Source organism: Psittacula echo, assembly GCF_963264785.1.
Source record: "Psittacula echo genome assembly, chromosome: 3".
Taxonomy (NCBI): Eukaryota; Metazoa; Chordata; class Aves; order Psittaciformes; family Psittacidae; genus Psittacula; species Psittacula echo.
The window spans coordinates 19815404-19882563 of NC_137736.1; the positions used below are offsets into that span (position 1 = coordinate 19815404).

Below are 67160 nucleotides of genomic sequence, written 5' to 3' on the forward strand. Positions count from 1 at the left end.
ATTGTGTGCAGTTCTGGTGTCCTCAACATAAAAAGGACATGGAACTGTTGGAACAAGTCCAGAGGAGGGCCAGGAGGATGATGAGGGGGCTGGAGCACCTCCCGTATGAAGATAGGCTGAGAAAGTTGTGTCTGTTCAGCCTGGAGAAGAGAAGGCTGCGTGGAGACCTCATAGCAGCCTTCCAGTATCTGAAGGGGGCCTACAAGGATGCTGGGGAGGGACTTTTCGTTAGGGTCTGTAGTGATAGGACAAGGGAAATGGGTTAAAATTTAAACAGGGGAAGTTTAGATTGGATATAAGGAAGAAGTTCTTTACTGTGAGGGTGGTGAGGCACTGGAACAGGTTGCCCAAGGAAGTTGTGAATGCTCCACCCCTGGCCGTGCTCAAGTTCAGGTTGGACAGAGCTTTGGGTGGCATGGTTTAGTATGAGGTGTCCCTGCCCATGGCAGGGGGTTGGAACTAGATGATCTTAAGGTCCTTTCCAACCCTAACTATTCTATGATTCTATAATCTTATACAGAATTGAAAGGAGGTTTTCAACCTGTCAAAAGAGAAACTCAGCTCCTAACATATATAAGGATTTCACCCCATAAATTTAAAAATAACTAATTCCAGTTGAACAAAAGTGGGTGTGTCCAGTAGATGTATCCCTTTATCTTCCAACTCTAACTAAAGATGCTAATGTCTCATCTTACTACAAACATGGATCAGAAACAGGGACAAGAGGAACCTTCAACTTGATCTCCTGAAGTGTCATGGTTACTAACCCTAAAAACTACAGCATTTAAACTTAACAGTACAGCTTTAAGGGCTTTACTCCAAAATTAGTCTTTTAAGACTTGAAGGCACTTTAGCTATGCCTATTTCTGTCTTTCAAATATCCCCACAGAAGAGCAAGAAGAGTCTTACTAACCTTAGCTAACTTCTTTGGCATAATGAAGTGGAAACACATAGTAAAGAGTCAAAACCACCACTAACCTCCCTGTGTCAAGTAAAAGCTAAGCAAAACAAAGTGGTTTTTTTTTTTTTTTTTTTTTTTTTTTTTTTTTTTTTTTTTTTTGTTTTTTTTTTTTTTTTTTTTTTTTTTTGTGGGGGGGGGGTGTTGTTTGGTTGGGATTTTTGGTTTGGGGTTGGTTTTTTTTTTTTTTTTTTACAACTTTGGAATGACTGTCCTGCAGTAAACCCAACTTTCCTAGAATGCCTGAGTTGCTGGACTGTTTGTTAAAGTTGAAATACATTCCATTAGTCTTAATTTAAACACACATCAGGTATCTGACCAAACCAAAATAGTAGAAGAGCGGAAAACATGCTTTGCGATTATATTTCTCTTGATAAGCCCACAGCCTTAATCCTATTTCTAGAAAGCTCTGTACAGAATACTGCCACATCTTTCAATTTAAACACAGTAGGGAATTAAGAACATGGAAGATAGGGCCAGTGACATAAACAAAGGACTGCAAATCACAAATACCAATTTCAGTGGTATTTTCTACTGATCAATTTGGGTATAAATGTCAAGTACTCTTCCAAACTTTTAGTGTCTTCAACACTGAAACAGTGGGCCATTAAGCTGTAAAAAGCTGTAAAAAGTGAGGAATGCTAATGCTTACCTTGTCATCACCCATTTGTATTTCTAAACTTTCTATCTCTAAAAGAGCACTCCAATCGCAAGACATTATTAGCTATAAGAGTCAGGCCAAAGTACAAGTTAATACAAGTTAATTTCAATAAACGTACAAATAATTTATTTAAATTTCAAAACTCAGAGGTACAAACAAAATATTTAAGAAACAAATCCAGAAATGTAAACACTTATAGAAAATATACCAACTGTACCAATTAACCACCCACCATTCTTCACAGAAAACAGTGATAAGTAGAAAGAGAAATCAACGCCTAATTGTTAATTTTTCAGTTTATAGTTTAGAGGTAGAACACTACCGTGAAACAAAATCTAGTTAAGTAAAATTATGCTACAAGTGAATTTGCCCCATATACTTGTACATGTACTGAAGCCAGAAAAGTAGATTCTTATTGCGAGTGTGGCACTTACTAGAAGATAAAGCACCCTTCCTGATAAACACGATTTCACGCTTTTGCAAGTAAAGGATCCTGTGCTTTTTCCATTACTGACATAAAGAAAGCATTTAAAAATATACAGAAAGCCCCAACTTTCTGGCAGGCATATAGAAAGCAAGTGTTTTCTCTTGTCCTATAAAGCCAAACTGGGAAAAAAACCCCAAGCCTGTAACTATGAAAAAAAGACTTCATGAATACTTGATTCTTATTTATTTGGGTGGCACAGTCCTCAAAAAAAAAAAAAAAAAAAAAAAAAAAAAAAAAAAAAAAAAGAAGAGGAAAGAGCCTCTCTCCCACTAGCAAAAAGCAGATGAACTGACCAGGTTGGGTTTGTTTGTTTTTGTTTTTTTTTTTAAACATTATACTGTCATTCGACACTTCCCTAAATGCTACAATTCTAGCCTCTCAGGAAAAAGTGTATCTGTGAGAGACACATTGTAACTTCAAGTCCAGTTAAAAAGTAGTCTCAAAGGAATGTAGCAATGTGTTTGACAAACAAAAATTTAAGATGCTAGTAGAAATTTAAGATTGGAGTTCTTGAGACAATATATACAACTTCATAAAAGGCAGGACCAACTTGCAAGCAGGTACAATGAGATACAAACATTATTCAGGAAAAAAACTCCAAACTTGTTTTTTTATATACATGCAGACTGGCTGCTAAGTGCATTATTTAAATTGCTGCATACAATCAGTAGAATCTATGGTTGTTTAAGGAACTTGACTATAAACAGGCTTCTGCAGTTTGTTTTAACATGGAATTCCTCAAGTATTTGCTGAAAGATATTTTTGTTTTAGAAGCAACAAAATGAATTTTTCAGTCTTAATAACTTCTTGCTTTCTAGCAAGAAATTTCTTCTGGAGATGTAAATATGATAAAATCCCAATTTAGACAGCCAGTTCGCAAAGACTCAACTTAAGCAGGACTCTACTTCTTTTAAGGAAATGAAAGCAGAGCTAGGCCAATATTCAGTCCCTTTCAAAAATTCCATCCTTCCCACATGCTCTTTGCTTCTAAAATAGCACCATACAGGAATAGTCGCAAAAGGAAACCCAAAATACCCACTACCAAAACAAAACCCAACCCCCCCCCCAAAAAAAAAAACCCAACCCCACCAAAACACAAACACCACATCACAGTTGCTGCTTTCAGTCTGAAGTTAAATTTCCCATTCATTTAAATGACATATTTTGGTACTAAAACCACTTGTGACCATTAAGCTCAGCTCATGGAAGAGACAGAAAGAGAAGTTTACTTGCTGTTGCTACTAAGAATTGCTCTTTTTAAGAATTTTTTAAGAATTTTTTAAGAATTAAAGAATTAAATTTTTTTAAATTTTAAAAAATTTTTTAAATTAAATTAAATTTTTCTTTAAAGAATTAAAGAATTAAATTTTTTAAGAATTTACTCTTTTGTAATGAAGTTAGCTAACACAGAGGAGATAAGACAAAGTACCTTAAAGTAAACTTGTAATACAAAATGCGAACAGGCCTGCTTTCATGATATTCTTTCCAAATGCCATCTAGAACAGCACCTATCAAATATTTATATTGCATGCAGTAGAAAAAAATGCATTCTTCATTACATGAAAGACTAAAATGTATAAGCTATAAAAATAATTGGGAGAAAACTGAAATAGCAATCATAAAGCAGCTGGTATCACCATCACAGACAAAACACACATAAATGCATTTCCACCTTCCTCCAGGTCCTTACCTTTAGGAAACAAAGCAAAAGTAATTTCTGCCACAGACTAGCTGAAAAAGGTTTGCATGTGCCAACCACCTCATGTGGGGCAAAACTACTTGCGTGGCACAGTTTAAATAGTTAATCTGAGCTATATTTAGCTGATTTTTCTGAAGAGAATTAAAGAAGTGCTTGAACTGTACTCACAGCAGAGCTGACAACATTGCTTGAGAAATAACCATTAGAAATCTCTTGCATCAACCCTGGACAAAAATACAACAGACAAGCTTTCCTTCTGCAAAGTACAGTCTTCTGATGAATATGAAGCCTTGCAAAAGGAAAATGCTGAAAGACATACTATATTAAAAGAGGAAAATTTCAGACATGGATTTTCATATGACAGGTCTTCTAATTCCTTTATGAAATTTCCACCATCTCCAAAGGGAGCTGGGCATCCCTATCCAGGTAAAAGGATATTACATACATAGATTAAGAAAACTTATACAGATAATGAAAAATAAGTGTTAAGCCATATATTAAACTATGGTATTTCCATATCATGATTGGAGAGCTCAAAACAGACTGGGGGGAAAAAAAAAAAACAAACCACCACGCCATTTTTAAATACCCATCCAGTTTGATTTCTTATTCTTCCAAGCTATCCCCCATTATATCTTTCCCTGAATGTATTTTAATAGTCAGGACAAAAATGTTTTGTGTACATACAAACTAATTATATGTAACCTTGTAAAAACGACTATCAAACTTCATAATTCTTTGTGATTTCTGTATATTTCAGCGACTCATCTTCTATACATTCAAGGTTTCAGAACATCAGAAAATCATATTGCACAGCTTCCCCAAAGGTGTATGATAAAGCTTATTATATGTTTGTACACATTTTGCTGTAGCTTCATAAAAATCACTTTTGGATATGCCGGTTACAAGTTAAGAAAAGCCAACAGTTGACTTAGTCATCAGCTAAAATAAGTCATCTAGTGTTTGTGTATGCACACCCTTAACAAAAGAGGAAATGTCAAGAAACATCTAGGGCTTCCATAAAAAATTAAGTTTTACCAAGTTTTCCCCCTTTGACACCTCCAAAATTAAAGTTGTATCTCATTCTAATTCTGCAGCAAAAGTGACAATAATACAAAATACCAAAATATACATGGCCCCTCACTGTCTTCAGTAAGTGAAACATTTTTATCCAGACAGTGTTCTAGTTTCTGTCAAGTCCTGCATGTGCTAATACAGCACTATGCCATGAAAAAGAACTTACTGTTTTATTACACCTGACCACTGCCCCAAAGAGGCCTGTTTCACAGAAATAATTTCTCTTTCAAAACCCAAAGGAAAGTCTCCTTAAAGGTTTACATGAGATTTTTTTGAGCCAATTCCTATGAACTGCAGGCATTTCCAAGCATGGAAGATTAAAATACAAGCTGAGAACCTTCAGAGGGCAAGGGTATGGTCATGTAGACTACATGCTTCTTTGAACAGTTATTTAGATGTTGTGATACATTAACACACCTGTATCACTTCTAATACACAAGCACACTAATGTTCTAAGATCTAATTATGAATATGGTTGTGCTACAAACATGCTGTAACTAGACTGAGTTAGAGAGCACATTAAGAACCTAACAGCTCAGCTGTTTGTTTTTCTTAAACATTTATGCAAGGTACAGTCGAATGTCAGCTTGACTGCAGCGACAGCTCTTTAGGGAAGCCAGTGCTCTAGACCTTACTTTTTTGGGGGTGGGGAAAAAGAGATGATGGCTACTTTATATACAAAGGCAAGCTTTATTCTTCCAAGGTGAACTTCACCACTTGTCAGATAGTTGGTACAAGTCCAATACACTATTTATAATCTAAATAAAGGCTATTTTGAGGCCTTAAGCCAAACTCCTCAGTCGTGGTAAATTTCAGCTCAGAACCTAAATAGACAAGCAATCAAAGCTTTTACAAAAATTAAGTTACTTTACATAGTATCACGGCCATAAAAGTCACTTGAAAACAGCACTAGTTTATTTTAATGACACCATAGCACCAAAAGTTAACCTGTGGATTCAGAGAATTAGAATATGTATGTGCCTTTATATTGAAAAAGTGAGCATTAGCAAACTACTGAAACGCTGGCCTTCCAGTACACATTGCAAAATGCAGTATTAGCAAACTGAACTGACCCCTAGAAGTCACAACATCACCTCTTATTTTACTAGTGTCCATCACAAATTATATGGCAAAACAGATTTCCCTTGCCACTTTTGCAGTACACTGAGATACCTGATCTTTTTCCATTAAAACCCCCCTGAAACCAAGATGTCAGTGGCTAGGCAAGGTACGAACCCTATTGCTTTGCCCAGTGTTTAAATGAAAAGCATAACCTAGGTAACTTAGTGCATTTGCCAATAGGGAAGAAACACAACTTTTTATCCACATCTAATTACAATATCAAATAACAGAAATACAGAGAAAATAACAAACAGAAAACTCCACATAGATGTCAAGAAATAGTTTTAAGCCATGGCATTTGCCATATTTATACCTGTAGATAGAAGTAGTTGTGATCCATCAAACACAACAGTGTCCTGAAAGCCATGCAGATCCAAATCCCACAATGACAGTAGCATCCTTGTTGGAAGCAAAACATAAGTCACCAAGTCTGCTACTGTAACCCAGCAGTGCAGTCTCTGATATGATGTTCCCACATCATATGCCCTTTTGAAATTCTTTATTTAGTAAAAGCTGTTACTGGTTCTACTTTGAGTCTTACCTGAGAAAGCAGGAAAACGCAACCCCAGGGCAAACATCCCCAAGGTCTTACCTCCTGTAGTCCTTGTTTCAGTATGTATGTAAATGACCTAATTCCTAGCCAGCAGTTTCAATTAAGTGACAAAAAAGTCACTGACATGGACACTGGTTTCATGGAATGAATCTTTGAAACACTGACCAAACTACTATTGCTAAAGTCAAAAAAAGTCTGAAAGGCAACTGCTTTCATCTTTATCATCAGGTTGTATCCATACACACACACAGTGCCTATATTGACTCCACTGACTCTGTTTCTTCCTATTTTGTTTCCTTCTCTTAGCAAAGTAAGCACTCAATCCTGTACTTCGGAAAAAATTCAAAGACTTATGAACACATTCACTGATGTGAATTTACAGGAAACACTACCCCCACCTCCAACCTTCAGAATTAACTTAATGGAAGCCAGTTATTAGGATACTAGTTTTATGTTTGAAAATAAAGTGCATAACGATTGTCACTGAGAACTTTGCTGATTTCAGGTTAGCATAGTAAGTGTCAGTCCTCAGCAACATTAATAAAATACTAACTAAAACATAAATTACTAACATGAAGCAAAATCTGAAACAGAACACAAAAAGTAAGTTTTGTAGAAATGGGAAAAAGAAAGGAAAGTGAAATGGAATCCCTAGTCCTTTGTGAAACTGAGCCTATTATACAGCTATTCCAACATGCAGCATCTGAAACGAAGACTCGCAGTCCGTTTGCTTCCCTTCTACCATTCCTGAATTCAGTTTGCAGCTGTCTGGTGTCTGACTGATTTCACCTTGGACAGGGGAAGATGTACCCTGAGGGAGATCTGTAAAGACAGTGTCAGATGAAGAATCTTGGCTTTCTGCTGGAACAGTGATTTGTAGCCATCTACCCTCTGTTTCATCACTGCAATTTGTCCCTTCCTCAGCCTCTTCCAGCTGCTGAACAGATTTCAAATACTCTTGTATTAGTCTGTTGTCCTGCTCACCAGTAGAGCTCTCTTTACTTTGCCCACATTCCCCATGGCCATCCTCTACATCTGAAGAATATGCTGAAACAGAATTGCCACATTGTTTGACAATGTCCACTGAAAGAGAGCTCTCAGTCCCTTCTGTTAAACTCTTCTCAGAGCTACACAAATCACCAGTATGAGTCTGATCAGCTGCAGAAGAATGAAAACCAGAATCTGGGAACTGCAAAAAAGACTTTTCTTGAAGAACATCATTACCTGGAACTAACCAAGCAGAACTAGCATTTGCTGGGGTTTCTTGCTGAAGTGTGGATGACTGAATAGATGGTTCAGAGGGACAGAAAGTACTGGCTGACGGGATCCCAGGTTGCCAAGTGGCACCTAAATTTTGTGTCACTGAAAGCTGCCATTGTTGAAGGGATTTAACCTGTAAAGTAGAGAAAGAATTTCATTATGAAATGCAACTGAGTACTTTGATTTTTAAAGTATTTCTTGCAATCAGCAACAAAGTAGTATAAGATTTAAGACCGAGTGAACTATATTTTCACTTCAGTGAATATAGGATCAGTGGTTTGGGTTGGAAAGGACCTTAAAATCACCTAGTTCCAACCCCCCCTGCCATAGGCAGGGACGCCTCACCCTAGACCATGTCACCCAAGGCTCAGTCCAACCTGGCCTTGAACACTCCAGGGATGGAGCTTGTACCACTTTATGCAACCTGTTCCAGTGCCTCACCACTCTCCAAGGAAAGAACTTCTTCCTTACATCTAACCTAAATGTCCCCTGTTCAAGTTTAAACCCATTACCCCTTGTCCTGTCACTACAGCCCCTAATGAAGAGTCCCTCTCCAGAATCCTTGTAGGCCCCCTTCAAATACTGGAAGGTTGCTATGAGGTCTTCCTACTGTTAAAAAAAAAATGGCCTTTAACCCTAGATGCCTAACACTGACAGAGCACAAAAGCCCTCCATTTCAAGAACCTGAAGAAAAAGAAGTTTGCTCTTAAAAACAGAAAGGATGGGGAACCTTAATGATAAAAACCATGCTTAAGAAAATAGTCTTATATTTGAAATAATAGCATATTAGAAGACGTATTAATAACCTTTCTACTTTAGAAATGAGTTGCTCATAAGCAACATAGCTTGACACCATTTCATTTGCCTTAGGCATCTAGCAGTCACAGCATTCTTCACACTTCTGCTACATTTGTTTAGCTTCCCTTGCATTTTGTCCTCCTCCTCGCACAAGGCTATAATTTAGCCTTCTGTAACAAAACCAGTGTTCCAACACTAATACTTCTGAGTGTTATTTTCCCGAAGAACACCAATATAGCAAACAACACAGCAAGTACATTCCAATAAGCCACCTAAGTTATCACTGGAAAAAATGAACCACATTGACTATCTCTTCAGGATCTACAGTATGAAATAATGCTTTTCAAATTCATATGTAAGCAGAAAAATAAGAGGACTAAACTCTCTACCTGGTTCCAAAGAAATCTGACAGCTTCCTCCTGTACAAGCCTCTGAATCTTGTCTTCCTCTTTCTCTTTTCTCAGTCTGCAAGAACACACATTCAAATTTATGCAGCTTAAATAAGCAACATTTCAGCAATAAGATAAACAAGAATACACAAAAATGCCTACTTACATAGCTGCACTTTTGAAAGATACAACAGAGCCTAACATTTAGGTGTTACTGCAGTCTGTCTTGCCATCAATATCCAGCTGCTGATTTCAAGTTTCTTTTTCAGAGTTATGTTAAGATTCTGCTTCCTTTTGCTGCAGCACATTTATCAACTTGCCAATACTTTAAGTGTATTTTTATAAACTGAACCAGAGCTTTTCATTTTTTCCTGAACAACTCTCCCCCCCCCAAAAAAATAGTGCTCCTTCAGTTCAAACTATGAAATTATCTTCTCCCTAAATGATACCACTTGGATATAGGTATGATGTGTAAGCATTGAGAGTTTCTAGAAGGTCACAGGCTCAATTTGATTCGCAGAACTTTTGCGGCTTGTGATAGTAAAGAAAATGAGCCTGTCAGACTGTTTTTCTGGGCTAATCCAGAAACATATTAACCAAATCTGCAATCTATGTCTTACAAATTGAGGAACTTTGATAATGACCTCCTCCAAATGTGGTTTCACAGGATAAAAACCCCCACAAAAAACCACAAAACAAACCAACAAACAAACCCCAACAAAACAAATCAACAAACAAACCACAAAACCAGAACCAAGTATAGAATCACATTTTAAAATTGTATCATGCAAGGCAAAGAAAATTCTTCTCAGCAGTAACAGAGCAATGACTCTCAATACGGACGCTTCATTTATAGACTGTAATTGCTAGGAGACAAGTGAAAAAAAAAAAAAATCACACACTTAGCAATTTCTATTTTGGTTATGCAGTGAAACACGCAAGGCCTACTAATAGAGGAATAGGAAAAAAAAAACCGCATTCTAACCCAAACCCACTCATAGAAGGCACTTTGAGAATATGAACAGCTATGTGCGTAACTGTGTTTTTCTTACAGGAAGCAATCCTCTACTGTAATCACAGTTTTATATTACTAATGCTAGGTTCAACTGTGAGTAGTTATATCAAGATCCATTTATAGCTGTTCTGAAATATCCTGGAACACTGGTTATATCCATTCAGATTTGAAAATACACACCATGACCTCAACTTACTTTTCTATTTCATCAGTTAAGCAAATGATGTGCTCCTGCATTCTGTTTAGTCGAATTTCAGAGCGCACTTCCTTGGCTTGGAGATGATAGTTCCTTGTGTAAAATCCTCTCCAGCAAGCTTGAAGCTTGGTAGCTGCTTTAGTCATTCTTTGCAGTTCAGCTGCACTTTGATCAACAACAGCTAATGAATCAGAACTTTCTCCTGTCATCTGGTCAGGACAGAGAGTTGTAACTCCTGGTTCAGAACCTACTGAGGTGCTGGGGTGACTGTGTGGAACTTGGTCTCCAGAGGATGCTGAACAGTTGCTAGTATTAGCAGTCAGGCTATCTGTTACTGGATTAGAAGGCAACAGAATACTCTCTTTGATATTCTCTTGAGTTTCCATGCTTCCCACTTCTCTGTTAGAGTGCCCTCTAGTAACACATGAAGCTTCTTGCTTGTTAGTTGTTTCTCTGCTATTAACGTCCTTCACACATGCAATCACTGTATTACCATCATCTTTTAAGCCCAGACTGATTCCATCTAGCTTCAGGTCTGAAGCAGGAGACACTGGAGACAATTCTGAAGCAACTGGCATGAAAGTAGACTCTGATGATAAAAGGCTGCTGTTTAGTTTGTCTTCATCAGTTTGTATATCTTCAAGGTATAGCTCCTTGCAAAAGCTTCTTTCAAGAACAGAAGTGTTCTTTACTGCATAGGAATGATCATCGTTTGCACTTGGTCCAATCCAAGAATTCTTCCAGATCATAGGTGGCTCTAGATAGGCAGAAAGCCATATTCAAAAGTGTCACAGTATTTCAATAACATATCTTCATTTAATTCACAGGGATTCACAATTTGGTTTAGATAGTTTGAACCTGGGTGTATAAGATCTAAAATGCCAGCAGTGACAAGCATTATTTCTGTAGAATAAAAACACTAACTGCTTATCACAGTTAACACCCACAAATTTCGCAAATACTGGGTACAGTAAATTGCACAAACTGGCTCCCCTCCACAGGAAGTTATAACTTTCATTAGATGTAACAGTCAAAGTAATAACCCTTTAGTTTACTGGCTTGTGTTTTTCACTTAAAAATCTTACTAACAGTCTAGTAAGATTATTAGGTGAAAGACATTCAAGACATGAATAAACATGAATTTTAGAAAACAAAGTATAACTTCAGTTGAAAGTCTCCAAAACTCAATAGACTAATAACAGGCCTTTGATCAGAAATTACCTTCAGTTACCTATGTTACAAAAAAAAAAACCAAAACCAAAAACAACCAAACAATTTTTCCACAGGTTAGCTCACAGGTGCAGATTAGCTTCTTACCCCTTTCAAGAACTATCTGTGGTGGCTGGGCTGGACTGCTGTGCTCATGAGTGACTGGCAGTGTTTTGTTGGGAGTAGATGTAGGTGGTCCTTCATTTTGGTTTTGATGCATCAACTGCCTCTGGTGGAACCTATGCACAGAGTTCCAACAGATTTTTATATTTCTTTTAAAGTTCTGGGATACAGAAAACATCTAAAAGAAACTTTCAGCTACTTCGAAGGAAATAAGTGATCAAACCATTCTAACCAAGAGGCTAGTTATACAGATCCCTACAAGACGCTGACAGGACTACTCACAAACTAGGGATTAAACAGACTGCTCCTGTTCTTCTTCCTGCCCCTTTTTCTTCATTACATGTACATATATTTAAAAAAAAAAAAAAAAAAAAAAAAATCAAACATGCAATTCTGACAATAGACTGAAAACCAGGAAGTATTTCTATACACCAGAAAGATATGCAGATATTTTAACTGTCTGCTGCAGGAAACCTTGTACTTATAGAGGAGTTTGAGGAATAGAGGGAGTGTCTTTTACATTTGAAAATGACTGAATAAGGAAAGTGTGTCCCTGTTATCAAAGGGACAAAATACTAATACAAATCAGCATTGACACAAACATAACATCATCTTTTACAAACTGAGAATAAACACAGGTTGTTTCAGCTCAGGTAAATTCAAAGATCATGAAGTAGAGGTCAGAAAGTCAAAATGCCTTGTAAATCACATGCGTGTGCAATTATATATATTTATGTACTTGAGATTTTAAGGGGTTGTTTTTTGGTGAGGGGATTTTTATTTGCTTGTTGGGGTTGTTTTTAAAGAATTCTATTTTCCAAGTCAGCTTCTTGCATTTTCCCCAGAAACATCATATGAACATCAGAGCACTTAACTGGAAATTTCAAATGTCAGTATGCTTTTATTGTACCTTCTCCTCTGAAATACCCCCAACAGGTCTATAATTTCCTCTTGGAAATCAATCTACACTAAAAAAGCATGTAGCAGCTCCTTCCAGATCCTCCCAAGTTTCCAGCCCATTTGATGAGATATCGCCCTTCTGCTTAGCACAACACTTCTGTTGCCCAGCTTTCTAACCCCACTGTGCAACTTACATGGCCTGCTCCTTTGAGCTGAGCCTTCTGCTCTGATCTTTCTGCAAAAAGGCTTTGTCACTAGGTCCTGGGGAACTGGGATACGTGTATGCTTATGTTTTCTGGCTTTTAATCCCAAGTAGTTCACCCAATTAGTTTTCATAGGAGGAAAGTGCACCACAGTAACTCTCCTTTTCTACTTGCACAGACTTTAGCAGAACAGCTGCTGCTGGCAGAACCAACAGGCTCTACAAAGGCCTCTGCTGACAGTCCTGAGATGCCAGATACAGATATTGTGATATGCACCACCGGGAACAGTGTCCCTCAAAGAACAACCTTAACTTTAAAACTAAGAAAGAACACACTAACAACAAAAGAAGTGGCTAATACACAAGTTTACCACAATAATCTTCATTTAAAACTAAAATGAAAGTTTATCTAAGCTCTTTCTGAGGTTTGCCTTACTTTCTCTGTGGGGAAAAAAAAACCTCTCAGTAGATAGGGCTGTGGTAAAAATAACACAAATAACCTTCAATGTCCTACAGAGAACAGACTGAAAAAATATAGAGAATTTGCCCCTAGATGGCCCAGCATGCAAGAAACACTCCTGCCACTGCTGTTTTGCCTCTCATTCCCCTCTAGGCCACCTCCCATACTGCCATTACTCCTCTTATCTTCAGTCCTCACTGTTGCTTTGAAATACTTACATGGAAATATTATATCTAAACCATGAGACATATCACTATATTCTCACTTACGTTCTCTAACTAGAGGGAAACAAGAAGTTCTCACCTTTGCTTACTCAGTACTTTTTCCAGTTTGGCATCCTCTTCAGTCTGGAGACCATACGTAGATATAAGAGGACAAACAATAGCCAAGTACTGGACTAGCTGAACATGCTGCCCAGGTCGGTATGATCTTCCTTTACCTTGACTGTAGAGCCATTCTGCTTTCAAACTGTTAGGAGTGGGAAAACAGTAACCATTAATGTATAGCATAAAATCCCTGACTCTCCTTTGATTACCAGTTCTTCTAGTGGGTACTTACATGCTAATCTACAAATCTAATCAAAACATAGACTATAAGCCCAGAGGAACTGAGAATTTCATTACAGGATAATGAAGAGGTATTCCTTTACATGAGCACTGATGAAACAAACAACTGACCAAAACTGTGCAGTCTCTGCTTTATCTGTGTGTGGTCTTCAAGCACTGAAAATACACTTGTGTCAATGAATTAATCAGCAAAGCACTCACAGAAAAGTTCACACAAACATGCAGAACAGGCACAGAGAGCATATCTTACCAAAAGTATTCAACAACTGAAACCTGCTTTTAAATTAAATGCTCTTCAGTCCTAGAACATTTAATAGATCTATATATAATACAGTTAATAAGAAAATCCCATTAACCATGAAAAAAAGAAAAAAAAAAATCTGGAATTCTTACAGGCACTTTTTTGAGAAAGTCATGTTATGGGCAAACAGAACTCATTTAACTTTGACCAAAAAGGCAGCTTTTTATTTTAGTAACAGGCAAAAAAAGAATAAATTAAATGTCCTGCAATATGTTAACGTATTGGACTAGAATCAGACTGTGTTTAGACTGGATGATATTTATGCCTGGACTGTTCTGACGTCAAGAACTTCAAGAAGACATCCCTACTGTCCCACAGATATAGTGATACAATGACCACAATGATTACAGTAACAAGTGATTCAAACTAAATAATATTTTACTAATTAATAGAAAAAATGCCAAGTCTAGAAATGCACATGCAAATAAGGCCCTTTATAAAAGGGCATGTTTGAGCTTCCTCTAAGATAATACTTGCACATCTACCTATTGTCTCATTCTGCAAAGTCAAAGAGGCTGGAAGGGGGTAACAGACCATTGATAAATTGCTGCCACAGTTTTGCTCTGCAAAAGTACTACTGTGAGTTGAGTAACAAAACAAAAGCTTAACTTCATACATCTACTTAAATAAACATGAGTTCTTGCATAATTCCAGTGCAACATTTGAAACATTGCAGCTTTTGCTAAATTTTCATTGGCCTGTATCTCATACGGCCCTTAGCAAGACAATTTCAAATCATTAGCACTTTTCCATTTTTTTATTACATAAAAATAGTATTTCAGTTTAGCCAAACTTTATTTAATAATTTTAGAGATTTAATACTATTGTATCACCTTTCCTTCTGAGAAATCACATATCCATCTAGAACTTTAAGGTTCAGACACCAGCTCACAATATATGGCCTGTAGTCAAAGCCAGGGATAGAAGGTGTGGCCATCACACAAGGATTGTTCATAATTGACAACTGTTCCAACTGACGGAGAGAGGTCAGGAAGGAAACCTTAAGAGAACAAGACATTTTTTAACTGAATAGAATCATTAAATGCTTACAGAATGTACCACATTTCTCCTAGAAACAGCTAGACATCTCACACAAAACAACATAATTACAAATACTCTGACAATCGCATTCCCTTTTGAACATCTTTTTACAAGGGCATGCAGTGACAGGACAAGGAACAGTGGCTTTAAATTGGAAGAGGGATTTAGATGAGATATACTGAAGAAATTCTTCACTGTGAGGGTGATGTGACACTGGAACAGGTTATTCAGAGAAGCTGTGGATGCTCCATTCCTGGAAGTGTTCAAGGCCAGGCTGAATGAGGCTTTGAGCAACCTGGTCTAGTGGAAGATGTCCCTGCCCATAGCAGGAGTTGGAACTGGATGAGCTTTAAGGCCCCTTCCAACCCAAACCATTCTAGAATTCTACAATCTTCAAAGGACCTTCTATCGATTACTGCCATTTTCCCATTAATTCTCCTTTAAGTACTATAGCCCTTGGAAACCACTAGCTTCTCTTAAAATCTGGGAATGGGTCTTTAAGTACAGAAAAGTATATTATTTCTATGATTCCAGTCTACTGCAACAGGCATTGAGATTTTGACAAAAAAAAAAATGGCAAGGGTAAAAGCTGGAGAAACACTGTCACATTTTGAAGAGGAGACATATCACCAAAATAAGACTTTTCTTCCAGCATGGAATTCCAACTGGCAGTTTTGGCTGCTACTTATATTAAACAAACAAACAAAAAAAAGAAAAAAAAAAGAAGAAAAGAAAAAAAAAGAAAAAAGAAACAACCCCAAAACAATAAATACAAGAAGTACAGGCAGAATTTTTCTCTCATACAGTGTTTGAGAAATAGATAAAATAAGAGATAGGCACAAAATCATTCAGTTGCAACAATGACATCTCAAACATCTGTTCTAAATACAGCAGCTGCTGAAGCCCTCTGCAGCAGCTAATCAGCACAGCTTTCAATCTTCATCATGAAAAGCTCTCTGTGAATTTATTCCTTAAAGTATACTTCCGACGCCCTTGAATAATATAAAAACATGAAAGAAAAAATGCAAATTTCCTTTACAGGATAAATTTTAAAATTTATCTTTATAGGATAAATTTTTAAATTCAAAGGCAGCTAATGTTAGTATAGTTATCACGTATAAACTACTAAAAGTTACTTCTATCAACATGGGTTGTTTCTTTCAAAGGAGAGAGCTCATTTTCAGTTACATCTTCAACAGAATTATCACACTACCTCTTTCAGTCTACTTAAAGGCAAAGTATCTTACCTCATTTAAGTCTCTGATTTCATTTTCTGCCAAAGAAAAAACAGTCAGATTCTGAGGCAGACAAACAGGGGCAGTGCGAAGTGAAGTTATAATATTTCCATGTAGCAACAGAGTCTGTAAAATAAAAATATAGTGATGAAATGTATGTTTGATCACAGTTTTTGTTCAGACAATATCTGCACAATAAACACAAAAGAACTATAATTAAGGCTTTCTGGTATCAAAGTTACTTTTGTTTATTCCAGCAAGGGAAAACTGATTTTTATTGTTTCACATAATGAAAGAAAAAGTTTCTTGTTTCAAAAAGCATAAGTACCGTCACAGAAAAAAAAAAAAAAAAAAAAAAAAAGAATTTGAAACATTTTTTCTCTACAGTGTTTGTGCTGAAGGAATTAGCACCATGTTTTGTCTTGATTCACGACATGAAATAAGAGAGCCAAGAGCTACGAACAAGATCTCACCCTGTTATCTTTACCAAAAACATTAGAGTAATTATAGAAAAACAAAACAAAAAACCCATCAGCTCCTGCAACTTGAAAACAAGGAAAAGAACTTTTATATGCTTCCCTCTGGAAATTATAGTGATTAATTAAAATGTTTTAAGACTAGTGTTTGAATAATGAATGCTTTAAAAGGCAGCAATTTTCATAGCAAATTTCTATGATATTTTTGATTGAATGACTGCTTTCATACAAAGAATGTAACAAATCCAGAGATAAAATAGCACCTACCTTCAGCAACTTCAGCTTGGAGAGATCACCTAATTGAGCTATATTGTTGTCTGACAAATCAAGATGCTGAAGAGACAGACAGGAATTGATTTGTTCAATGGCCTACAAAAAAAAAAAAGAAGTCAATTACAGTAACTCTCTTTTAAGTAACAGTTACATTAAATAGGTTTCAAAATAATTTATAACAGTTAAAAACCACCAGATAAGTAACCAAAAATGAAAACTGAATTTTTATACAGTTTCATTTTAAAGACAATAATTTTTTTTCTATTTGGGGGACTATTTCCCAATTCTCATTAATTTAGACATCAAACCTTTTATTTTGTTCCTAAACAATTCTTGTCCAAAAGCTGCCTCTTCTATTTCATAAGCCAGTAGACGCAAAACATCAACATTTGTTCCAATTCTTCGTAGTATTTTTCCAAATTTCTACAACACTAGATTCTGAAAAATGCAAAAGACTAAATATTTTACCTTAAGGTTATTTCCTGCCAAGTTCAGCCATTCTAGGTGCACCAAATCCTTCAGTCCTTCCACATACCCAATACTATTATGAGGCAAGTTTAGCACCCGGAGATTAGTCAGTTTTGCTACACCCATCATTCTCACCAACCGGTTGTTGGCTACAGAGAGCTGCAGATTGACACACAAATAAAAGAAACAGTTTAAACTATTAAACTGCACAGACAGAAAAGGCTTTTACTTTTAGTGGTTAAAAATTTAATCCACCAGGAACTTCTTCAACCTAAGCATAAACTTCTGGTCTACCTGGAGGCACTTTGTAATAATTAACATGGACTTTTACAACTTTGCCACAGACATTAATACTCTGATTTTTGCAAACACCATGCAGAAGCTTAACACTGTTATCACTAATATGCTCATGAAATTAAATGGACTGCTGCTAGTCTTAAAATAGAGAACTAGCAACATCAGGGCCCATATGGATTGATACGTTAGCAAGGCTACATAGATCCCTTCCACTTCACTTTAATTTATTTGTTATTTCTATTTTAGCCTAATCTGCATGGCTTTTTTTCCTTCTTGTAAATTAAGGCTACTGATACGATTCCTTTGTGAAAAATTCTGAAGCCCAAATGGAGGAAAGTCTTGTATGTATGTCTGCATGTTTACAATTACACAGAGGAAATATAAAGTTATTTTTCACGTTACAAACTCCGGTATTGAAAAGCTAAGTAGTATAAAAATTTGGGTTATCAGTGACTTTCTGAGTGACACCAACACCCCCAATTCAGATTTATTTAGTTCACTTTTTAGTTACCCAGGTGACAGCCTCTCCCACTAGCTAACTGTAGAGCTACCATGAAAACAAAGCTTTGTATTTTACTAAGCCACCACTTATTCTCCTGTGAAGACAGTAACTGCTAATTTTTAATTGCAAAATATGACCTTGAAGCAGAAGTATAATAATTAGCGTCACAGCCATTATTTCATAGCAAATTCAAATTAAATAACACTGACCTGCATCAAATTCCTGTATTTCTCCAAGTGTTCTAATTTAATTATCTGGTTTTTGTCCAGAATGAGAGTGTGAGTATCAGCATCACAGGGTAATGTTGAACCCAGTTTTTGCAATCCTTGACCTGACCAGTTGACTACCAAACCTTAGAGGAAAAATAAAAATAAAACCAGCATCATTATCCACCTGCTTCTCTATTGACCTAGACATCCTAGTAATCAGTCTTGCTATAGTTACTTATCTACAATGCCAGACAATGGGAGGGTTTCACAGAGGTGTTAGAGAAGCTAGGATGCTGGCACTATCTTGGTTGTCTGGGGGTATCCTTTAACCTTTGTGGGCACCTTTTAAGATTCAGAGAAGCACATTTCCCTATTTAAGGGCCATCTGTCCTTACAATGAGCAGGGTGCTCTGCTTTGCTTGCTTAAGCATGACTATTTAGTATACAGTGTGAACTACGTATATATATATATATGAATATATCTTAAGAAAGATAACATAATTTTATATTATAAAGCCTCACTGGTATAATACTTTGGGAATGAGATTTTCCTAACAGGCTCTCAGTATGCAAGAAAATATTTCAGAATTGCTTGTTACTCGTTTGTCTACTAGACACATTAACAGATCTCAGAAGCTCACAATTTTTACTCAGGCCTCTACTCACTCACTGAGCTTTCAAAGACAGATTTGTGTTACTATAACGCACCGTCCTTTCAGGCACAGGCAGAAAGCAAGACTGCACGACCTCCCTGTCCTCCGCTGTAGGAAAAAGGGGCCTTATTTCAATTCCTGGCCTACTTTCTACTAGGCTAAAGGCAAACCCCTTCTCATTGGCCCGGGCCTCATCAGTTCGGACAGACCCTCTCCGAGCCACTCCCAGCCATGCCCAGAGCCAAACGCACTGCCAGGCTACTATCCCCATTCCTCAGGACGGGCTGCCTAAGCGCCGCTCTCCTCGCTCGTCGCTGTCCTGGCCGCTTCCAGTCCCCCTTGGAGACCTCAGGTGCCAGACACAAGCGGGGAGGAACTCGGAGAGCGACGAGGGGAATAGCAAGCCACCCACGACTTCCATTCCCACAGCTCACTACCCACGCTGCAGGGTCTTTGGGGGCTTTTATTCCGAGCCCCGCGCACGGCTCTGTCCGCACTACATCTCCCAGGGTGAGCTGCGCGCCCCCGCCCCTTGACAGCACACAACGGAGACCGAAACAAACCCCCGCCTCAGCAACGCCCGGACGGCCACCAAAGCGTGCAATTCGGCCGTCCAGCAACCACTAGGCTCACTGCCTCCGGAGCTTCCCTTACCCCCTCCAACCGTCGAGACAACCTCAATCCTCGCCGCAACCCCTGTCGACGCCATACTTCCCACTTGCCAACACCGCCAGGGAAACGAGCGCCAGGCGCTGATTGGCTGTCTTGTTCCGCAATGGGAATGATGAGTCTTTTATGCAAAGTCCGGCGGAAAGTCCCGCCTATGGAGCTGCCCGGCAGGACCAGCTAGTGGAAAACCGGACGGCGTGAGAGTCCAGAATATACCTCCGCCCGCTCCTCCAGCTGGGGATTGTTGTCTTCCCCACTCCCGTCAGGCCCTGCGGGAGGGTGGCCGTCCCGGCGTGCAGCGCGCGGCGCACGAAGTGCAATTTCCCGTCATCCTCTTTTCCCTAGGTGGTGGCCGCGTGAAAGCAGTCGCCATCATGAAGTAAGAGCTATGGCAGCTTGCTGTCGCCCTATCCGGGACCATCTGCGGCTGTCCGCCGGGGGGAGGCCGCCGGAGAGCCGCGCCTTCTGTCTGGGCTAACCCGCGATCTCCCCTAACTTTTCTTTCCCGCGCAGGGTCGAGTTGTGCAGTTTCAGCGGATACAAGATCTACCCTGGCCATGGGCGCCGCTATGCCCGCACCGACGGCAAGGTGAGGCCGGGAGCAGGCGGGGAGGAGGCAGTTGTGGTACCGGGCGGCAGAGACGAGCAGGAGCGGGCTATGGGAAGAGAGAGGGTGCTAGGCCTGAGAGAGAGACCGGTGCGTTGCTAAGGAAGGCGGAGTTCTCGCATTTAACGCGCAGCTTGTAACTCTGTTGCCTGGCGTGTCCGGTGGCGTTGCTGTAGTGTCAGTCAGTGTCTAGGTGTCACGACTGCTATCAGACCTGGTCCGAGAGAGAACCGTATGGGATTCCTGGGTCTGGTTTTAGGTTGTGGTTTGGGAAGGGTGTCTTGAAGCGTCTGGTCTAAAGTACCGAAGTTCTGTAGGAAATGCTATTTGGACATACTGCCTTTAGCACTGAGATTTGCTGAAGCAAACAACGGCATTTGCAGATAAGTTGGGTACAGACCATTGGGATTAAATAGGGAGGAGAGCCCTTTCAGGCTCTTATAAGGGCTGTCGGAAACACAAATACACTATTTGTACCTACAAAGGGAGGATTTGGATTTTGGATATTCTAGTACAGTTGTCTTGCTGTACAGAATCTCCTGGGAAATGATAGCTAAGTAAATAGACTAAATTTTCAGGTGCTTTTCTGGGAATTTGGTATTTTGACTTGTGTAGTTAATAACAAATCAGCCTACTATTCTAGGCCAGAAGGAACTGAGTGGAGTGTCACAGTGTGTTCTTTAGGCCAAGTTTTGACTCACACATAGAGGAAATGCATAGTTATTTGAGGACAAACATTTGAAAAGTATGATGTGAGGCACTGGAACAGATTGCCCAAAGAAGTGATAAATCCCTGCCAGTGTTCAAGGCCAGGCTGGAGAGAGCCTTGGGTGACATAGTCTAGTGTGAGGCAGCTCTGCCCATGGCAGGGGGGGTTGGAAGTCGATGATCTTAAGGTCCTTTCCAGCCCTAACCATTCTATGGTTCTGTGTGGGATTTGGCTAGCAGCAGATGCCAGTTGTAATTTAAGCGCTTTCCTCAGAAAAATTAAGCTGCTTCAGAATGCCTTGTAAGAGATCAGTTTGATGAACAGAACAAAATTCCAAACTTTTTATTATTATCTTTAAAATATATAATTGTATAAATAAACACAAAAACATTGCTGTTGAAAAGCACCGAATCAATGAATTGTTTCATCTGTTAATGTAAGCTGTGATGCTGTCTTGTTCAGAAACAAAGCTCATACAGTACTTTGCCTTTCCCAGGTTTTTCAGTTCTTGAATGCAAAATGTGAGTCTGCATTCCTTTCCAAGAGAAACCCCCGCCAAATCAACTGGACTGTTCTGTACAGGCGGAAACACAAGAAGGGACAGTCAGTAAGTATGCGCAGGCTAACGGCACTCCATTAGAAGTTTTCCACCAAAAGCTTTGGTTACTGGTTTGTTAAAATAGAGGTAACATGGTATGCTGGTCTTTAGCAGAGGCATGACCCTTATAACCAGGATGAATACTGGCCAGTAGTTATTAAAATATTAGTGCATGTACATGACTTTATAATGTGCTTTATGTTTGAAAGGTAACTGGTTTGGCAAGTGTTATATATGTGTTGTGTCATTTCTTCAAGGGGCTGCTCAGAACCACAGTAGTGGTTCTTGAAAACTTTGGGCTATAACTTAGTAGGAGGTCTGACCTGTGTAGTTGTCATCGCATGACAAGATAAATTACTAAGGCATGTAGCATGAGGTGTATTCAGTGCTCTTGTTCTCTTGCTTAAACTTGTATCACAAAAGAGCATTTAGAAAGGCTATGTGTTACAAGTCAATGTTTTTTACCAGTTTGTTTGGAGAAGGAAGCTTGATGTTCGATGGCTTTCACTGCTGCCCAGCACTGTGATCCCACATGAAACAGGTGGGAAGTGTCTTCCTTTCAGAAGATTCCATCAAAGGGGACTTTACCCACCCACTCCTCTCCCTCCTTCCTCCCCAGTCCCCATTTTATTTTTTTTTTTCTGGAAGTGACAGAAGGCTGAACTTCTCACATTTGTCCAAAATACTTTTTAAAATATACTTTGCAAAGGAGAATACATTGTTCTTCTTTAGCTCTTCATTTTCTTTGGCAAATTAAGAAATCTGTTATCTCCAAAGTAAGGAGTAAAATTCTCCTGTATACAGTTCTGTAATAGCTTCTGTCTTAATAGTAGCTTGTTTCTGTCTTTAGCCTTTTATTTAATGTCTTGTGATACTAATTGTCTTCAACTTCTGCCATTTTAGGAAGAGATACAAAAGAAGCGCACGCGTCGTGCTGTGAAGTTTCAGAGAGCCATCACTGGTGCATCTTTAGCTGAGATTATGGCTAAGCGAAATCAGAAGCCTGAAGTACGAAAGGCACAGAGGGAGCAAGCTATTAGGTGAGAAATCACAGATAACTGGAGCTATCCAGGGCTTTTCAAAGATTATTAATGTTTTTCATACAAGAGCTGTACCATAGATGAACTCCATGTTTTAGAACTTTTCTTGTGGCTTGTTTGAGGTTTTGTTTGTTTGTTTTTCAATAAATATATGTGGAGGTAATGTGAAGTAGTCTCAGCAAGAGATAGTAGCAGCAAAGAAGGGTCTCTTTTTGCCCTCTCACTTTGCAAAAATACCACTTTGGTCACATTTCTGCTGTCTCTGGAGCAGTCTCCCTAGAGGGTACTGAATGCAGAGGATAAACTTGATATAATGCATTTCTTGATCCTGGGGAGTTCATACAGTGCTGAGACAATGAAACAGTGACTGGTATACATGGACAGTTGTCATCTTTTTCTGTGCATTGACAGGGCTGCAAAAGAAGCCAAGAAGGCCAAGCAGGCAACCAAGAAAACTGCTGTTTCTGCTGCAAAGGTAAGATGCAATAGGTGGACTGAAATCATAAAACCAAACAGGCTGTGTTGTTACACAACAGTCTGGTGCAGCATTTAACTGGAAATCTCCATTTGTGTTTGGAAGAAGCATTTGTTCCTCTGTTTTGACCTGGAAGCGCTTCAACCAAACTTTTGTACTACAGTTAAATGTAGCCAAAACAGCTTAATAGAGTGAACCTTTTTTACAGAATAAGTAAATATTATAGCAAAACCAAAATTTACCAGATGTGAAAGATTTTTGATAGCTAAAATCTTGTCTGGAAGGGATGTCTTCACTGTATAGGAACTTGGTAACAATATATTGATAAAAGCTAGCATCCATTTCATTCTTACTTATTAATTAATACCATATGTTGGCGTCGTACGTGCCGTAAGCTTAGTGGTATGTGTGTAACCATCTGTTAACAGGATTATAATCTGATAGATGGTAATTCTAACCTGATGTGATTTAAATTGTTAAATTCCTGTCAAGAAGCTTAAAATACACAGGGACACTTACAGGACTGCCTGTAAATTGCTTCTCTTTGTCTTTTTTTACTACAGGCTCCTACAAAGGCAGCACCTAAGCAGAAGATTGTGAAACCAGTGAAGGTTTCTGCTCCCCGTGTTGGTGGAAAGCGCTAATTTGCTAAACTGTTAGTTGTGCTGAATAAACATCTGACTAACGTTCATAACTTGTGCCATGTTGTCTTCAACTGTGTGAGATACACTGAAGAGAATTCATGTGTGATATACCCATGTCTGGTTTTGCAGACTGGAAAACATGTTGTCGTAAAACACCTGGGGTTTAAACAATGTGCTGTATCAGCACACATTTCTCAGGTGGCAGGGAAGGTAGAGCTGATGTGCGAGAAGCTGTTCTTGCCTGAAGGACAAAATGGCACATAAGTACAAGTTAATCTACATCTATGACAAATGGCATAAAAAGTGGTTTCTAAGCTCAGAGATGCCAACTAAATGGGACATGAAGCAGTACCATCTATGACTTGAAAGAGCTAACACATTTGTGAAATGTGTAGCAAGATGTTGGGGGGGGGCTGGAGGAGGAATAGGTTGAAAAAGGGGAATTGGTGGCTTCACAGACTGCATGGCTGTTATGTGCAAAGGTTCAGATGCAACTCCTGGGTCAGGAAGTAACAAAATGATTGCTTGCTGGAGGCTGTTATCAGGAAGGTGACATTTGTGAAGGCTGAATGAGCTTTGAATGCAGTGGATGGTATACAATTACTTCAAACCCATTTAGGTTCATATTTAACTTTGTGAATGCAGATAGGGCTTGCCTTAGTAATTCCCCACCCCTAGGGGGAGTGGCCATTTCTTCCATTTTTCACATGAAGTATATATCTCTGCTTTAGTATTTGCACTAGTTAGTGTGTGCCCTGGCTTTGCTGTAGTTTTGATGCACAGTAGTTACTGTGGTACAGCAGTGTCCTCTTGACTTACTGGAAGCAAAGGGAAAACAAACTTCTATTTTTTGGATCAGCTACTTTTCAATTTATTGATGCATATCGTAGTGCCTCTTGGCTTTAAAAAGCTTTAAGGGCTTGCTTTGTTCTCTTCCTACACTAGTCAAGAAAGCAGCTGACTGATTCAGAGTTTTGCTTCCTGTAGCTTTGGGCTTCAGAAACAGTGGTTTTGGATTACGGGTTATATTTTGAGATATAGCATGCTTTGTTTTGGGTTTATTAATAAAATAGATCTGGGTCTGGATGAAGGTTGCAACCCATTTAAAATGAGATTACATTAGTGGCATTTGCACAATTATCTTCCAAATAATTAAAGCTTTTTGCTGTTTGAAAAAAAAGAGTAGGAGCTACTCATGTTCAGAATAAAATTGAAAGCTTTTAAACTTTAAACTGGAGGTGGAAAGAAGGGAAGGAAAATTGCTCGTTGTAGGGAAATTAATGTTTAATCATTTAAATAATTTTTAATAATTTAAAACTGAAGACTAAAAACACTGAAAGTTACCTATGCTGGTGACAATTATATAAAATCCTGGTTGTATCAGCATCTTGTATAAAACACGTGATACATGGCATGCATGCGTGCAAAAGTTTTCAGCTAAAAAGCTGAAAGGGAAGATGAGTTTTTACTAATGATCTTGAAGTACCATGAATGATACACAAGAATTCTCAGCTATGACAAATTAATAAATCAGTATATGCTAATGCTTTGAGATTTGCAGGCTTTGGCTGCCTGGTGTTACTGCACAGAAATACTCTTAAGATTACTCTTCCTTGCTGTTCATGAGTTCTGACTCATATGGTGAGACAGAGTAAACAGCCCATAAGGTTACTCCTCTCACAAGCTATGCTTCAACTGAGACAGGCCGTTGAGAGCAGGGCATTAACCTGGTGTAACTGTGCATTGTTCAGCTCAAACACAGATGTAATGCCATGAATTAACACTGAAATTAATAAAGTTGTGTTTACCTAATGCAATGCAATTGATCCCCTATTAAATATTTATCACAAAAAATGGAACAAATTTCTCATAGATGTACATAATAATTAAGGTTGCAAAGGATCTCCAGAGGTCATCTGGTCCAACTCTTCTCAAAGCATGTCTATTTTAGATCAGGTTGCTCAGCTGAGTATTCAGCTGAGCCATGAACAACTCCAAAGATAGAAGTTCCACAACCTCTTAGGGCAGCCTCTTCTAGTATTCGACAATCACCACAGTTTAAAGATAAAAACCCCTTAATCTCACGTGTTCTAACCTGTGCCTGTTGACAACAGCTATGTAACCGTGACAAGACTTTGCTTCCACCATCTCTGTAACCTCTGGTGATGTAGCTGTGTACAGCAGCAAGGTCCTCACAAAACCGTCCGTTTTTTAAGGCTGAAAAGGCCTGTCTCTCAGCCTCTTTTCATCCCTTGTGCTCTCATCCCTGATAGCCTTTGCAACCTTCTGCTGGAGTTGCTCCATCCAGTCAGTATTTTTGTATTTGCGGGGGGGATTGCAGTACTCCAGAAACCGTCTTGCAAGTACTAAGCACAGAGGAAAGGTCACTGCTGGCTATGCTCCTGGCTGCGTGCAGGCATCCTGCAACTCATGTTTCTAATTACGGGTGTAAAACAAAATCAGGTCTGAATTTAGACAAGGAAAACCAGCAGCTACTTTCAAAAGATTTTCTTTCTTCAGTTTTACAAATCAAAAAGGAGCATACTCGACGCACCGACATGTACTGCTGTGCCACTCTGCCCATGGTTATGCAGCTGTCACTGGTTGTTCTGCTCCTCAGAGGAGTGCTCATACCACAATGCAAAATCACTCTAATTTTCTCATCTCTCGTACTCCCAACGCGATTTTGAACCTGCTTGTTTCGGAGCTAGCGCTATAGAAGTATTCACTTAATACCCCCAGCTCCCGCTACCATTGCCATGCTCCCTCTCACAGGCTTTGCCCAGCTCTAAGATGGCCGCTCCTAGCCTTCCGCCCGGCCTTCTCCTTTTCCCGTTCCCAAGATGGCGGCTTCGTTCCCCCTACCGGCTGCTCCTTCCCTGAGCTCCCGCCCCTTCCCATACGCGCGGGATTCTGACCTCACTTCCTCTTGTGCAGCAGCCATTTTGTCTTTCCGTTGCTGCTGCTGCCCAGGCTTCTCGCTCCCACCCGCCGCCGCTGGCTGCGAAACTCCAGTTCCCCCCCGGGCCCGGCTCCCGCCGGACCGGCCTCCCCGCGCCTGGGCGAGGGGCCGGCGGAGGCGCAGGAGGTCCCGATCCTCCGTTCTCCCGGCAGCGCATGCTCTTCCCTGCCTCGGGAGACGACCCCGCAGCCCCGCGGAACCTTTGGCGAGCGCCGGCGCTTCTGCCCCTCCACAGGCCTGCCGCTTGTGACTGACACGGGCGCGCCCTGTCCCGCGCGGAGACGCTGCCCCGCAGGCACCTCCGCCCTGGGGGCGAGTGCCTGACCCTGCTGCCACCCGCCGAGAGCGCCTTGCACTTGCCCTTGCCCGGCGGTCAGCTGGAAAACCGGCGCTGAGGCTGCCCCTTTCACTCCCCCGTCCCCGTCTCCCCCTGCCCCGCCATGTCCAGCGAGGAGAGCTACCTGGCCATACTGCGGTACCTGACCAACGAGCGGGAGCCTTACGCGCCGGGCACGGAGGGCAACGCCAAGCGCAAGATCCGTAAGGCGGCCGCCTGCTACGTGGTGCGCGGCGGGACCTTGTACTACCAGCGGCGGCAGCGGGACCAGCAGCGCTTTGCCGAGCTCGAGGTAGTGCTGCAGGCCGAGCGCCGCGCCCGCCTCATCCGCGCCGCGCACCTGGCTCCTGACGGCTCCCACCGCACCCGCCTGCAGACCTGGCAGGGGCTCTCGCAGAAGTACTGGTGGCGAGGTGAGCGGCGGGGGGAGTCCAGCAGAGGCCGGGAGCGGCGGCTGGCGGAGCCAGGATTACTGGGCACCGGGCTTGTGGAGAGGGATGTCTGCGTGCGCTCCCTAGGGAAAGCAGGAGCGGACTGTCGCTGTTTGACTGGTGTCTTGAAACACCTCGTGGTCTGTAGGCTGCGACCGCGAGTCACTCCTGAACAGGCAGGCCTCGCTTCGCTGTATAAATTACACCTTGGTCAGCACATTGTCCTGTGGCTTCTTACTTAGGGTTTTTTTGAGTATATGGAAGCACAGAGCATGGCTGTCCCCATTCAAGTGTTGCGGCCAGCCTGCTTAAGGTGGCAGTTTCTCAACATGTGTGAATCTTACAGAGCGATAATCCATTCCATGTGACCTAGTTAATTCAGCTTTTAACCTCGTAATACTTCTTCCCACTACCATGTGGATGCTGTGCACATTTAAGTAGAAGGGAAGCCAGTGGTGATTTGTAGCCCTGGCTCTTGTTATATTTGTCACTTTCTTCCAATGAGAAGCTGAAAAGACAAGACTAATTCTCAGCTGTTTCCTGAGCTGTTAGAAGTGGTAGTATATGAACAGCAACAATTCCCAATCGGGGCCGTCTTTTGGCTGAGCCAGTGACTTGGTATCTGTATTCCCTCAGAATCTGATGTTCTGCTTTTAGTCTTGTGTATCCATTAAACAAATGTCCTGAGTTTCAGTTGCTCAGGGCCAAGTTTGTGTTTGTACTGCTTCTCTTGTTCCGCTTTTTTTTTTTTTTTTTAATCCATCAGTCAGCAAGTCTGTCATTTCAGCTTTAGTTTTCACTGTCTTAATGTGGAAGCTTTTTGGTCTAGCTGCAGCCCATCTTTCCTGTACAGATCTCATTGACTTGAAAATCTTCAATGTGAAAAAGAATTTGGTGTTTCAAAGACATCCATTTTGAATGTTGGCCTCCTTACCTTTATCTGGGTTCTTACTGTCTGCCTGGTATTGGGCTGTTCTAGCATCTGCTGTTATTCTGTGCTGGAAAATTCCTAAATGGACCTCAGTATATCTTTTCATCAGAAGAGGGCATTCCATATTCTATATTCTTCATCTTGTGATGTTATTGGCTGCCTTTGTTTGCACAAACTGTAGTCTTTTATTTTTCTTGCACTGAAAATACTAAAATTCATCGCCTGCTTTCAGTTCAAATGTTAAATTTCTTACCTGTCTCTCATATAAAACACTGGTTTGTCCTGCCGTTATCATACTCTTCTGCTACTAGTGGACAGCAGCTTTGACCCAGTTATCATCCTGAGATGGGTGCCAGTCTATTGTGTCTGTCTGCTCTGTAATTGGGAAGCAATGGGCTGGAGTGTGACCCAGTGGCCAGGAAGGGTGTTGGATATGTAAAGGCCAGAGATCTTCTGTCCTGAGAACTAGTCCCAGTTTCAGATAAAATCAAAGAAACATAAAAGTGTTTGAAATGGCCATGAATGTCTCTTGATTTGGAATATCTTGTGTTGCCTGAAGTCTGCATTTTCCTGATCCTTATAGAGATATGTATGTAATGATAGTGCATTTAATGCTCTGAAAAGATGTGAGCAGGGCAATTTTAACTCTGTATGTCAGCCAAGTTTTAGAGCTATGCTGGATTTTGAACTATAGAGGCACAGCTGTTGTTATGTATGCTTTTATATTATCCTAGTGAAAAAAAAAAAAGAAAAAGAATTCGGATTGAAAGCCATACACTAAAAATGCTTTGGGGCCGGCCTAGAAGAGGACCCTGACCTTAAGAACTATTGAGTATCTAAAATTATTTAGTTTCTCCAGCTAAAGTACTAGTGGGAAATTAATTTATTTAAATCCTAAAATCATAAGCAAGTGATTTAAATTGGTGTTAATAATACATATAATTGTATATAACACAGTTTGGTCTAATTTTACAAAAGGCTTTAGGTGAGCCTTCCAGTTCTTGTCCCCTTCAGTAAGCACAAGCTGAGGTACACTTGTGTGGACTAAACGCAGGACTAGGTTACAGCTTTCATTGCCTTGGGATTCTTAGGGTGAATGTATAAATACAGATATTTTTTGTAGCCTTAAAATTCTTTCTAAGAGTCTGCTTGATATAGTGATGTTTTAAATGTTCTATCTCAAACTAAGGATGGATTACAGTAGTGACATGCAATAACATAGAGTGGTGTGAGAGAAGCAGAACTGGTAAAAAGTCAGAGAAGGAAAAGGGTAGGTGACTGATTTGGTTTTTCTCAGTAAGTGTGTAGTACTGTTTTGCTAATCACATATTTAATTTTACGTTTAAGGTAAACTGATGAAGACCAGAAGCTTAATTAAGCTCCATTAATTTTTCTTAGGTATTCTTAAGCAGGTTAAAGATTACATTAAAGAATGCAGCAAGTGCCAGGAAAGGCTAGATCGGTCTAGATCTCTGTCAGACCCTTCTGAAATGCTGGAGGAACTAGGACTGGATGCAAAATCTCAGGAAGACAGTAATGAAACAGATGATGAATTGAGTAATGTGGCGTCAATTCCAGCTGCATCCCCAAAGCCTGTGAAGAAGAAGCCAATAGCAAAGCATGAACTTGTATTTGTAAGTACCATTGTTTACATCTGAATGTATGTAAGATGTTAATGCTTTCCTAGTCACATACTTTTTTTCAATTGTTGTGGTAATCTTGTAATAATAAGATGACGTGATTTTTGCCAGATACTCAATATGTAGAAATGGATTACTGGTGTATATGAAATTAATTACAGTATGTCATCTTCGGAAAATAAAATCACCCTGACTTCTATTAATGCATATAGGACCCAAGGGAAAATGAATGGCAAAAGTAAAAGTAGTAAAGCATCACATACAAGATTCTCATGGAATCCATATTTGTTCCTTAATAAATGATGCTATATGTATATATACAATTCCTGTTGATAACTGGGGGTTCAGATACATGTAAAGACCTTTGAATCTAGAAACAATTTCAGATTGTAGCATTGAAAAATACAGTCAAAGATCTGTTTGAGTATCCATGTTTTCCAATTTTTCCAGTTGTTTTTTAACTGTGTTTGGAGGGAGGGTGAACCTTGATGCATTTAAAGAACAAAAATTATGGTAAAGTTAAGCTGTATAATATATACAGGCTTGAAATGATTGTACGATTGCAGAAAATAATCCTTTTATGTGTTTCAGTGTGAATGCTTAAAAAAGCACAGTCCAAATGTAATTAAGTTCTCATAATGTTGTTTATGACAGGTTGACAGTAAGGGCCTTGTGAAGCAGTCATCTTCCAAACATTGTCTGTCAGTCTTAAACCAACTGAATCAGCAGAGGCTTTCCAATCAGTTCTGTGATGTGACTTTGCTGATTGAAGGAGAGGAGTACAAAGCTCACAAATCTGTCTTGGCAGCCAGCAGCGAGTACTTCCGAGAGCTCTTCATTGAAAAGGGAGCTGTCACTAGTCATGAAGCTGTAGTGGATCTGTCAGGTGAATTGTTGTGGGTTTTGAAGCTAGAAAATCATAATATCCTAAGTAAGGTGTATGGTATTTGATTCAGTCTTTTTTTTGAGTGTTCAAGACAGCCACATATTTTATCTTGCTTTTTTCTCTCTTTTAATCTCAAAGTATTTTGTGTATGTTTTAATGCTAAAGCAGTTACTCTGGTTTTGCATAATCTGATCTTCCATGTTGGATGGACTTTGGGATTTCATCTTAAAATTTCTAAGAAGCTTTGTATTGGTTTTTACCTTGCTTAGGTGTGTTTCTTCCTTGTATAGTCACAAACATTAAAAAAGGGAACATAATTAAATGCATGAATACATCAAGAGGGCATCTTGACTAGTTTCTTGGAGAGCTGTTTAGCTGTATGAATGCTAAATTGTTTTCTGTGAAACACTATTATACATGTTTGTGCTTATTTCTCAGACCTTCTGGTACCTTCAAGATAGGAGACCATCCTAAAATAAATGTTCTAAAAATAGCTTTGTAGCTGTTTCACTGTGTCTGCGTGAACAATAGACATGCATGAACAATAGATATCAAGTATGATTGTCCGGAAGGTACTCCAAATTAAATATCTGATTTACAGTTTACAGAACTGTGGAAAATTATACCAAATGCTTGTTTTTAAGCATTTCTATCTATAAATCCGTATCTTTATTTTTGTCATTAGTCTCTTTCTTGTCTTATTTTTCTGCCACTCCAGTTGTTACTTGAGTCTTGAGTACTTTCTGAACTAGCATGTCCAGAAAGACTTAGGTTAAATTAGGGTTACATTGTGGCTCTCCCAGCATCTTGAAACACTCTTCTAGAGAATTTTATAGAACCTCTGTTCTACTTGTTGGAAAAGTTGTCTAAGCTTACTTCCACATAGAAAATACACAAAGAGGATGCTTTTGTGTAAATTACTATTAATTGAGTCCCAGTGGAGAGGCTTCAGTGTTACTTGCAAGGGTGTTTTGCTCTAAATTTCATCTTAACCATATCGAAGATGAATTGTTTTCTTCATGGAATATTTTGATGTAATTCGGGGTCATCAGTGTTTGTTCTAATCTCTTGTTTTATTCCTTGTAGGGTTCTGCAAGTCCAGTTTCCTGCCTCTTTTGGAATTTGCTTACACTTCAGAACTAACCTTTGACTTCTGTAGTATGGCAGAAGTTGCCATGCTTGCCCGGCACCTCTTCATGTCAGAAGTCCTTGAAATCTGTGAAAATGTGCACAAACAGATGGAAGAGAAGCAAATTACAGTGTACCAAAAGGGAGATATTCAAACAGTAGAGTCAATGCAAAATTTAGCAGAGCACACTGAAGTTGGGATGCAGCCCATGGATGGTGCTGAGCAGCCTGAGCTCGCAGCCAGTGAGGTGCCAGTAGCTGTGAACAGAGCTGCTTCCTCTGCTGGGGCAGGGGAGGCAGCAGCACCCCAGCCTGACCTCCTGCCCCCAGAGCCTGCAAAGGCCACTCCGGATGATCTTCCAAAGCCTGTGGAGCAGTGTGAAACAACTGAAAATTATGTTAAGATACAGCTGCTGGAGAGCATTGCAAATAGCACTGTGTCTGTTGTAAAGGCGGAGCCATCAGCTGCGGAAGTCATGGACACACAAAGTCAAATGGAAATCGAGACAGATCAAAATGGAAGTAGTAAAGCAAATGTGGACATGGCTTCTGAAGACTCCTCAGAAGCACTCAAGCAGACATGTGGCAGTCTAAGTAAAGAACAGAGCATCCCGGATTTACAACCAGAAAGCCAAGAAGATACTTACAAAAGCAAGCTACGTCAGCGTTCTGTTAGTGAAGGGGGCTATATCAGATTGCATAAAGGAATTGAAAAGAAACTCCAAAATAGAAAGGCAAATCCTAAATCTGCAATACAGCAGGTATTCTACCTGTTTTCAGGCCTTTGTTTCAAGACCAGTCTGAAAGGACTTTGCTGTTTCCAGGCATTGCCTGGCAAATGTTTCTCTTTATTGAGCAGTTAACATTACTAAAAAACTAAAGTAACTTCCAAGATATGACAGTTTTGCAAAACAAGAAGAACCCTAGAACAGAGCAAACATTGGCAGCAAAATTCTTTCCATATTAAATATCTTTAGAATGCTCAGTGAACTTAGCCCAGCTTGAGTATCTTCCCCTGTGGGGAAGAAGGTTGGACAGAAGGTGTATCTTCTCCCTAAAATTCTTCAATGATTTGGAAATTTAATTCTTAATTAGCATGTGTGTATGTCAGTTGTAGACAAACGTATTTATCTATTAGAAAAATGAGACCTATTAGAAAAATAGACATGTGAGTTCTATTAAGACTTGAAAACAGAGCATTGGGGATGAAAAATTTGACATCCTAATTAGATCTTAAGACATAGTCATGAGTCACATTAATGTAGTGCTTTGGATTGTGGTCAGTTAAAAAATGTTCAGAGAGCAGTGATATTAGAAACTCTAGCACTTGGGCATATTAAGTGTTCGGTAATTGAACTAGGGTTTTTCTAGGGGGGAAGAAGGGTGGGTTTGTTGTTGTTATTTTGGTTTTTTTTAAATTAAGTGGTGGTCTTAGTCTTTTCCCTTCAGGAGTTTTAGCTTTTCTACTGCCAATCAGCAGCTGACATCATCTCACTGAGCATTAGTACATTTACTTTTGTGACAGTACCTTTTGTCTTACTCACTGCATGTCAGCTAAATTTCTAAATTGGAAGTGTTAATTTCTGGGGGTGTTCTGTGAGACACTTAAATACTAGAGGCACTAGTTCCCACCAGGGGGATAGTTCTTTATCATTACAACACCCTTGTAAACAGAAATTGTAGCATTAGTCTACTTTCACAGATGGACAAGTTAAAACCCAGATGTTAAAACGAGCACAAGCAAAATAGTTGAGCGACCTATATACGATGGTTGGAGAAAGACAAAGTTTTTTCCTGTTTTGGGAGAGGGAATGTCTACCTTAACCTCCTGTTAACTTACTTTGCAGTTTTTAAATCTGGCCCCTTGACAGATGAGGTCTGCAGACAGCAGCTGCCTATGGAAAAAAAGAAATTGATTTACTTAATTGTTCAGAATTAGGAACTCAGGACTCATATATCCTTCAACTCCCCCTCCATGGCACTGGATGTCATATAAGTACTGGGAAGGAGATGCTCCCAGTTTGGGTGCTGGGAGAATAACAGGAAAGAGAGGCTGCAGGAAAAATGCTGCTGACTTTTGAATTACAGTAATTGCAGTTGTCATGGAGATACTTGGGATGAAATATGCTTTGTATGAACAGATTATTTTCCAAGCTCCTACTAATCATCTAGTGAACAAAATTTATTCTTGTGGCTTCACAATTTAGCAAGTTTGTATCAGTTTTCAGAGCAACAGCAAAATTAAACAAAAAAATTAAGATGTTGCCTCTGTGTTAAGTTTCAGTTTGGTTTTGAGATACATGGAAGGGCTGAAGGGCTAGAATGTTTGCAAAAACTGTTAAATGCCTCACTTGTTGAGAGAACAGGAAGAGGAAATGAGGATACTTGTACTTTTTTCCCTTGCCTTGTTCTCAGAAACCTGAAGGGAAGATACCTGATACAGGAAATTTCAGCCTGGTCACTTACAGTTTGACTTCTAAGAAGTTGACAGCAAATTTCTACAAAGAAAAGCAAGATTAACAACTCCAGGTAGCACTGACAATACTACCTAACAAAAAAACCCACAAACCACTAGTAAAGCTGGGATGCTGTAAACTAAAAAGAACTTCGCTTAAATACTGCATTTTCCTTACAGGTTCTTAATAACTCAGTTTTTGCTGGCTGGTAAAAATTAATTAGGCCCCTTTTTTTAATCTGATGACTTTTGTAGTAAAGCAAATGTAAATGCTGAGAAGGGAAGCTTAGGAAAGGGTTGGAAAGATTTGATAGATAACATTGTGACAAACAGTACTTTGTAGTAAATCTGTAACTTAGCTCTCACTTAGCAGTTACTCAGGGATGAATAGTTAGTTATCTGTGAACCAGTAGGTCATTGTCTGCCTATAATTATAATCAGTTTATGGTTTCAAAACAAGACCAACTTTTCACCCACCATGAGATCTGTAGTTCTGTGTGAACTTAAACAGGGTAACTTTCTAGCAACTAAGTAAACTGAGCAAAACCAGATGCAGTTATAGTAACACACAGAAACATCAGCTTTCAGTACTAACTTGCAGAGAAAGTATGAAATACAGTATAATAAAGTTCATTCAGGGGTTATGTTTTTCCAACTTAGGTTGCCATGAAGCTGGTACAAAGAGGGAAAAAAATGAAACAGCCCAAAAGAGACACTATGGAAAATAATGAAGTAGAAGCTCAGCACAGATGCTCAGAGTGTGGAATGGTGTTCCAGCGGCGTTATGCACTTATAATGCACACACTGAAACATGAAAGATCTAAAGATTATAAATGTCCAGTAAGTTGGAGGTTTCTTGTTTATAAACCTCCCTCTTTATGAAAATTCATTCAGTAACAACATTAATTATTATTTTTCTTGTATTGTTTGGATACTTCTATTTATTTTCCTCACCGATTTCAGAGACAGATGTGGCCCTGATCTGCATGGGGTGGGGTAAAACGCGGTGCAGCCACATGACCTGACAGCACTGTGTGATGTGGGAGTATGCTTACTGCTCAAGATAGTGCTGGTGTGGGCATTACTTTTAACCTTACCAGTAAATATGCAACTGTGTTTAGATTAGCCTAGAAGTTAGCCTTGCTGGGAAGGAATCAGTGGTTCTGTCAGTAGCCATTACAACTATTAATTAACCTGAGATAAAATGCCTGTTGGAGTCAGGTCATAGGCCTAGCTAATCGTGTTAATATGCTTAAAACCTTTGAATACTTTTTCTAATAATTTTTGAATATCAAATGTGAAGTAAAGTTGTAATATTTTCTTCACAGTTGTGCAAGAAAGAATTCCAGTATGGTGCCTCACTGCGAGCACATCTTGTCCGGCACACTCGGAAGACTGAAGTGAACACTGCAGCTTCCAGTGTAGAAGAGACAGGCGCGTCTTCTGTGAAAGGGAGAACTAAACGGGAGTTTATATGTGATATATGTGGGAGAACTCTACCTAAGCTCTATTCTCTCAGAATACATATGCTCAAACATACAGGTGTAAAACCACACGCATGCAAGGTAAAGAGAAAGTCCGTTTACTCTCTGATCAGATTAGTAATGTTTTTTTGCTATTTTAGTATTGACACTGTGTCCTAAAATTTAGATTAATTTAGGTAACTTCAGAATGCATTCCTGATAAAAATTCTTGTAGTCCAAGAGTGAGAAAACTAGAATAAAATTGAATCAAGAAAGTTCATAATTCTGTATCTAGAAGAGTGTCTGCAAAATCTGGTGCAAAATCACAGGTTTGGCTGTCCTGGTTCCCAAGAAATACAGGATGTTTTGTTGTGTTTAAACACCTATTACAAAATGTGTTGGTTTGTTTTTGTGTTGGTTTTTTTTTTTTTTGTCATCCTATTCCACTGGATATGGATATTTTTTTTTTAGGTTTGCGGAAAGACCTTTACGTATAAGCATGGATTAAAAATGCACTTGGCTCTCCATGAAGTACAGAAACAGTTCAAGTGCGACTTGTGTGAAAAGTCTTTCGTCACAAAAAGAAGTCTTCAGGAACACATGAGCATTCATACAGGTAAGTGATGAGAAAGAAGACCCTTCTACTTTGGTTGGCTGTTGTATGCTGCTGAACTTTAACATTGCTCTTCAGTGATAAAGGAACTGTTTGAAAAAAATAAGTAGTAGTTTTTCCTTTTTCTTCTACTGGTCAGACAGCTGAAGTAAAGGTAAGTGGTCATTTTAAATTTGTTTTCTGGTTTATTTTACCATAGCTTAATGTTATCATGCAGATGTTCTACATAAGAACAGGGAATCATGGTTGGTCTGTCCCTATGTTTTTATGTACATATTAAATGCTTCTGTCATTTCAATCAAAGATAGGCAACAGGCCAGAATATTCTGGAGCATTGACTTTCAGCCTGTCCTTTCAGAGGAAAACATGCCAAGTTAAATCTCTGAGGATCTCCATATATATTTTATGAGGTTTGCTGTACTAATACTGAAATTTTATCAAGCCTGGTACCTTGAAAGATCTTAGCATGTGAAAGATGGCAGTAATTTAATACAAGCAGGGTTTTGAAATTGTAATATGTAGGAAATGTCTGTGTTTCTTGCTTCCTTGAGCTGGGCAGAATTAACAGTAAGAGACTTTTTGTTAAGATAATTTGTTCCAGAAATGAAGGAATTTATACTAGTACTTAGCATTCTGAAATGGATGAGTTGTAGCAGAAAACTTTTCTTTTAAGGTGTTATGCCACAAATTCAAGATGCAAGCCATTTGTAACCAATACTCCGTTGCCGGAGAAGTTGCACATTATATGAACACAGGCAGTTGGGTTTTTTTTCCACACAAGAGAGCATTTTTTTAGGTTGTTCATAATCCTTGAGTAATTTGGTAGCTGCAATGTTGTACCTGTAGTTAAAAATGTGCAATAAAGTAATTACCTGTAGTATGGGGAACAAACAGGAGGAATTAAGAGATGTGTGCACGTCTATGGGGGATACGATACGATAGGTATCACAGAAACATGGTGGGATGGCTCCTATGACTGGAGTGTTGGAATGGAAGGCTACAGGCTCTTTAGAAAAGCCAGGCCCGGCAGATTCGGAGGGGGAGTTGCATGTTAAGGATAGGCTGGAGAGTATGGAACTCTGTCTGGGGACAGGTGAGCAGTCAACAGAGAGTTTGTGGGTCAACGTTAAAGGGAGAACAGCTATGGGAGACATTACTGTGGGGATCTGTTACAGACCACCTGATCAAGAGGACTCTGTGGATGAAGTGCTCTATAGACGGATAGGAACAGCCTCACGCTCACAGGCCCTTGTCCTCATGGGGGACTTCAGCCATCCTGATATCTGTTGGAGGGATGATATGGCCTAGAACAAGCAATCCAGGAGGTTCCTCGATTGTGTGAAAGACAACTTCCTTCAAGTAATAGAAGTGCTGACAAGGAGAGGTGCCATGCTTGACCAACTGGAGGTGCTCACCAACAGGGAAGGGCTGGTTAGAAATGTGATGCTCCAGGGCAACCTTGGTTGTAGCGATCATGAGATGGTCGAGTTCGAGATCCTCAGAACAGTGAGAAGAGCGTGCAGCAAGCTCACTGCCCTGGACTTCAAGAGAGCAGACTTTGGCCTCTTCAGGAACCTGCTTAGTAAGGTCCCATGGGATATAGCCCTAGAGGGCAGGGATACCCAAGACTGTTGGTTGATATTCAAGGATCACCTACTACAAGCTCAGGAGTGTTGCATCCCAACTAGAAGGAAGTGCAGCAGGAGGGTCAGGAGACTTCCTTGGATGGATAAGGAGCTGCTGAGGAAAGTTAGAGGGAAAAAAGAGGCTTTATAAAAGGCGGAAGCAAGGACAGGTGGCCTGGGAAGAATCCAAGGATGTTGTCTGGGAAGCTAGGGACCAGGTTAGGAAAGCTAAGGCCCAGTTAGAATTAAACTTGGCTAGGGATGTTAGGGATAACAGGAAGGGATTCTATAGGTATGTAGCGAATAAAAGACAGTCTAGGGACAGTGTAGGCCCCCTCCGGAAGCTATAGGGAGAACTGGCTACCCTGGATTTGGAGAAGGCTGAGGTTCTTAATGACTTCTTTGTCTCAGTCTTCACTGGCAAATGCTCTGACCACACCACCCAAGTCTTGGAAGGTAGACCCAGGGACTGTGAGAATGAAGACCCTGGGCCCACTGTAGGAGAGGATCTGGTTCTAGACCATCTTAAGAACCTGAATGTGCACAAGTCCATGGGACCTGATGAAATCCATCTGCGGGTCCTGAAGGAGCTGGCGAATGAAGTTACTAAGCCACTGTCCATCATATTTGAAAAATCGTGGCAGTCAGGTGAAGTTCCCGATGACTGGAAAACAGATAATATAACCCCCATTTTCAAGAAGGGGAAAATGGATGACCCGGGGAATTACAGACCAGTCAGTCTTACCTCTGTGCCTGGCAAACTCTTGGAGCAGATTCTCCTGGAAGGCATCCTAAGGCACATGAAAAAGCACAGGGTGGTTGGTGACAGCCAGCATGGCTTCACTAAGGGGAAATCCTGCCTGACCAATTTGGTGGCCTTCTATGATGGGGCTACGGAACTGATGGACAGGGGTAGAGCAGTTGACATCATCTACCTGGATTTGTACAAAGCGTTCAACACTGTCCCACATGACATCCTTGTCTCTAAATTGGAGAGACATCAACTTGATAGATGGACCACTTGGTGGATAAAGAACAGGCTGGATGGCCGCATGCGAAGAGTTGTGGTCAATGACTCAATGTCCATCTGGAGACCAGTAATGAGTGGCATCCCTCAGGGACTGGTGTTGGGACCTGTCTTGTTCAACATCTTTGTCGGTGACGTGGACAGTGGGATTGAGTGAGCCCTCATCAAGTTTGCCGATGACACCAAGCTGTGTGGTTCGGCTGATACGCTGGAGGCAAGGGATGCCATGCAGAGGGACCTTGACACGCTTGTGAGGTGGGCTAATGCCAACCTTATGAAGTTTATCCGTGCCAAGTGCAGGGTCCTACACCTGGGTCGGAGCAATCCCAGGCACAGCTACAGGTTGGGCAGAGAAGAGATTCAGAGCAGCCCTGCAGAGAAGGACTTGGGGGTGTTGGTCAATGAGAAAATGAACATGAGCCGGCTTCAGTGTGCGCTCGCAGCCCAGAAAGCCAACCGTATCCTGGGCTGCATCAACAGGAGCGTGATCAGCAGGCTGAAGGAGGTGATCCTGCCCCTCTGCTCTGCTCTTGTGAGGCCTCACTTGGAGTATTGTGTGCAGTTCTGGTGTCCTCAACATAAAAAGGACATGGAACTGTTGGAACAAGTCCAGAGGAGGGCCAGGAGGATGATGAGGGGGCTGGAGCACCTCCCGTATGAAGATAGGCTGAGAAAGTTGTGTCTGTTCAGCCTGGAGAAGAGAAGGCTGCGTGGAGACCTCATAGCAGCCTTCCAGTATCTGAAGGGGGCCTACAAGGATGCTGGGGAGGGACTATTCATCAGGGACTGTAGTGACAGGACAAGGGGTAATGGGTTAAAACTTAGACAGGGGAAGTTTAGATTGGATATAAGGAAGAAGTTCTTTACTGTGTGGGTGTTGAGGCACTGGAATGGGTTGCCCAGGGAAGTTGTGAATGCTCCATCCCTGGCCATGTTCAAGGCCAGGTTGATGTTCAACCCCTCCCATGGGCAGGGGTGTTGGAACTTGATGATCTTAATGTCCTTTCTAACCCTAGCCATTCTATGGTTCTATGATTCTAATTTAGAGGTAGTGCTTCCCTCTCTGTGTATTACATTGCTACATACAAAATGCACTTAAAAATTCCATATGTGTGTAATTAAACCAATATGTCTTTGTAACATGGGTACTTAGAGAAATCATACGACAAGAAAAAAAAACACTCTCGCAAAGCACTCTGAAGATATGGAGGCCTGGTGTTTTAACATGTTTTGTTCTATTTTTGTTAGGCGAATCCAAGTATCTTTGCTCCATCTGTGGAAAATCTTTCCACAGGGCATCAGGACTTAGTAAACATATAAAGAAACACCAGCCAAAGCCTGAAGTTCGTGGATATCAGTGTACTCAGTAAGTTGGTGGTATTTTTGGTGGGTTACTTTTTTCTTGTCATTAATGGTCTCAGTAATGTTAAAGATTAAAAGCGGCTCCTTGTTGTAACATGAAAGTGTTCACTGAGCTGGAATAAGACTTTTAAAGCATAGCATAAAAAAATTCACTTTTGTTACTACATGAACTGGAGAGCAAAAGCGTTTTTTTTTTGTTTGTTTGGTTTTTTTTTTAAACTATTACCCAGCTCTGGTTTTAAACAGTTGTTTTCTAATGAGTGTGTTTGCACTTGTAGCTGTAATCAGTAGCGATGTAATTTTAAAGCTTCTGTGTTCGACAGACAGGGAGGTAAGCTCATAGGCAAAAGGCTATTGCATGAAGGGTTCCTGCCACCTTTTAATGTGATAGCTGGTTTCAGTTTAATTTGAAAATTTCGTATGCAATCTAGATATCACGTACTGCAATTTACACTTGTTTAGTGAACAGCATAGATTAAGACTCACTGACAACTGCAGTTAGCTTGATCATAAATGCATCCATCAGTGCTGTATGGTGTTATGTGATGAAGAGATGCAGATGGTAAGGCAAAGACGTCTGAAGAGCAGAATTTCTTTCAAAGGGAGAAAGCATGTCTTTGATTTGAATGACCTCTGTAGTTTCCGTACCAAGATGAGCTAGTGATTTGTAATTTCACATAGTTGTACTATATCAAGGTAGAAATGAAGGAAAACTAGGAGTTCACCTGGATTTAGATGTTTGCAAGCAGCAAGCTAAAGAAAGAGTATCACTAGTTTTGGATGCTTGCTTGTAGGATTCTGAATATGTTTTTTAATTAAAAAAAAAAAATTTTTGAGCATTACAAACAACAGATCCCAGTTATCTTTACCAATAATTAATCCTCACTGGTTAAGGGAAGAAACAGCTGCTACCATAGAAACTTATGAGGACCGTATAACACAAATTTCTGATGTCTTCCAGTTGGTTTGCCTTCCATTATTCCCCATAAAAATAACAAGAAGAATATAGATACCTGTAACAGACAAAAGTGTTTCAGAAGTCCTCAAGTTATATTCTCGACTTTCAGATAGGCTGCTGTTCCTTTTAATTTTTCCATAGTTTGGAAAGAGATCATGCTGATGATGCAGTCAGTGTTGTCTTCTCAATGGCTTCAGTTGCCATTAAAGAAGAGGGTTCCAGTGCTTTTGAAATCAGGATCACCAAGATCTATCTTATATGGGATGGTAAAACCTTTACTGTTACAGGTGTGAAAAGAGTTTCTATGAAGCTCGAGATCTTCGGCAGCATATGAACAAGCATTTAGGTGTGAAGCCATTTCAGTGCCAGTTCTGTGGAAAATGTTACAGCTGGAAGAAAGACTGGTATTCTCATGTCAAGTCTCATTCTGTCACAGACCCTTATAGGTAAGAGGAAATTCATTTAACAACTGAAATATACTAATCAGTATGAAGTTATACGGAACTACAGCCAGTCAACAAGGAACTTCTAGTCCTTTGTTAAAGTACCGATTGATTGATGTTGACTGGGGTCTTGAGTACTTGAGAATGGATGGGTGACTTCAGATAGTGTGGTCCAACTGTTAACCTCCTGGTACAGTCCTAGAACTAATACATATGAAATTGTATGAGAGTAAATATAACTAAGTTAGAAATGCCTTATATGTGATCTCACTTTCCTAGAATGGTAAGTGGAAGCTTTGTGGCTGTGAATAAGAGAAAATGTAGCTCCATCCAGCAAGATTATTTCTAATTACAGAACATAATTTAATGGGACAATGTTCCTGCTGTAATTAAAGTGCATTTTAAAAAGCATAACATAGGCATAGCATAATGGTTTCAATAGATTTCTCAACATTTTTTAGGTGTAATATATGTGGTAAAGAATTTTATGAGAAAGCTTTGTACAGAAGACATGTAAAGAAAGCCACACATGGTAAAAAAGGAAGAGCAAAACAAAATCTGGAACGAGTTTGTGAGCATTGTGGAAGAAAATTCACACAGCTCCGGGAATACAGGAGACACATGAACAATCATGAAGGTATGTAGAAAACAAGTAGCCATGACATCCCCCAGTCCCTGAAAACATGGAGAAAAGAGGTAACTGTTTCTTGTAATCTATGTATGTCTTGTGTTGCAAGAAGCATGGAAGTTCTAACAGATTGTAAACGATTCTGACAGTTTTATGCTTATCCTGGTTAGTTAACTTGCTTCCAGTGATTCCCAGAAGTTGGGATCTTCCTAAAGCTGCAGTTGCACACAAGGGACAGTGACAATTTGTCCTTCTTAGAACTTTAAGAGGAACTTTTTTAGAAGTGATTAAAAGATGTACATCTGGCAAAGAATTGGATGAGTAAAATGTTTCCCAGTTTGAAAGGTGTACATAGCTAATAAAATATTCTTCAAACAGCAGAATGATTGGCATGAATTTAACAAAAGGACCACTGTTGGAAATTGGCCAACTTCTTGATTTATAAGAAGCAGCAAACTATGTGATGTTTGGGGAAAATATGAAAACATTTGATAATTAAAAAAAAAAAAAAGGGTGTGCATTTTTACTTTAGATGTGAAGTATGATATTTGAGTATTTGGTTGTTCCAGCTGTGTTGGAAGTCTAGATACACTCCCATCTCAGGGAAAAAAAAACCCACTTTTATGAAGCATGTGACCTTTTAAGGAGCTGTTATGAGTAAATCTAATAGCTGTCTCACTATTGAAATAGAGATTTTGTGTTTGTTCCTAAACAGAGAGAGTCCTGTAATAGATACCTAGCCTAAGTCCACAGTAACTGTTATAGAGGAAAAGCCATCACTGAAATAGTTTGTCACCACCCACATGCCTCGTTAAATACTGCGGACCACAGAGCTCAGACCTGATAAGGGAGAATAAAATTATACAAATATCAGGTGGAGTATTTAAACATAAATAAGTGCTGGTGTTTGATGAGAGGTTATAGAAACATTTCTAGTCACCCTTTGGTTCTGTAAATCTAAGTGCCAAATTCCATGAAGTAAAACATGGTTTCAGAAAGCCATCACTGGCAAAATATAACTAGAATTTCATTAAGTGGTATGCACTTAAAACAGTTGAGAAGCTGCACTAAAAAGAATTTTGAAAAGAGAAATTTTTTAGAAGTAAAAGGTTAGATTGAGCAGAGCACTTGTGGAAAATTTTTCCACTGAATGTAAGATTTTGTGCTTGCATTATATTGTAGCATAGAAATGGGAAACAGGATCTCCTGCTTACATGGAAAAAGTGAAAAGATTTCTTCTATCCTTCTATACTGCTGTTCTCCTGTTGCTTCTTATCAATACTCACATTTTTATGAACTCCTGACAGTGGGCTTTTCCTTGCTTTCCCTTTGAGAGCAGGTGTGAAGCCATTTGAATGTCTCACCTGCGGAGTAGCCTGGGCAGATGCGCGTTCGCTGAAGCGCCATGTGAGGACACATACTGGGGAGCGACCATATGTCTGCCCAGTGTGCAATGAAGCTTATATAGATGCCCGGACGCTACGGAAGCACATGACCAAGTTTCATAGGGACTACGTACCCTGCAAAATCATGCTGGAAAAAGATACTCTTCAGTTTCATAACCAGGGGACACAGGTGGAGCATGCCATCAGCATTTTGGCAGCAGACATGCAGGAACGAGAAACTGAGATCAGTGTTGGCAGTAGTGAGGTTGAGACTGTGGTAGTGACAGGAGAAACACTCGAAGCCATCGAAGCAGTTGCAGCTACCGAGGAATGTACATCAGTCTCTACTCTTTCTGACCAAAGCATCATGCAGGTGGTAAATTATGTATTAGCACAACAGCAAGGACAGAAAATGGCTGAAGCGATGCAGGGCATCGAAACTGTAGAAGTGGAAGTGGCCCATGTTACAAAGACAGACTGAATATAGTGTACAAGAGAGCAAGAAGGGTGAGGTCTTACGGTCTGTGAAAGCCTGAAAGCCAAGTATTTAACTGGTTATCCAAGGCTTACCATGAGGCCTGTTTTCAAACGGTTAATCCCCAGTGCTGAACATCTTGGTGATGAAATACTGCACCATATATTACGGGGAAAATGTTAAGATGCTTCAGTGTGAGCCATGGCTCTGAAGGCTAGGATTTCTGCACTGGCTGTAAGTACAAAAATAAAAATAATGTTTTGTGTGTCATGGAGTAAGTATCATGCTGAAAGTCTTAAAAAATGAAAAAACATTTAAAAAGCCTGCACTAAATATTAGAAATGCACAGTTACTGGTGGCTTTTTTTCTACTTCTATTTTCATGTGCATTTCATCAAGTTTGTGAACATATTGCCTGTATTGGATGCTGTCTCTTTACTCCCCAAGACACGGGGATGGCAGAATGCTTCATGCAGTGTGAGCTTCATGCAACATACAGAAAATCCGAGGCTTTCCTTTGGGTAGATGCATCAGTGGCAGTGTGAATCCCAGTTTTGAAGAACTTATTTAAATTCCAGCTTGTGGGTGGTAGGTCCAAGGTTCAGTATGATGTTTTGCAGATAATGGGCAGGGGTCTACTGAAACCTGAGGAAGTAGTTTTCTGGGACAGACTCTGAGTTTCCATTGACCAGAGGACAGCCCATTGCAGCGACAGTGCTTAGAGAAGTGAACTGCTTTTTATTTGTGAGCGAGGTGCTTACACTTCAGCCTCTGTGCGCAACCATGTTCAGTTTAATGACACCTGGTTGCATTAATGAAATTATCACCTGCATTGTTGTAGGTATCCAGAGGATGCAATCTAATGATGGATGTTTCTGATTTTGCATTATATTTAATATAGACACTCTCAAATTAAAAAGGTCTAATGATTCCTACCTGGACTTCTTTGGTATATTTATATTCACATCTTGTATTGAAAGGAGGAACCCTGCTAATTCCCAAATGGAACACGTAGCAATATCAGGATAGAGAACTACGAAAATGCTAATATGGGATAAAAATCAAATTTGTTTCAAAATTACCAGTGTCTAGAAGACCTTATTGCTGCTGCTGTAAGAAGATACTTCTAGGACAAGCTAATTACCCAGTGCTACATCACATAGATGGAAAAATTCTCACTGGGTGTTCCTGTGAGTAAGCATGAATCACAGCCTTGCTTGGCCCAAGTTTAAATGCCCCTGATTTAATACCACGAACAGTGCACATCTAAATCTGCACAAGGTGTGTATTCCTTCATTGCTGGTTGCTTGGGTGTTTAAGCAAGCAGCGTATCTTGTCAGGGTAACTGAAGGTGCTATGCACATGAACAAACAAGTGTATTTTTTAACTTGTTCTCAGTCTATAGTATTATCAGATGTTTTGCAACTTTGACAGCAGCAAGGTACCCAAGGAGCCAGAAGCCTGTGATACTGCAGGATGAACATGTGCATAACTGTTCTACCCATGAAATGGGCCCACTGAACAAAAGTGAAGCAAACGGTATGAGGAAGCAACCACCTCATTTGAATTAGTATTTCTACCTTTCATCTTATGTAACTATTTCAGTACCTGTCTACTAAGCTACAGAATGGACTGTACTTTTTATACTTTGCAAGCATGTACATAAGCAGTTGTTGGAAACTTTTTAAGCAATGTGCAGCTGGAGTTCCTGTTTGGAATCCGAATTAATCTGTAGATGACCATTTCAGAGGTCACGGTCTTCCTGCAGAGAAGTATTTATTTATGCATCCTGCAGCCCTTGACAATTGTGTTCTTTTCTAATTACCTAATGGAGTAAAATTAAAATGATTAATAATAAAATGCAAATACTGCTAGCTCTGACTCTTGAATTTTTGTATGCACAAGAATCTGGAGACAGCCATCCTGCTTAAATTAAACTACTGCCATTATGATGAAAACATTCAAAAGAGCACTAGGTAAACTTCAAAGCTTACTTCAGTGTTTGTATCTTACAAATAATTATGTATTACTGAAGTGAGGAAACGTTCAAGGAAAAATAGCTGTAAATAGTGCTGGAACGTTATTTATATATTTACTGTGTTACCTTACAAAAGGAATATTACTGGCACCTTAATGGAATCTTTGGTGCATTTATTTATTTGCCCAACCTATGGAAGAAGCTGAAGTGAATCTGAATTTCACAACCTTGTTTACCTACTGTAAAAAAGCTTTTTTAACTGATGTGATGGCCTGCCATTTGACAACTATAATAACAATGACTAACCAAACAAATCACAACTAATCTTGTTTCCTAAGCAAGACTCAGCCAGGAATGTCAAAACTGACTGTTGCGGCACCCCTTTCGTGGCACAGTGTGCCTTACCCTTTCAGAACAGCATGAGGTAAGTAGGGAGTGTCACTCTTTGCTTTGCTGTTCCCATCCTTTTGAAGTTGCCTTATGTTTTCCTTTGAACTTCAGCTCGTAAATTAAGATGTTCACTACTCTTCTGCAGTCTCTCTGAAGTTGGGCTGCAAATATGCAATTAATATTATTTAATTTTATTTTTAAAAAAATAAAGTTCATGAGAAGTGTCCATTTATAAAGTATTCCTGGTGAATTCCTGTACATAATGAATTTGATCTGTACATTCTGCTGTTTTTATTTAGTGTTAGATGTATAAAGTTATAGTTATTTCTGTCATTAAATAAATTCAGCTTTGCCATGAATTAACTCTTTCAAGCAATTTTTTTTTGACAGGAAAAAGTGTTACAGAATTATTTACTTCTCAAGTATTTATACAGATAATGTCTGGTCTGAACAGTTATAGTAACACCTACTTCCATTTTTGCTTAAGGCTCAAACCATTAACTTGTATGAGGAAAGGAAACCTGCTGCCCTCCTAAATTGTGTCAGACCAGGGCTATACAAGAGCATCATGTTAACCAAACACATCCTGAAATCACTTTGGCTGCCAGACCTTAGTGGATGATGTGACCCTGCTACCCAGCTGTACCCAGTTTAGTTTGCTTCATATGTTATTTCTCTTGGCTTGGGTTTCTGCACGTCTGCCACCCCCAAGCAAGCATCATACAGCACTTGTCTTGGGGTGGATATTTGAGCAGGCAGGAGCTGTGGCCTAGAAGTTGTCCTCCAGCATCATTATTCTGACTGAAAGATGAGCTGTACAGCTGCCTCCAGGCAGGGGAAGGAACAGTGTCCTGTGCTTTTCTGTTTGCTATTACAGCAACTTTAAGGCAAGGTCGTTGCAGAAAGGCTGATAACTGTTTTGTGGCTCATTCTGATTCCTAGGGGAAATGCTGGGAGTATTTTAACCAGAGAGGTAACCAAGCTAAGTGGGAAATGTATAATTAAATAAAACCAGAGGTTTCAAAAGGTTGGGTGCTGAAGAAGTAATGTAGCCTACCAGTGAACAACTGTTCAACATGGATGCAACTACAGATGGAGAACAGCAAAAAGGGAAGTATGGATAATTTCCTCCCCACCCCCACTTTGTTTCCACTACGAATAGGACCATAAAGGAAGAGCCATGAATTTCTACAGCACTGGAAATGTGTATACATCTAATATGGTAACAGGGGCCAGTCTTACAGCTGCTGCTGACCACATGATGGGAACCTAGCACTGTTCTAGCAAATCCAAGTCTTTACTAGAGACCTGTTCTCCAGCAGAAGCATTCCATTTTTAGAAGGCAAGAGGCTGCAGGGCTGGTGGAAAGCACACTTACAGGTCCAGAGTGACTTTGAAAGGACTTTTCAGAAAACAACAGTTTATCTTGCACTTGGATGAGGAAGTTTTGTGATGAGGGCAGTACTTTACTTTACTTGGGTAAAGTGCCCTGCCTTACAGACAATAATACCAATATCAAACTTACTCAGTACTTTTAGATGTGCTGTAGCCCAAGATCTTCCTGTTGCAGCCCTAAATTTTATATGTGAACATGACCATCTTAAGGATGCATCTGAGTAAGAAAAACAAAGCACAGCCTAAGATCCATGCTAGTTTTGCAATTACTCTTTATGCTACACTGTTTTGTTCAGTGCTTGCAACTCTACAGTGGAGGTTGATGTCCATTTGAACATGGATGGCTACCACAGTTGCACTCCTTTCACAAAAGCAAAGGCAGAATTACCATTTTCAAACAAGCTACTGGGCATCAGCCAACACTTCATATGCAACTGCTGTGTTTACAGATTATGGGAAGATGGGGAGGAAAGGAGAGATAGTTATGTTTTTATTATGACTTCCATTACCTTAGGTTAATAAACTTGTACTGCAAGGAAAACATAAACACAGGCTCATGTCAAAAAGTTTCAGCTGAGCTCTTACTACAGAACCACAAACACTTCATTTGTTCATTCATCTCATTGGGAAATTCAATCCCAGGAACCAAATTTAAGAACTAAGTCACAAGCATAGCAAAGGCTTTTAAGACTTCACTATATGCCACTGAATCAAAAAATCCATACTGTGATTGCTGGCTGGGAGAGTCACTGCCACGCTTCCCTGCTCCTCCTGGCCTAAAGAGTAGCTGTCATATACGTGTGTGTACCACAAAAAGCACATACTGCAGAGTTTAAGGGTTTGCTTTGGTACCTAAACCTTGCTTGGACTCTCACCACTTCAGTCTTTTAAATGGAAGTTCATAACCCAAAATGTAACACACTAAGCACAGAGTTCAAGTGTAATAGTTTATACTTCATGCTTTTACTCCTATGGGTAACGATGCATATACCCCGAGGCAATGGCTCCACATCATTAAACACAAGCAGCTCTCCTAATTAAGCACTACTTAATTATTAAGATGCCAACAGATCAAAATTAGAGAACAGCAAGAGATCCATTTGTTAATAAAACCAGAGGAAATGGAAGGTGTTAACAGGATAAAGTAAAAAGTAAATTAATTGTCCAATTCTTACAGCATTCTAGTATCTCTTGGCAGAGGAAATAAGACAAATTATGGTGATTTTAGAATGCAGCTTTCCCTTCTGTAGCTTAAGGACAGAACTACTCAGCATTCCTCAGTTTGTAACCTTATAATGAATTAAAACAACCCAACCTCTTCGTGCAGAAAACCTTTTAAGGCTACAAAGATAAAAAGCCTTTTGGAAGTTCTATTGCTTTTCCAGACTTCTCATCTCATGGCAGCCTACAAAGAGTTCTAGTTACACAAGAGTGATTGCCTATAGTTTAAAACCTGTTTGGCTCTTCAGAAAGCAGAAGCCATCATTTTCTTGAAAGCTGACCTGTCCTCCGTATCTCCTCACAAAGCCAGCTTTGGTAAAGCTACCCCCTGGGCACAGCCATGTCGGTTCTGACAAAAGGTGCTCCACAAAGCTGGCAGAGGTGGAGATGAAGTACAACAGGCCTGAAGGCAGCTGTGGCTGCTGCTGTGCTGGTCACATTAGGACACGGTAGTTGGTTATGTCAAAGTTGGCTGAATACCAATAGTATTCAGGTCATCTATGACAGCAAGTAAGCCCATGAAATTATAATAGCATCCACCAGTTACTTTGCAGATAGGCTGGTTGGGAACTTCTTCCTGCTGATAAAATATTGACCTGGAGAATATGCACAGTGCACCCCCTACACTTTTAAATGAATGAAATGAGGTGTGCAAGGGGCTCCACCCAGGAGTGTCTGAAACACTGCCATTAGTGGCTGGCAGCACTCGTTTGAGGGTTATTTACTTGTATTAATACAGTTAGCATGGAGTTTGGTTCCACTCGCAGCCCAGCAGGGTCAAAAGCAGCCTAGCTACAGGGTAGCACAGAGAAGGTTACTGCCTCACTACTTATATCTTCATTTAATATCCTGGATGTTTTGCAAGCTGCTCAGGTGCTAAGCAAAGCTTTAGTACTAAGAAAGCATAAGTCTTCTGAGTTAAACCAGCACAAGTTAAATGGGCAGCCATTTCAACCAAACCTTACTGTGCTAAACTGGTAAGGTCTCAGCAGATCTCCTGGAAGCACTTAAGACAGCTAAACCAAGCAGCCTACCCTGAGGTTTAGAATTTTTGAGTTGTCTTAGAAAAAAAAAAAAAATAACAGACAAGACTACCATCATGCAAAACCCACAGTTACTATAACAAAAGCCTGAAACTTCAAGTGAAGTTCTAGCTAACATGTACCTTGATGATACTTTTCCAATCAGTTCTTTCCTGCAAGCATCAGACATTAAACACCAGCAGACATCCCTGTAGCTACAAGATAAGCTTGTGACACACTCTGTCCTGAGTGGACTGAGGCCATCCTGATGGATTCTCTTCACGAAGCACTGAGGAACAGAACTCACACACTGAGACAGGATCCCTATTGAGATGTAGAAGCTACCACAGTCTCTCACAAGGTCTAGGATTATTTATTGACCATGGCAGTAAGCAAGATAAATATAACTTTTGTTCTCTCACTTGCACCGAAGGCATTTCCTAGCATGTCTCCTGCTCTCTCTAGCAACTTCATAAAGGATTTTGAAGTACCAGGAAATTATGTTAACAGGAACATCTACTTCAGCGAAAGATGTGAAAGATGGTGGCAGTAGGTTGACTAAGAAAGAACAGGTCTCAGTCCTCCTCTTATTCTTACTCAAAGTTCCATTTTGCTTTTTCCTAATACAAGTGACCAAGACAGCATCAACTACTAAGGAGCAAGATAAAATAGTTATTCACTGTGAATTACCACTATCTTAAAGGGATTTATTTTGACAAACATAACCACAGGTGATGAAAAGAAGTGGAAAGTAAATGCTTCATTTTGCCTTGCCTAGTTCCAGTAATGCCCAAATCAGTTTTGGAAGTCCTGAAAGTCAGTTTTGAGAGTGTGTTTTGGTTTTGTTTTAAATAAACCAAAGATTTCTGCTATGAAAAGAAAAAAAAAGTATACATTTTTATGTTACGTTTATAACAAGGCTTTAAAATAAAATAGTTACAGGTATTCAACTGCATCAGACTTCAAAATAAAAAAGATTACACGTACAATACAAAAATACAAAAAAAATATTTTTTAGAACTTACAAACTCAAAAGTCTAAATGGTCAGAGCTTTCCTAAAATAATAATACTAAAAGTAAAAAAATACACTTCAAGATGCACTTTCCTTTCTGCACTCACAGGTTCAACTTTAGCATTATGAAAGTTTTTAGAGGGAGGATGAAAGCAATTAACATATTGAATTCCATGATCAGTTCCAGGCTGGAATTAATTTAGTAGTTGACACTATCAGGTATTTGAGTTAAAAAAGAACAGTATGCTTGTTTGGAGAGAAGGTGGTGTTATTGCTGTTGATAACTATCTGTTTAACTAGTTCTGCTTGTAAAATGTTTTAAAAATATACAATCTAAATTAGACTGAAATTTATACACTTGTTACTAGGTCTGAAATCCTACAGCACCGTTCTGCAGTATGAGAGACAGGAAATTAAACTGAGCAAACTAATGTCATCGTTGACAATTGCTACAAAAGGCAGGTGGGCAGGAAAAGGCTGAGCTTCAGTTCTGAAGTTGACTTTTGTTAGAAGCATTAGGACTGCAAATACAGTAACCTTCTCTAACCTGATAATGTCCACTGTGGTCACCAGCATCAAGGCATTTTCTTTCAAATGGCAAGACAAGGAAAGTGCATCTTTTAATTTTTTCATACTTAAGCAGTGAGTTACCGATTTTTGGTGTGGCTTTTATTCCTTCTAGGCATTTTAAAGAAAGAAAAATATTTCAACCAAATGTGATGCTTAATGTACATTAGCTTGTCTTTTTGGTGGTGGCTTTTGTGTACCACAAGGAAATGCTAACAAGCACTACTTGAGGCTAACGATTTAAGAGGAGCACACTGAAAATACTGATTTACCTTTGTAGTGAATATTCTTTACAGATTGTATCTAATATACAGACAAGGCCCATATCCTGAGGATGGAACAGGCCACAGAAGGTTACACATCCTACATGAAGTCTTAAAATTAGAGCTACGTTACCAGAGCCACTTGGAGCAACATAATTCCTAGTTTGCAGACATAACAAAAGGTGACTGCAGGGAGGAAAAAATCCAGGTTCTATTTCCTGCATAAGTTTATATTCAAATTAATAGTCCACTACCACTTCTAGCCCAAGATAATGCTGACTCTGTTTAGAAGTACTGCAAAGAGTCAACTGCTTCTCCTGTTACAAAGAGGGAGCCAGAAGTGAGAATTCAAAAGGATTCAATGTTAACCTGATTAAAGAGACAGTAACCTTTTTCATCCACCTTAACTACTCATTGACCAAAACAAGAAAAACAGAAAAAAAAAAAAAAAAAAAAAAAAATCTTAAAAAGGTACCACTCCAGTTTCTTTATTATCTGTAACCTTTTGGAACTAATCACATGGAACTACAAAATTAGCAAATGCCCAAATGCCTTGAAATCTGTATACAAAACATAAATTACCTCTAATTTCAAACTCATTTATTAGTGTACCACTCACACTCTTAAAAAAAGTGGCTCCAAAGATAGTCTTATAACATTCTTAAAAAAGGAAACTGTTCCTTTAATGTTACACCCTCCCCTCCCCCCAAACACCCAACTCTCAATCCACATCATTTAGTTATTTTCTTGGTCATGGACATTTCCAAGATGAGATTTTATATTTCGTTCCCATAGCTTCTGGTTGTCAGAAAACCCATGCTTTCCTTTGTTGAAGGAATTTGGTCCTGCTGAGGTTGGTGTATCCCTGTAGAAATTAAAATAAAATAAGATCAGTTAAGAAAGTCAGCTCAACTATAGTAGTTTGTGCAACACGACGCTGAAAACACCAATTTCAGGTCCAACCTGCCACTAGAAACCACCATGCATTTCTTTCCCTTTCATCAGCAGTCCTCTCTATTAGCACCTATAATTTGGCCGCAGAACTGATCTTTATGTGGCACATCAAGACAGAGCAAAGCAGAGGAAGTGGGAGGGGCAGTAACTGCTGCTGGTTCTGAAGAATCTGTTGCAGGCACTACAAAATCGAGGATCCAAATTTGCTCAAGGAGAATAAAAATCCCACTGAACAGCAGTGAACCTCTAGGGGACTGACTTTAAAAGCAGTTTGTCACGATAAACACCTTTAAAATATGCATGCTCAAAATTCATCCCTAACTTAAGTGAAGCCTCCTCTGAAAATACCACAAATTTGAGACGGTATAGGGGCAATGCTAAAATAAACGGAGAAGCAGAATTACATCGATTTGTGTTAAAAGCAAACAAGTTATTCTTTGTCTCTCTGAAAGAGATGATTCTGATCTTCCCCTTGCACAGAAGTTTAAAAATCTGACCAGACTATCCTACTTCAAGGCAATTTATAAAACTGACAACTAGAAGGAGACAAAGTTTAGCAGCAAGCAGAAACTCCCACCCATTACCTTTCCAAGAAGAACACGAGCTTTTATGTAACATAGAATCAATCTCCTCCTCAAAAAGAAGGCAAATAGGATGCAAAGTGCAAATGCAAATGTGCTACTTTAACCTACAGTGGAAACATTTGAAAATAACTGTATTAACATTTTCTTGCTTCTGGAGAAAAACTTTTTGATCTTAGTCTACCTTCCTATATTTCTAAGCCATCTGCAAGATCTGACCCATGCTGCTGGAGGTATTTTTACGCACTCACCCTTCCCCAAAACCACAGTTAAAAGCTGACCTACCTTCCAATATTCTTCATGCGCATCTTAGCTTCTGGAGGCATTTCTTCAGGTTCACTCTACAGAGAGAAACAAGGTTAGAGTGTGGCTGGGCACTATCTTTTGAACATTTCAAATGCCTGACAAGATAAAGTACAGAGTACAGCCCTAAAGAAAAGCAAAATGACTTAGGACAAAACAGAGGTTTGACATAACAGAAATACAAGTTCCTTTGCTCACCTCTATGTAAGGAGGATCAGTAACATGATAATAAAATATTAAGCAAAATAGAAGAAGCATAACTTTTCTTCACCCCCCTTTTATTAAGTCCAGAGAAAGCAACCGTTAATTCAAATTATGTGGGCATCTCATTTTCAGGGAAAAGTTATCAGCACTTTAATGATTTCTTGAGCCAATGCTGAGCTACAAAGTTGTACATTCTCCGACTAGCTCTAACCCACACCAGTGGTACTTCAAGTTGTGTTGATCACTGGTTTATTACTCACATCTTCATCTTCATTGAAAGCTGCTGCTACGGAAAGGGTTTTTGGAGCAAGGGTTGGAACGGGCTCTTTAGGCTTCTGAAAAAAAAACGAGTTCAAAGGTAAAGTAAGTCTACTAACTCAAAAAAGCTACCCTTGGTATTTTGGTAAAATGAAGCCAACATCTTCGCTGAAATACGCAATGGCGGGGGGAGGGGAAGTGTTTTTGTTATAGAAACAGGCAGGTAACATAATATAGAAACAAACAGAAAACATTTTCTCTCTAATGAAAATGGAAAACAGCTGCTATTTGTGAGAGACACTCCAAACAGCAGGCCTAGCCTTCTCATTACAATTCCCCATAAGCAAGCTGTAACTTTCTTGCACGCTGCAGGCATATGCAGCCACTGGAGCATGACATGAGCAATTAAATCAGAACCTGAGTAAGTTGTGGTATTCAAAATTTCACTATGTCATTGTTTCAATTATTCTTTTGGAGTATTCTTATCCATCAATGCCAGGAAGATAAATATTTTCTTGTCTTTTAACAAGATAACAGCTTTCCTGCTTAAAACAATTCAATGTCAGTGGCTCAGAGAAGGCAGCTTTGTCCATTTTTCTGAAGTCTGAGCTGACCCATTTGCACTTAGATCCCTGAATGTGCCAGTCTGCAGCTCCCTCCCATCTCAAAGTAAGAGAACATTCTCTTCATTTTCTGCAGATCTCTAAAATGCTGGCATTACAGGTGCAAGCCTTTCATAATTATAGTTTGAATTTCATCCAGACAAGTATCTGTAACATATCCATCACAGTGCTATGTGGAAAGTGTAAATTAACTGTACTGAACAGAGAAGCAGCATCTGACTTGTCCTTGCCCAAGCCAGCAGAGGACTATTTTGATTGTAAAGACACGCATCAGATTCATACCTGAACAAGTGCAAGGATATCTTATACTGGACAATAAAGGGGATCAGAATTCTTAGAAACCTATGTAACAAAGCCTCATCTCTTGCATATAGTATAAATGAATCACACTAACCTTGTAAAGAACAGGCAAAGTCATGAAACATAAACTGTATCTCCCCATGCTAAGTAAGATCTTTGGAGTGGAAGATGGCTTATTAAACCACCTAGGAAAGTACTAGCTTTCCTGTAGCTTTAAGCAGGCTATGCAATGAAGCTCCCAGCACTCATTTCAAAGTAGCCTGAATAGCTTAACAAGCCTGCTCATTTCCCACAGGAAATTATTCCAGACCTATCAAATCTCATTACAAGATTATTCTGTATGGTCAAAGATCTACAGTTTATTTCAAACAAGTCTTATGCTTCCTGAGACAAATGACCTGCTATTAATTACCCTGAAGTACTTACACAGGCATGACCAACTGGCCCTGCAATGCTTTCTTAAACGTTACCCAACTCACTCTCATGGAATTCAAGGTTTTCCTTTTGCAAGGAAGCATCCCCAAAGTATTTCCCCTTTTGCCTCAGTTTCACTAAAATTAAAAGCCCTCAGACAACTTACATTTGCTCCTAGCTTGATGGATATTGCAGATGCTTTCTTTGTTGTCTGACTGCCTATGGAAAATCCAAACTTGGACATTTTGGCAGGAGCAGGCTTTGTGGTGAAGTCTTCAGCTTCTTCATTAGCTGCCCGTTTCTCTGCGCTGCGACTCGAACTTTCTCCTCCATTACTGGAAGAAACAGTCTTAGTTTTCACAGGTTTTTCTGCCTCTTCTTCAGGTCCTGGTGAAGTCGAAACAACTTACCAAGATGAGCTATTTTTACTGAGCAGATTGATGGGAGCAGCAACCTCAAAAAGCATTATACTTTGGGTGCAATAGGTAAGGTGTTTTTAGTGACGGCAGTTTCCACCAATGTACATCTAGTGGACAGCGAAACACAAAGAGAAGAAGAAACTGCAAGCACTCCACTACTTGTAAAGAACTTCTTGTGTATAAGCCAGGAAAACAATCTTGAAGCACGATCTCTTTATTTAGTATGGAAGTCAAAGTTCATGTAGTAAATTAAATGTAGATGACTAAATCTTTTTAGGGTTTAAGTTGCCATAGATAAGGTTTCATAATTGGAATCCCAATTCCAAATCTAGAGTAGATAATCTAAGTTACAATTAATTCTACTGAATTTCTAAAAACATGTCCATGCCAGTCTCTAGGCTTGTCTAGCACAACTGTAAAATCATGGAAGTGACTACACTGAGGCCGAATTTCTCAATCATGTTTCAAGTCACTGCTTGTCCTCATCTCATCTGTAATGTATCTGCCAAGCTCTGCTTGAGGAAGGAATCAACACTAGAAAAACATATATACAGATTTCATCTTTTCTGGTTTTGTTTAAAGTCATGGAAAATATAGCAGCTGAAAAATGATCCACAGAGAAAAAAAACCCCACTCAAATCACGTTTTCATTCCTATACACTTGGCTTCAGCTACACCAAGGAAAGGTGTCCCTGGTAAACTCATTCTGAACATAGCAAATGCTTCATCAAGAATACATTTCTCTGCTGCTGCAGTAGGCAAATCATTGCAGTAGCAGAAGGGGGGAAAATGCAGTGGGGAATGGACAGGGAAGTGCTCATGCTATCAGTCCAAGAAAAACTGGAGCTAGCACCAGTTCCTCATTGTACCAAGTGGAGAAGAGGACCCTCCATGCACAGCAAATTCAGACCATCAGGGAAGAAAGCTCTTTGTGCTGCTTTCTAACAGTAAAAACCTATTTAGTAAGATAGAGCAGTAGGAGAGTAGCTAGTCTGAACTCAGGGTCAATAAGATTGTAGCTTTGAGAAAAAAAAAGGAAGCAAACGAGGAGAAAGAAAAACTTGGGACACCATCTATACATATTTTTCTGTTATTTCCCAAATCATAAGCAACAGAATATAACCTTTCTACCTCAGTCTACCAGCTAGCAACGTAATAAGTGATTTGAACAAAAACTGATTAGTCACCTTTGGAAACATAGCAGATCACAAAAAAAACCCCAACAAAACACAAAACCAAAACAAACCACCCAAAACCCAGCCTGCAATCAATTTCACTATTAAAAAATGGTACTAATCTGCACCACTAGAAATCTGACACAGAAAATACAGATATAAAAGTGACAAACAAAGGAGGAAAGAGAAAAAAGCAAAATTTACACAAGTGACCTTGGGTACTGGCTATTTTCTTAGCATAGTTTCCAAAACAGCAGTCTGCAGTCCATCAAATCACATTAAAAGAATATTCAATTGCAAGTCCAGCCTACAGCACTAGAGACTGTAAGGTGATCCAAGGGCAGGCAGACGATTCACTACCCTTAGAGGCATCAGGACCACGGGCCTAAAAGTCATCTTTTTCATAAGATACAATATTTACAGCAGCCCATATCTCAGGGCACACTGTACCACTGCAGGTCCCTATGCTAATGCTAGTTTGAAGCTAATTAAACTAGAGCTTACTTGTTCGGCTGCAAATTCCAGAATATTGCTAAGCACAAGATGAAGCCAAATACAATCTACCCACATCTGTTTTTTTACCAAAATAATAAATAGCTTCTCTTTCAAAACCAGCTCCTATCTCCACTGCATTCTGAATGTTACTTTTATCAGGCTCCACTTAGCACAAACTGAAGACTGCTGAGAGAAATAGTTGCTGAAGAAGCTAATAAAGAGCATAGGACAATTGGGGTAGGTGAGGAGAGAGCCATTGCGCTGTTCTACTGCAGGGAACAGAAAAGCAGGCCTGTATTACCCATTAAACAGGTATCTCCCATCTCCCATGCCAATGCATATGTATTTTCAAGACATTAAGGCTTCTTTATAATTTCCTAGAGATGTTAAGGAGGTGATACTTCACTTACAGAAAGCACCAGTACTATTTCAAAACTAGTCTGACTAGTGCTCTTTTCGTGGATCATGGCAATAAGAAGCTGTCCTACTTCACAGATGAGTTTCAGTAAACTATGTAAGGGGACAACTTTCACTGTCTAGGTGATTAAAGTGGCAAAGACTGACAGTGCCCCATGGAGTGTGACCACTGGTGGTAGCAGGAACAAACCAGCCACAACTAAGTTAACTTCGCCTTTTGCCAAGATCAGTGGGGTTTACATTAAACACTCTAAATTGCTTTACAAAATCATCAGGGAGTAAGTATCTCTCCTTAGATCTAATGGACCAGAATTCATTAAGACCATGTTCCAGCACACCAAACAGTGGACAAAGCGGTATGGATAACTGACATACTGATACTGTCCAGTTGCTGTACTACTAATAAAAAAAAAATAAAATAAAAAAGAACATACACAAAAACCCCCATTAAAGCCAACAGAAACCAAGAGTTAAGAAACTATAAAAAATTTAGTATTATTGTTTATGTTTTAGGGATTATCAAAAATAACATTAACTGTTGATCCTATCCTAATCAATTTACAAGCCTGTTTTAAGTTTTCAACAGATCAAATGCTCTCTCTGCCTACAGATATACTTAAAAACCTGAAACAAACAAAACCCAGTTAAGGGGCATGAGGATGATCAGGGGGTTGAAGCACCACCCATACAAAGACAGGCTAAGAAAACTGGTTCTGTTCACCCTGGAGAAGAGAAGGCTGCATAGAGATCTCATAGCAGCTTTCCAGTATCTGAAGGGAGCCTACAAGGATGATGGAGAGGGACTCTTCATCAGGGACTGCAGCGATAGAATAAGGGTAATGAGTTCAAAGAGGTGAAGTTCAGCTTAGATATAAGGAAGAAGTTCTCTACTGTGAGGGTGGTGAAGCACTGGAACAGGTTACCCTGATCTTAAGATCCTTTCCAGCCCTAAACATTCTAAAACAAAACAATAAAACAATAATAATAAAAACCCCAAATCCTTAATATTTGCAATTTAGATTTTAAGTTCGGGGAAGAAAGGAAAAAAATAATATTAAAAATTCCAGAACTCATAGTAAGTCATACGGAAGATTACAGGAATGTGCAGTCACATTATAAACACTATAAAACCAAACAGAAAACTTGCACATTCTTGCCAATGTGCAGGATGCTTAAAACGACACACATAAGAAATATGCACTCTACCCATTTTTAAAAGGTACCACAGATGCTAAAAGCTGGTCCTTAAGGCGTTGTTTTCATCCTTGCCAATAGCAATAACCAAATTTCTCTCAATACACGGCATAAGTACTCCGTGTATCTTTATTTTATTTTTAATTTATTTTTCGGAAGGAAAGAAATAAGGCAAGGAGAAACCATCCCCTTTTCTAAAAAGATCCTGTAGGGCTGAGGCTAATCCTAAGGCCTGGGAGAGGGCAGGGCCAATCCTCAGCTTCTCCTCCAGGGCAGCCCCCTGAGGCCGGGCCACCCCCTCTACCCGCTACTGTCCGGCCCAGGCCTGCCCTACCGAGAGCAGCATACCAGGATTCCCCCACCCCCGAGGAACCGGCCCGAGCCCGAGCCCCCGCCCACCCCTCAGCTACGCGGCGAGAGGCACTACATGTTCACCTCCTGCGGGCTGCGATCGCTTCGCCTTCACCCCCTCAGCTCTGCCGTCCGCCATTTTCCCCCGCCTCCACCTCCCGCGCTGCGCATGCGCACTCGCACCGCCGCGGCAGTCCCCCACTGCCCCCTCCCTCCGGCCCCACCCTCCAAGGCGTAGCGGGAATGATGCAGCCGGAAGTGGCGCTCTCTCCGTCGGCAGGAAAAGCGGGAAGGTGAGGGGTGATGCTGCTGCGCCGCCTGTTGAGACTGAATTAAATGGGTATTGAAATAGAGAAGTATAGGCTGAAAGATAATCTAAGTAAGTAAATTAGTTCTGCTTAGTGATCATCCTTGTATAAGATAAATGATCGCAGTTGACATAGTTCTAGGATTTTGAAACCTTGCACAAAATTTATGGAAAGCAAAACAAACTAGCAGATGTTCAGGATGAGTTGTAGCTGAGTTAACTGATAAGTAGAAGGATGGGAAGAAATCACTCAATTATGTCAGTGGTGTTACTAAACAAGTTAAGCTGGCATAATCTACTGTGCATGCTTCAGAGGCTGCCAGGATGAAAGTTCAAGGAACGGCCAAGTGACGAAGGTTGTTGGAAGAAGTAAACAACCCCAAAACACCGCTACCACATTTTTGTGTACATGTGGCAGAAAATTTCTGGGAGAATAATGTAATACATAGTAACCTCATGAATATGCATGTACATAATGAATACGTATGACTAGTGACTATATGAGGACGGATTGCTTAGCAATTCGGCAGAGACACGCTAGGAGGCGCTATCTACCGTGTCTTCTTGCGCCGCAATAAAGAATACCTGTTTGTTAACTTAAACTTTGTTGGCGAGTTCCTGGAGATTTCTCCGAATCAGTTTGGCACCCCGGATGGAACCCGCTCTGCTCGCCTGCAGGACTCGCTGAGGACAGAGCTCCCTAGGGCCCTCGGGAACTTCCCCCCGAGGGACCCCTCAACTCATTCGGATTGCTGCAGGAGCAGACAAGAATCATCTTTGAGAAAAGTATTCTTTTATATAGTCTGTAAGATGCAAGGGGCATCTTACATAAAAACTAAATGGGTTTGGTAAGCGTACGCAGGGTTTGGTAAGCGTACGCAAGGTTTGGAAGCCTTCCGTAAATCGAGGTAGGAAATCTCGTAGGTAAAGGCGTATACGTGGGTTCTAGCGTCCGTTTGGTATACACCTGCAAGACGCAGGGGGCGTCTTGCGGAGGCAGTTTTTGATTTTACTGGTATTTGACTTATTTTGTGGCTCGTTGTGGTAACGATTTTGGTATTGGCGACAGGATGCTGTAACTGTGTTATTAATTGCTGTTTGATTGAATTTAGTCTCCGTCTCAAGTATTGTAACTGTGTGGAGTGTGTCTTTGGGATCCCGTGTGTGTGTGAATGCGAAATTAATAATAGGAAATCAACAGAGTGGAGAAATCTTGAAAAAGAGTCCTTTAGGGTGTATTTTGGCACATTGGAAAGAACTGGGAGGGTCTCCTGGGGGCTTAGTAAACAAGAAAACTTTGATAAAATACTGTAATCAATGGTGGCCTTTATATACTTAGGAAGATCAGGAAAAATGGCTTAAAAATGGAACTCTGAACTATAATACATTGTTACAATTGATGTTGTTCTTAAGGCGACAAGGAAAATGGGATGAAGTGATGGATGCAGATATGTTTTTCACTTTAAGAAACCACCCGGAGTGGCAGACGGAAAGCAAAATTAATATAGCTCTGCCAGATCCCTTAATTTTGGCTTTGGAAAAGGACAGGGAAAACCAGAAAGCTAAGCTGGAGAGATGTTGTTCAGCCTGTGATATTGGGGGAATGATGTTTAAAGTTAAAAAACCAGGCTAATCAGGAAGATAGGTTGGAGAATTATGTATCACAGGTACCTCCGGGAGAAACACCCTCTGCATCTGTCCTATCTGGTATTGATAAGGAGGAAGAAGTTTCTGTCACTGGCAACAACCAGCAGATTCACATTCAGAGTTAAGAAAGGGTCAAAACAGAAGTGCTGTTGCAGAGGCAGGCATCTGGAGCTGCTGCAGAGCAGGGTGGGCAACCGTGAGGGGAAAAAAAAAAAAAAATAAAATATGGAAGGAGCTCACGCAGTTCCTATATTTAAGTGTAAAATGATTACTAGGGCAAGTGGACAAGTAAGAACAGACATATTGACAGACTACATTCCCGAGGAGATTAAGAACTTATTGGATAAATACGAACAGAAATAAAGGAAGAAGCATGGAGAGCGTATAGAATCAGGAACAGGTAAAGAAAAAGCTGGGTTGTGCTATAGCCACGGCTACGGTGGCTGCTTTGGGACAAGTGGAAACTGCTGGAGTGACTAATGTGAGAGGACGAGGCAGAGGTAGAGAAGGAATGTCAGGCAGAGATGAAAGAGTGAATTCTTCTCCTATGGGACCGGATCAGTGTGCATACTGTAAGGAATTTGGATGTTTGAAGTGAGACTGCCCTAAAAGGAATACCCACAAGGTGGCTCCAGTGACCGAGTTAGAACTAGGCCGGTGAGGAACCTGGGGAATCTACCCTAGCAGATCCACTGGTTAAATTAAAGCTAGGGACTAGAGAAAATGAAGTGGAATTTTTAGTGGATACAGGAGCAAAATATTCGGTGTTAAATCAGAGGGAAAAGAATTTGTTACAGTTGTGGGAGCTACTGCCCACCAAGGAAAAAAAAAAAAAAGGCATTCTTTCTGAAACCTTTAGAGTATAAATTTGGAAAACAAATAGGAGTGCATAAATTTTTATACATGCCAAATTCTCAAAAAATCCTTATTAGGGTGAGAAGCAACACTTAAAGAAGGCAAAATGGAATTAAGAGCTAAAAACGATCAATTAATTGCAGTTTTGAGTTTATCTCTGATTCAACAGAAAAGTGAACAGGAAGACCTCCCTGAAATAGAAGAAATCCTTAATCAGGTATATCTGAGAGTATGGGCATCTGAAGTTCCAGGTAAGGTGAAAAATTGCTTTGCCTGTTGAAGTAGAAATAAAAAGGGGGGCCTGCCCAATTAGAACAAACCAATATCCCTTAAAATTGGAGGATCAAAAGGAAATCAAATCATTGATAATTTTTCAAAATATAGATTATTAATTGAATGTGAATTGGAATATAATATTCTTATCTTGCCAGTAAAGAAATCCAATGGAAAAAGTTACAGATTAGTTCAAGATCTCAGAGCAGTCAACGAAATTGTGGAGGATATTCATCCAGTAGTAGCTAATCTGTATGCCTTATTGACTACATTGAATAATAATCAGAAGTGGTTTACCGTTCTGGACTTAAAGGATGTATTTTTCTGTCTGCTCCTGGCCAAAGAAAATCAAAATTTCTTGGCTTTTGAGTGGGAAAACCCTGAAACAGGAAGGAGGACACAGCTCACTTGTTACCTCAGGGATATAAAAAGAGTCTGACCATTTCTGGAAATCAGTTGGCAAGAGAATTAGAATCCTGGGAAGCACCCACCCAGACAGGTACTTTACAACAATATGTTGATGACTTGTTAATTGCTACTGAAACTGAGAAACAATGTGTTCAATGGACTGTAGAATTGTTAAACTTTCTAGGACTAAATGGATACTGGGTATCTAAATTGAAGGCTCAACTAATTTGAGCTCGAGTATCTTATTTAGGATATGAAATAACAGGAGGACAAGAGAACTTGGAGCAGCTTGGAAGGAAGTAATCTGTCAAACACCACGACCATCCACAGTTAAAGATCTCCAGACATTTCTGAGAATAACAGGGTGGTGTCAACTCTGGATCCATGATTATGGTGTTCTGGTAAGACCCTTTATGAGCTGCTAAAAGAAAATCCAACCTTTCTAAAAATGGACAGATCAAGCTGAAGAGGCGTTTAAAAGTTTAAAGATATAACTCAGGAGAGCTCCAGCTCTGGGGCTTCTGGACATAACCAAACACTTTTGGCTATATTCCTGGGAAACAGGGAATAGCCTTGGGGGTTTTGGCTCAAAATTTGGGACCTTATAAAAGAGCAGTGGCCTATTTTTCAAAACAGCTGGATGAACCAAGTTAAGGCTGGCCTAGATGCCTGACAGCAGTGTCAGCAGTTATCTTAAACATCCAAGAGGCCCAAAAATTTACACTGGGACAAAAGATCACCGGGTTAGTGCCACACACGGCATCAACAGTCCTAGAACAAAAAGGTACTCACTGGCTATCGTCATCACGTTTCTTGAAATATCAGGCCATCCTGGTAGAACTGGATGATTGCGGTCACTGATGTTGCGAATCCAGCATCTTTCCTTCAGGAAACCCCCACAGAACCGTTGGTTCTTGATTGCTTGGCCACTATATACAGTATACTCTAGCCGACCAGACCTGAAGGAGGAACCTCTGGAGGGTGCAGATTCCTGGTTCACCGACGGCAGCAGCTTTGTTGACGATGGTAAACAACAAGCAGGATACATCAAAACTACAACTTCAAAGGTAATAGAAGCTAAACTATTACCCTCTAGCACCTCAGCACAAAACACAGAAATAATAGCCCTGACTAGAGCCTTGGAGTTGGCAAAGGCCAAATGGATAAACATACGGACTGATTCCAAATATGCCTTTGGTGTAGTTCATGCAATTTGGAAAGAATGAGGACTTTTGAATACCCAGGGAAGACAAATTAAACCTGCAACAGAAATTCTACGATTGTTAGAAGCTGTACAATTACCCAATGAAGTGGCTATCATACGTTAGAAAGGACATCGAAAAGGTAACTGATCAAGAGATTGGAAATAATTTGGCTGATCATGAGGCTAAACGGGCGGCAGAAACAGAAAGAGTTGTGGTGATGTCCTTAATTTCTGAGGGTAAACTGGTAATTGAGCAAAATAAACCTAGGTACTCTAAAGAAGATATGAAACTAATTGAAGACTTAAAAAGACAGGAAAATGAAAAGGACTGGATAAAAATACCTGATGGGCGAGTAAGTGATGCCCTATAATCAATTATGGAAGTTCATACAAGAAGAACATGACAGAATTCATTGTGGAAGTAATGCCTTGTATAAATATTTAAACAAACATAATAGGAAGAAATTTCTATACCATAGTGCAATTAGTGACAGAACAATGTCAACTATGTCTGAAATATAATCTTAAGACTGAAAATAGGAATCAGGTAGGGACAATTGGAAAAGGGAATTATCCAGGACAATAGTGGCAAATAGATTTTTCTGAATTAACTAGAAAAGGAGGTTATTGATATTTGTTGGTATTGACAGATACTTTTTCAGGGTGACCAGAAGCGTTCCCTTGCAGGGCAAATAATGCAAAACAAGTGATTAAGGTGCTATTAAATGAAATAATATCTCATTTTGGGGGTACCAGCAGCTATTTCCTCTGACCACGGTACACATTTCAGTGCAAAATTACTACAAGAAATGAGCAAGAAATTGGAAATGGATTGGCAATTACGTGTTCCATATAGGCCTCAGGCCAGTGGGCAAGTGGAAAAAATTAATCACTTCATTAAACAACAACTTGGAAAGATTTGTCAAGAGACTAAGTTATATTGGTATCAAGCATCACCATTGGCCGTATTAAGAATCAGAACAAAACCTCGGTCAAAGGAAGGAATTTGAGATTCTATATGGAAGGCCATACCAATCTCAGTTTAAAGGGGAGAGCCTTCAAGAAGTAGAAGGATATCTTCAACAGTTCTTACTAAACTTAGGAAAACAGAAGAAATAAATGGCAGAGTGTTAGGGACCAGGGCCAGAGGTTTAGATTATCTTATTCATCCTTTTAAGACAGGAAATTGTGTTTATATTAAGAACTTTACAGGTAATCCTCTTAATGAAAAGGAGAATAGACCAGATCAGGTGCTGCTGATCACCTTCGCTGCAATCAAGATAAAAGAGCAACCTGCTTGGATACATTACTCAAGAATTAAGGAGCCAGAACAACACCAGAACTGAGAAAAAGTATGGCGCATCTGGTGTTCAGGATCCACACATGAGACTACATCTGTCATAATTTGGACTTGCGTAATAAAAGGTGTAGAAGCATGGAATCAAAATCTGTATCTGATACAAAATGTTACTAGTGTCTTAAACAAGAGTGATTGTTGGATCTGTACTCAGCTACCTAAATCAGGAGGGAGACTGGGTATTCCTTTGATTGGCCTCCCTATCCCCTTAAAGACAAGTTGGAATAGATTGTGGCAAGATCCTGTTTATACCGACACGAGCCATGCAAATTTATAGGTTTTAAGGATTCAAGCCTTGAATATGTCAGAAGGTAAATGTGACCACAAGGCAACATGTCAGTAGAAATTACCCATATTGCAGCAGGGCAATGCAACTTCACCTTTGAAAACCTTTTACCGGTTATTGGGATGTTCCCGAAGGAAAAGGGTGGTATTGGTTACGTGGAGAAAATGCCTACAAGGCTTTGCCTCCTAACTGGAAAGGAACATGCATACTAGGCGTAGTGATTCCCAACTTCAGAGTAATTGACATTCATCCCTCTGGAACCTGGGTTCTTAGTTTTAATAAAAGAATCAAACAAGGATATAATCCCATAGCAGAGCGAAACACTGCTTTCCACTTTTTTTTTTTTGTTAGATGGCTTATTCCATCTGTAGGTGTTAGTGAATTAGAGAAAGCGATTGTAAATATCTCAGCTGCAATTGAGGAAATGGAAAATCGAACTGCTGATGCTATTCTAGCTTTACAAGAAGTAGCAGCCTGTCTAAAGTAGCACGCCAAAATTGAGTGACTTTAGGTACACTCTTAGCATCTCAAGGAGGAGTTTGTTCTGTAATCAATGAAAGTATTTCATAAGGTGGTGCAGGATGACACCTTATGGAGATTTGAGGAAATTTGGGGAAAAATAACATCATGGGTATCCAGTCTCTCCTGGTTGAGACAGTTGGTTTT

General features: G+C 39.9%; 4 protein-coding genes across 15 annotated transcripts; 2 read left to right on the top strand and 2 right to left on the bottom strand.

The window, feature by feature from the left end:
* Nucleotides 1-1718: 1718 nt before the first annotated feature.
* Nucleotides 1719-19916, bottom strand: CEP97 (centrosomal protein 97). Of its 6 annotated transcripts, none has more exons than XM_080614097.1 (12): nt 19785-19916; nt 18478-18620; nt 17470-17628; nt 16996-17097; nt 16265-16378; nt 14810-14976; nt 13413-13577; nt 11533-11663; nt 10216-10972; nt 9005-9110; nt 7782-7950; nt 1719-6403 (listed from the first exon to the last, which is right to left on the bottom strand). In XM_080614097.1, the coding sequence occupies exons 1-12, from the start codon at nt 19837-19839 to the stop codon at nt 6312-6314; spliced, it is 2160 nt and encodes a 719-aa protein (XP_080470223.1). In that variant the 5' UTR covers nt 19840-19916; the 3' UTR covers nt 1719-6311. The 6 variants fall into 6 exon arrangements, with proteins under 6 accessions (XP_080470223.1, XP_080470222.1, XP_080470220.1 ...); XM_080614096.1 differs by having other exon boundaries at nt 1719-7379; XM_080614094.1 differs by having other exon boundaries at nt 1719-7604.
* A 132-nt stretch (nt 19917-20048) lies between these two features.
* Nucleotides 20049-24128, top strand: RPL24 (ribosomal protein L24). Of its 3 annotated transcripts, XM_080614111.1 has the most exons (6): nt 20049-20178; nt 20313-20388; nt 21612-21722; nt 22617-22753; nt 23165-23228; nt 23792-23941. In XM_080614111.1, the coding sequence occupies exons 1-6, from the start codon at nt 20174-20176 to the stop codon at nt 23870-23872; spliced, it is 474 nt and encodes a 157-aa protein (XP_080470237.1). In that variant the 5' UTR covers nt 20049-20173; the 3' UTR covers nt 23873-23941. The 3 variants fall into 3 exon arrangements, with proteins under 3 accessions (XP_080470237.1, XP_080470238.1, XP_080470239.1); XM_080614112.1 differs by lacking the exons at nt 23165-23228; nt 23792-23941 and adding an exon at nt 22182-22254 and having other exon boundaries at nt 20313-20496; nt 22617-22750; XM_080614113.1 differs by lacking the exon at nt 20049-20178 and having other exon boundaries at nt 20185-20496; nt 23792-24128.
* Nucleotides 24129-25771: 1643 nt separating this feature from the next.
* On the top strand, nt 25772-56616 carry ZBTB11 (zinc finger and BTB domain containing 11). 4 transcript variants are annotated; one of them, XR_013956477.1, is made up of 12 exons: nt 25772-27584; nt 29932-30167; nt 30828-31059; nt 32146-32948; nt 35303-35482; nt 35971-36207; nt 36577-36721; nt 40619-40736; nt 41978-42136; nt 42595-42770; nt 44101-47022; nt 56491-56616. XR_013956477.1 is itself a non-coding variant. In XM_080614091.1 (12 exons), exons 1-12 carry the CDS (start codon nt 27275-27277, stop codon nt 44625-44627), a joined length of 3069 nt encoding a protein of 1022 aa, XP_080470217.1. In that variant the 5' UTR covers nt 25772-27274; the 3' UTR covers nt 44628-52428. The 4 variants fall into 4 exon arrangements, 2 of the variants coding, with proteins under 2 accessions (XP_080470217.1, XP_080470216.1); XR_013956478.1 differs by lacking the exon at nt 56491-56616 and having other exon boundaries at nt 44101-46159; nt 46941-52428; XM_080614091.1 differs by lacking the exon at nt 56491-56616 and having other exon boundaries at nt 32146-32403; nt 32458-32948; nt 44101-52428.
* Nucleotides 52942-60357, bottom strand: PCNP (PEST proteolytic signal containing nuclear protein). Of its 2 annotated transcripts, XM_080614110.1 has the most exons (6): nt 60242-60264; nt 56517-56632; nt 56273-56441; nt 54772-54846; nt 54290-54345; nt 52942-53334 (listed from the first exon to the last, which is right to left on the bottom strand). In XM_080614110.1, the coding sequence occupies exons 2-6, from the start codon at nt 56570-56572 to the stop codon at nt 53205-53207; spliced, it is 486 nt and encodes a 161-aa protein (XP_080470236.1). In that variant the 5' UTR covers nt 56573-56632; nt 60242-60264; the 3' UTR covers nt 52942-53204. The 2 variants fall into 2 exon arrangements, with proteins under 2 accessions (XP_080470236.1, XP_080470235.1); XM_080614109.1 differs by lacking the exon at nt 56517-56632 and having other exon boundaries at nt 56273-56493; nt 60242-60357.
* Nucleotides 60358-67160: the final 6803 nt, after the last annotated feature.

Coding starts and splice junctions, on each gene's coding strand:
- CEP97 (XM_080614092.1), bottom strand. CDS start 19,839: ATGGCGTCGACAGGGGTTGCGGCGAGGATTGAGGTTGTCTCGACGGTT. Junction 13,578..14,809: donor GTGATTTCTCAGAAGGAAAG/GTGATACAATAG, acceptor CACTCCTAACAG/TTTGAAAGCAGAATGGCTCT. Junction 11,664..13,412: donor AAAGTACTGAGTAAGCAAAG/GTGAGAACTTCT, acceptor CTCTGTGCATAG/GTTCCACCAGAGGCAGTTGA.
- RPL24 (XM_080614111.1), top strand. Junction 21,723..22,616: donor AACACAAGAAGGGACAGTCA/GTAAGTATGCGC, acceptor CTGCCATTTTAG/GAAGAGATACAAAAGAAGCG. Junction 23,229..23,791: donor CTGCTGTTTCTGCTGCAAAG/GTAAGATGCAAT, acceptor TTTTTACTACAG/GCTCCTACAAAGGCAGCACC.
- ZBTB11 (XM_080614090.1), top strand. CDS start 27,275: ATGTCCAGCGAGGAGAGCTACCTGGCCATACTGCGGTACCTGACCAAC. Junction 36,208..36,576: donor TAAAACCACACGCATGCAAG/GTAAAGAGAAAG, acceptor TTTTTTTTTTAG/GTTTGCGGAAAGACCTTTAC. Junction 42,771..44,100: donor ACACATGAACAATCATGAAG/GTATGTAGAAAA, acceptor CTTTGAGAGCAG/GTGTGAAGCCATTTGAATGT.
- PCNP (XM_080614109.1), bottom strand. CDS start 60,296: ATGGCGGACGGCAGAGCTGAGGGGGTGAAGGCGAAGCGATCGCAGCCC. Junction 54,847..56,272: donor CCATCAAGCTAGGAGCAAAT/GTAAGTTGTCTG, acceptor TTTTTTTTTCAG/AAGCCTAAAGAGCCCGTTCC. Junction 53,335..54,289: donor CGCATGAAGAATATTGGAAG/GTAGGTCAGCTT, acceptor TAATTTCTACAG/GGATACACCAACCTCAGCAG.